This window comes from Homo sapiens, chromosome 8 (genome assembly GCF_000001405.40).
Source record: "Homo sapiens chromosome 8, GRCh38.p14 Primary Assembly".
Classification (NCBI taxonomy): domain Eukaryota; kingdom Metazoa; phylum Chordata; class Mammalia; order Primates; family Hominidae; genus Homo; species Homo sapiens.
In genome coordinates, this window is record NC_000008.11 from 135,962,659 (window position 1) to 136,034,747 (window position 72,089).

At 40.0% G+C, this 72,089-nt stretch overlaps 1 long non-coding RNA gene across 1 annotated transcript; it reads right to left on the reverse strand.

The window, feature by feature from the left end:
- Positions 1–26,968: 26,968 nt before the first annotated feature.
- On the reverse strand, positions 26,969–42,437 carry LOC107986978 (uncharacterized). Its single transcript, XR_001746100.3, has 3 exons — positions 42,130–42,437; positions 28,722–29,019; positions 26,969–27,064 (listed from the first exon to the last, which is right to left on the reverse strand). It is a non-coding gene; the product is annotated as an uncharacterized LOC107986978 (long non-coding RNA).
- Positions 42,438–72,089: the final 29,652 nt, after the last annotated feature.

A 72,089-nucleotide genomic window follows, 5' to 3' on the forward strand; every position in this document is an offset into this window, starting at 1 on the left:
ATGCACTCGTCCATTTATATTCATGTGTTCTACAATATTAGAAAACTTAGGCTTCCCTGTTCACTCCCTTGTCTTTTATGCCTTCAAGTTTTGTATATTCAGTTCTCTGTGCCTGGAATGCCTCTGTCTTCTACTCCTGTCACCTAGACGATGCTATCACCTTATGCTTTAAGATTCAGCTCAAGATCACCTCTTCTGGGAAACTTATTCTTTTTCCACAAGCAACTTTATACTTCTCATCCTTTGTATACCTATGGGTCCATTTATATTCAAATTCTTCTAGATGTAAGCAACAGAAACCCAGTTCAAACTTGCATAGTCCTAAAAGGGGAATGTTGGCTCATATAACTAGGATAAAGAGATGAAGGGGATAATCTGAAGGTTTAAATGTTATAATCTGGGCATTGGTGTACTTTTTCTTTCTACCTTTCAGCTCTGCTTACCCCAACTTTAATTTCAACAGACAATTTGAGTGTGGAGGCAACATGACCCTTGGCAATGCTGTCTTCATTCTCCTTACAAGTCAAAATTCTAAAGTAGACAGACCTTCTCTCTCTCGGTGCATATATGCTAAATATGATGGTGGGGTCTTGCCTGTCTCTGGTAGATTTATATGCCCCAACTTAAATCGTCTGTGTGGTCATGGGAACAGATTTGCTTGGTTGCTCAAACCGTGTAGAATTCTATGGGATTTCCCATAAAAAAGAGAGCCTGTGTTATCAGGAGAAAGGGGAAAAGGTAAAGTAAATAAACAAAAACAAACAGAAAACACCCATATTACCACTCTACTCTTACAGCATTACAACAATGTAATGGTTGACTCACCAGTCTGTCTTTTCTGCTAGACTGTAACCCTTGATAGCTGTGATGGAGACCAACCCATACCTGTAGCAGGGTGCCTGGCTTAGTTAATTACAGTTGGATGAGTTAGTCAATGAATAAAGGGATGAAAGAATAAACATGCCTGTGACAAAGATGGGTCAGGTAATGCCATTTTCATTGTCTACTTTTATCCTATCATCTCTAGCCTGGCCTATCTTAGTAGCCTTTTAATCAACCTCCGTATCACCAGTCTTTGCCTCCTCTGATTCATTCTTTACACAGCAGCCAAATCAATATGTAAAATAATGCAAATATGATCATTTTATTCATCTGCTTAAAGCCCTTTCATTCATTTGGGATATTGAACAAAATGTTTTTTCAGGACTTAAGGTCTGACTTTCATCTGCTTCTTCAGCCCCATCTCTTGTTACTCTCACTACCCCAACACCAATCACCACCCCACCCTACTGCCAGTTGCAAACTCATGTGTACTTTACAATCCAGTCAATTGAAATTACTCTTACTTTCTCAAAGACATATAGTTGTCTCTTGCTTCCAGGTCTCTGTTTCATCCCCGTGGGGTGCTTTTCCTCTCTCTTCCCTCCTCATGTGGATAATTTCTACTTGTACTTCAAAACCCAGCTTATACATCATCTCATAAGTAGCATGCCATGGCCTTCTAACCTGTCTCCAATGTGTTCCCACAGGACACCCCTCTATCCTGTAGAGACATCTATCATGCCTTTCTGTACCTGTTCATCTCCTTGTCTGTATCACTTGTTAGCTAGACTAAGGCTATGAGAACATGAGATGTATCTGTTTTATTCATTATTGTATTCCACCACCTAGATAGGACTTGGCCCTAATGAAAGAATGAATGAGTGTGTGAATGAATGTATTTATTGAGTGCCAGCAGTGTGCTGGCCATTTGGTAAGAACTGAAACTGGAGGGGTGATCATAGCACAGTCCCTGCCCTGAAGGGTTTCCCTGTCTCCATACAGAACAGCTAAGGTTCACAGAGGGTGTAAGTGCCAGAGCCTGGCCTTAAATCCAATCCTGGTTCCAGATGCAGGCTCTTCACTCCACATCAACTGTTCTTGTGTCAACACCCAGTGTGGATCCATTTGGATAGAGTGGTTTGTGGTTGGGCCTGTCTGAGGCTGGGTGTGAAATGGCATTCAGGCCAAGAGCTTTGTTCCAAATAACTGTTTTCCTCTTCATCTGAAGAGAGATCTGTTGATAGTGTTTGGCTTTGGAAAACATGTTGGGACTAACATTACACTCTTATTTGTGCATTAAAACATGGGCATCAAAATATACCTTACTGAATAATGAAAGCAGCCTTCAAAGTTGAATGGTTGATTTGCTGGTCGTTCTTCATGGTCAGGCTTAGATATCAGGAACTAATTCTCCAGTCATTCTTGACAGAAACTTAGGGGACCCAAGTTCTAATCTCAGCCTGACTGGTAGGCATTTGCATGATTGTTTTTATGAAAGAAAGCCCCACCTCATCCCCTAAAAAAATTAACTTTCTTTGACCTAAAGCTGCTATGGAAATCTCATATTCTTTTCTAGTGTTTGGTTTACTACATAACCCAATTCTTCCCAATAAGACACAGGACGAAGACCCACAAGAAGCTTCATTTCTAAATAAAAACACAGAGCCTATTGAGAGAAAGCATTTAGCACAACTTCCCTTCACCCTGAGAGGGACACTATTGAAAGAACATGAATGTGGAGTTGTAGAAGCTCTCCTGTGACCCCAAAGCAATGAAAAAGGATGAAAAAAAAGGGGTCAAGTCCTGAGTGTAGCTGACCAGGAAGATTAGAAAGAGTGCCAGTTAAGCCCCAGAACTAAAGCTGTGGTCTTCTGGTTCCATGAGATAATTTAATGTCTTCCTTATTGCTCAGAGCCACTCTAAGTTGGGTTTTCTATTACTGTCAGACAAAAGCATTCCAAAGAGATACATATGCAGCCAATGAAGTTGCAGCTGTTAGGTTATAACAAAAGCAAAAACAAACAAAACTAATCTGTTGATTGGACCAAATCAACCATCATAGTATACCTTTCTCGATTTACTCATCTGTCGAATGAGGAAAATATAATTGACCTTGAGAAATGCCAATGAGGGAAATATGGTGTTAACTTTTCAGACACTAGCAGTGGTACTTTAAGTCTCTGTATTTAAAGTATGTCTGTCGTATGTATGCACCATTGTTCTGGATATATGTATATATGTACTATTCTGTTTCATGTAGACCCTACTTAAATTCCTATTTTTAGGCAATATGACATAAGAAGAAAAGAGCAAGACCATTGAAGTTATACCTAGGTTTGTATCCCAGATCTTTTGCTTCATAAGTTGTATAGCCTTACCCTTGTCTGAGCTTTAGAAGTCTTTTCATAAAATAAGAATGGTAGTGTCTACATCTAGAGGGTTGTGAGATCAAATTAGCTAACATAAAGGGTACAAAATTCCAGTTAGATAGTAGGAATAAGTTCAAGAGACCTATTGTGCAACATGGTGACTCTAGTAAAAATGTGTTGTATTCTTGAAAATTGCTAAAACAGTAGATATAAGTGTTCTTATCACAAAAAAAGTGTGTGTGGTAATGCATGTTAATTAACTTGCTCTAGCCATGCTGCACTCTGCACTCATTTCAAAATATCATGTAGTGCAACATGATAAATATATACCAAAGAAAATGTGTGAATATGACAGCCGAGAGCCTGGTATGTGGTTGACATGCAATACATTTTAGATACTATTGTTAGTTCAATATGTTCCATGTGAATCAACTACTTAGTTTACGATATATCACATCTTATCTTGTACTTCCAGGGGTGAGGTGTTATTCTCTCCATTTAACTTCCTTGTACATGAGTAGTGCTGCATTAATGGTGATTATATACTTCATTTAGCTTCACCTCTAGGAGTCAGTTCTGAATCTCCCATCCCCTTAACCTCTCATATCCAGTCAATTGCAGAACGAGTCATTCTTTTTGTGTTTGTTTTCAGAAAGGGAGTTTAGCTGAAGCATTAAGTATGCGGAGGCAGTAAAGTGAGGTCAGGGTGATTAAGTTTAGGCCAGAGGACTAGGGGCATTTCATGCAAGTCGAAGAGTTGTGGTTGCATGCTGTGGGTACAGGGGAGTTGTAGAAGCGACGTCCTGAAACAGAAGGAGCTTTGCATCAGAACAGAGGGAACCTGGACAGACAAAAGCAATAGTGAGTTTGCTGCAGGACAGCTCATCCACTTTCTCTTCACTGTATAGACACCACCAATCAGCACATTGAGTAAAGCAGTTGGCGGTTGGGTAATAGACTAAAGAGCTTAAAGCTGTTTGTGTTTATGTAATTGGCCAAAGAGCTTGAAGGAAACCAAAACATGGCACCCCCAAATAATCTTCCTTGGCATATTTCTATATGGATTAAGAGGGGCTGCAGACCCAGAAATAGGTCTGAAAAGCTGTCCTTTGTGGGAGAGATTTATATCTGTGGAGCAAATCTACCTTAGTGAAATAAACAGTGATGTAAACAGCAATGAAAACAGGCTCTCTGTGAAGCTCCCTATCTGTTTTATCCCGATCTAGGAAGAACTTAACTCACAGGAAAAGGTGATAGAAGTATGATGCTTTTAGAGATTTGACAGAGAAACATTTTATCACCAGGTACCATCTATTCTTTCTGAGAGCAGCTACCTGAGAGATTCTTATCTTTCTAATAAGACAGCCTTAGCTCACCATGCTTTCCTCCCCTGAGTCTTTCATAGCCTGTGATGCTACTTCCCCTGAGAAGCCCTGAAGCCCCATTCTTTATGTAATCCCAGGATGGTATAGAAACCTCAGTCCTCTGGCTCTTCCTTGAATCTCATATTTGCAGGACTCCTGTGTCTATGTATACATTAATAAATTTATGTACCTTTTTCCTGTTCATCTGTCTATTGTCAACTTATTTCAACAGATGCAGACTGGAACCTTTGGAGGAGGAGGGAAATTCTTCTTGCCTCTGAAAGCTAAAAGATTAAAGAATATTGCAGTGTTTCATTTAGGTATTTCAAAAACACAAGAGTTCTTTGGGGAGTAAAAATGCCTAGCCAAAGACAAATGGGGATTTCTGGAAAGTTTTCTCTTTTCCAAAACACTTCTTCTCACATTTGGGTATATATTGACAGCTCTGAGTCCATTGTACATGATACAGCATTGGCCCATTGAGTTTGTTACTGGAGAAAACAAACAATGATTGGAAGTCTGGCAAATTGAATCCCATTGATCTATTAAACATTAGAGGTAGGAGAGTATTAAGGATCGTATGGCTCATGCTTCATTCTTATAGATGGGAGAACAGAAGTCTAGAAGGAGAAGTGACTTGCCCACTGTTAAACAGAACCATGTTATGCTTATTAATTTTTTGATTTAAAGTGGTGGGGAAAAAACCTCAAGGCAAACTCTCGGTGAGTATTGGCTTACCTATTATTAAAGTTTACTTTCTCTTGCAAATTTTTTGAGTATCAATTATTTGTGTAGCACCATAATAAATTTTGAAGATACAGAAATCTAGATGATAGGAGCTCTTTAGACACACAATTACATTACTGCTCCTTTATAAATATTGAGTTTGTAGAGTTTCCTTGGAATGAGAGAAAAATATATTCAAGCAATGTCAAACTGCCTTCTCTCCATGCAGCTGCCAATTTATGTAAACTATCATATGGAAAGTAACTGCAGGGGACTTTCTGAAGAAAAGAAAATCACCATTTATGACTATTTCGCTTTGGTGTGTAATCTCTGTAGGGAATCCCAGTGCTGGGAGGCTGGGTTGGATCAGAAGAAATAGCTATAACTCGTGTGACCAAACCCAGCTCCCCAAGGAAAGGGGCTATTTCTTTCTTAGACCACAGAAGACACCAAAGATCATATAAGCCAGCTGAGGGGCTGCCTACTATCCCAGGCTTTTTTTTTCTTGCTCAGCCTTTCAGGGGTGAGTTGGCCTCCTCCTCCTACTGGATCTTCCTGCTGCAGTAGTGCCCAGTGTGGAAGAAGAAAGAAAAATGCATCTCAAAGGAACATAAGGCTTTCTAAGGCAAGAATACACCACACAGAGGCAGGTGCCTTCATCTGACTCTTGCTCCTTACTCCAAAAGCCTTTCTTCCACTCCTATCCCAGAAATCTTGCCAGCCACCCACACTCCACAGCATGGTACCATAGTGGCATCCTTGGCTTTGATTATATCCTAAACTCCTTCTTGGGAAGACATAGGGTTAAGAGTGTTAGAACTTTTCTGGAGACCAATATCACTAATCACATCAAGAAAATCAGCTCTGGCCACAAAGCCACTTGGACAATCCTGAAAAATGATTTTAAACTTGCCTGTGGTTGTAACTTCAAGGGAAGAACCTCATGATAATTTATTTTACTGCATCTGCATTTAGTATTTATTCGCTTGCTTCATTTGTTCAACAGTGATGAACTAAAGTCCTACTGTGTACCAGGCATATCTAGAAAGGGTAGCTTCCTCTGCTTTTATTCATTTTGGAGAACTATGTGCTGTCATGAAGACTAGTTTCTAGGGGTAGAGAAACACAGTAAGTGAGAACATTATCATCTTTCATCAAGTCAAAGATATCAGTGATTGTAAGATGTGCTACAATTTTTTGGGCCACTGAGAAAGAAATTTAATGATAAACAAAGCAAATATGTGCCAGCTAAAGTTGATGCTTGTGGTTTCAGTGCTGCTGTGTCCTACCTCCTGTATACACCATGGTGTCTTTTGATCTGCCTGGCTGCCCACCCCAGAGCAAACACATAACCACAAATCGTAGTGGGTTTAATGACTGGAATATGAGGGTTGGTATTTAGTGCTCCAGACCCAAGCCTGCCCTTAGGGGAACACAAGTCAGGACACATCATCAACTCTAAGATAGATCTTGATTTCAAAAATGTGAGTATATGAAAAAAAAATCTTAGAAATGATGAAATATGGTAAAAATTGTCATTGGCACTAAGGAGAAAAATTAGCTGTGAAATGTAAACAGCATGTCCCAGAGAGAGCCTCACTGGTAGAGGACTTTCTGGAAAAGACTGGAAGGCAGCAAAGCTTAGGCGTGTTTGTGGGTGGAACATTCCTGGGAAGGGGAACAAGCCATGCAAGGGCTCCGAGGGAGGGGTGTGTCTGGTCTATTCATGGGACAAAGAGGAGGCCAGTGTATCTGAAGAAAAGCAACGAAAGGACAGAAAAATAGAAAATAGAAATATGGAGGTTAGATTTTGCACAGAACTTTCGGTCATTTTGAGGACTGATTTTACTCTGGGTGAGACAGGAAGCCATTGGAGGGATCTGTGCAGAATAGTCTGAACTGCCTTAGATTTTCACAGGCTGGATCTGCCTGCTGTGTTGAGAAGAGTTTAAAGAGGAGCAAGAGTGGAAGCAGAGAGACCAATTAGGAGGCTACTGCAGATCTAGAGAGAGAGGATGGTGACTTGGACCAGAGCAATAACAGTGAAAGTAGTGAACAGTGGTCAGAATGTAGAAATACATTGAAGGTAGAGCTGAAAGGATTTTCTCATAAATTGAAAATGGAAAATGAGAGACAGAGGAGTCAAGGATGACTCCAAGATCATTGTTTATATTATATTTATCTGTTCCCATCAAATTAGGTCATATGAGCCTCCTCCTTCCCCACCTTCTTGGTCTTCCAGGACATTCTGTATTTCTCTGCATCACAGATCACAGAGCTATGTGTCAATTTCCTTATCCATAAAACAAAGATGATATTAGTAATGCAGACCTCATGGGGTTTTATAATTACTAAAATGCATGTGAAGTAGGTATTATATGCTAGATACTTTTCAATGCATGCCTCAATGCTGCTTTAGTAAATGTTCACTATTATTTCTATCATTTTGCTTTATTATTGCTAAGTAGACAAATGTTCATATTGGATACCAAGGGTGGGGGAGGTGGGCTGTCAGCCGTCTGCTCCTGCCAGGACTCTACCCACCACTTCTGGGCAAACCACACTCAGCAAGTGAAGAAGAAATATCCGATTAGTTAGAAGCCAAGACAAACATTGGATAATCTTGGATCAGGGGCAGGGATTCTCCATTGTAAGGGCAAGAGCCCATATTTTTCTCTTTTCTTCTCTTCCTCCCTCTTGTACCCAATGGAAAGTAAGTGGACCTAGGCAGAGCTTATTTCCTTGGGCCAGCAAAGGTGCTCTTTTGTTCCTGGTTCCTTGTAAGTGAAAGGGGGAAGGATGCAGGACCCTCTGTAACCCAGTCATCTCTCTTTGGCCACCTGGCTCAGATACCACAATTCTGAGAAGTCCTTTGAAAGATGTGATCCAGGCAAACTCTATCAGGAGGTTGTGTTGGACTCTCCAAACAGGGCCCGTCCTGTATACCAACATGCTCTTGCGATTCCCTCTTCTCGGCCTGCCTTACCTTCCTTCTCCTCTCTAGCGTCTTTCTAATAAACTCTTCTCACTCTTCTGTGTCCATCCAGAATATGTATAAACTGGAGCACTTTCTCCTTGACACACAGAAGGGACAGGCAAGGTCTCTGTTAAGCTTGTTTATTGCTGTGCACCATGGATGTGTTCTTCACATCCTCCCTCACTCTCTGCCTGGATCTTTTGTTTCACTTCTTTAAATGATTGGCTTTTTCATCTTAGAAAAGGCAGACCCAATCTAAGGTCCAGATGAGTTTAGCTATGCTTTGCTTCTTAAAAGGGAAAGCAATGGAATTCAGAGGCTATTGAAAATTTATAGCTGATTGGTGGGTAGAGACAAACAACAAAGAAAGGAGCTCGGAAGTGAAGTGGCTCTTCCTGTTGGAATGGGGCCACAGGGAATTACTCCAGCTCCCTGGTGGCAGGAAGTCTAGTAAGGCACCTGAGTGTTTACTGCTGAAAGATGCTGCTTCAGGTTTGTTGGTCATGCCAAGGAAGCATGGTAAAGGCTGAATGAGTTAGTAAGATGTGTGGGGGCATTTGTTTAAGCATCCACCACAAACAAGGCTCTATATTAAGCCTTACTAAGGGGCTCACTTAGGTGAGTAAGACACAGCTCCTTGCCCTCTCTCCAGAAATAACTTCCCACCTCAGAGGGGAGATAAGGCAAATGTTTGTGCATTTCTCTGACCTTCCTCTTATGGGGTTATGGTTGTTCTAGGTGTGATGCAGTAGAAGCAGTGTCCTGGTAAGGCAAGCTCCAGGACCTGGGTTTGAATTTGATGGGGTGATGCCCACAGGGCTAGAATTGGCCTGGACTGGAGTGAATGCTGGTGATCACACCTCTCTGATGAGGCCAGTCTAGGGCAGACTTGTCAGGGGGCCTCTCTGGCCCACAGAGTTCTCACTCACCCTTGCTTCCCTGTGCTCCCATCCACATCTCTTTCCTTGCTTTTCCCCAGGTTTTATCTTTTACCAAAACATTCCAGCAGCATGGGAACAGCATGAGTCCTGAGGGGTAAAGTGTGGAGACATCTTTGACTGGAAACCCTCTGTGCCTTTCGCCTGCAATGCTCCTTGCTCACAGACCTTTTAGTAACCTTTCAGCTGCCCCAAGTGAGTTTCACTACAGTTCTTTTCCTACTTAAATTGACTAGCTCTATCCACCCAGGATACCCACTTAACTTCTCTGGGCCTTATTTTCTTACACATAAAATAGGGTAGAGGGAAGGCTTGGAATTCATAAGTACTCAGCTCTTTCCCTGCCTTGACATCTTGAGAATTGAAGCCATCTTTTCTATCTTCATGCCTCCAGGCATATGGATGTCCAGACATTTTCTATGTTCTGGTGAAAATGGACTGGACAGAGATGTCATACTCTTCCTTAGAACCCCATTCTAGATTTTCATTTACCTCCCTATTCTGAGAAAACCAAGTAGTTCTACTTCATGTTTAATTAAGATCTCTCTTGTAGGTAATTTTCTTCTGAGTAGATTTCATGAATGTAGAGAACAATAACTAAATGCCTTTTTCATATAGAGCATTTATATGCTCACATATACAAGTTAATTTTCTTTTACAACCCTATATTTAGCCCCATTTGGGCCTCATTTCCATTAATTTGCATGTTGATATTCATATTTATGTAGATATATTCCTGGAATCAATGGAAAAGAATATCCTACACAGAAGGTTGGAAATGATAATTTATTCACAGAGCTTGATCCTAAGATTTAGGAGAAGTTCATTGGGCAGGATTGCCAAATTAAATACCTAACTACTTTTTCTGTACAGCTAAAAGTGGTTATGAGTTATATTTACTCATTTGTCTTACAAAAGGAGAGCAGAGGTAGATGCAGCACATGGGAGATGTCCCCCAGCAAGACAGTCCTGATGAATGAAATAAGGTCTCTAAGAGGTATCAGGCATTTGGGAGAGAATGGACCACTTGGGTGCCTGAAATGTCAATCCCTTTCCATGTGGATGCCACTCCTAAAATGTATTGTCCCTGGCAGACACCACGTGTCCCCTCTAATGTATGGTTCTCCTGTCTAGAACTTAAACAGAAGGAAGCTAGAGATTCTGATGTTAGGATATCCACAGCTTTCACGATACCTGGGAGTTGGGACCCCACTGACTGTATATCACATGCTAAATGATATACTGGTTCTTTATATGCTGTCTTGCTACTTTTGAAAAATTGCCCAATAAAAAAGATATGATTGTTTCCAATTTTTAAATAAAAAAACCTGATGTTCAGAGAGGATAAAAGACTTGGCCAGGCCAAGAAATGGCAGATCCAAGTGTTGAAATCAGGAATGTCTGATCTCAAATTTCATTTTATTTCTGCTTAATCAAGTCTCAGTAATTTGAAATGAAGAATACTTGGATGCCTTCGAGGTGAAACATGTTGAATAATCTCTCTGATTATTCTATTTGGCTAAGCCTCACTCAAGATTAATATTCAAGCAGGTTGTTTTAATTATTTTTCTGCTAGAAAACAAAAATTGAGCTAAATATAGCCTGTTAATGCTTTATTGGGACGTGCAATCCCAGGGCAGCAAGGGAAAGGGAAAGTGAGAACTCCAAAGGAGGGGAAGAAAATACAAGGAGATAGGTTACGGAGCTGGTCAGTTTTACAGGAAGCACAACTGCATGATTGGCACAAGGGACAGCTTCAGACAAGCTAAGTGACAGCACTGAACCTCGGAGCTGTCAGTCCAGGCAAGGAGAAAGGGGTGTTTATTTCTCAGTAACTTCCCATCTTCTGTCTTTTACCGGTCCGCAGGGTGTTAGCTCATCTGTACTTCCAGATGGTATTGCCTAACCTCTCTAAGTAGCTGCTGACAAAGCCAGGCCCATGTCTCATGGTGAGGTCTTTCATCTAAAATCAGAAAAGGCAGGGAGAGTCAAAGCATCTGTGGGTCCAGCTGGGTTGGACCTGGCTGTTGGGGATACAGTGGCAGGAATGTCAAAGGACATGCTAAAGCCCAGTGTTCTGCCTGGGAAGGATGAAACAGCCAGCAGTGTTAGGACATGAATTTATAGGGGCTAGTGTCCTATACCTGGGGTGCAGGTGGGCCTCATAAAATCTGAGGAAGTACATGCAAATCTACTTTCTAGGCCCTCACTATCTTATGCTATGTGCATCTCACTCTGTGATACTAGAACAACATGCATTTATTTCTTTCATTCTTCGAGGTGGTAGCCCTAGCAATCTCCTCAAAATACTTAATTAGGATTAGCAAACCCAGGGACTGTACCTACTCCCCAGGTTTAGGACACTAGCCCCTGTAAGCTCATGTCCTAACAGCTGATCTTGGAGCCATAGTTGATATTCATCATCTCTCTCTTCTATGACCCTTTCAAGATTTTCCTTATCCTTGGACAGCCCCTTGTCTGTTCTGGATTGCTTGCCTAGTGACCCAGATGTTCATCCCAGAGAAGTTTAATCCCCTAATTCCTAGTCTTTGAGCAGGTTATAACTACTTCAATTGATGCTTATAGTAGCCAAGAGTGTCAAAGGACACCCATGGTTCCTATACCCATTTATTCTAATTTATTCTAGTTATTGAGGACATAGCATCATGTAACAGCCATTAAATGGATGCAGAAATAAATATATATATTTTTTCTGTAAAGGGCATGATACTGATACTAGATAGTTTGAGCTTCATGAACCATACCATCTCTGTTGGAGCTACAGAACTCTGCCCATTTAGTGGTAAAGTAGCCATTGATAATATGTAAACAAATGGACATAGCTGTGTTCCAATATACTTTTATTTACAAAAATAGACTTTAGGCCTTACTTGCCATGTAGTTTGTAGTTTGCTGACTCTTGGTTTAGTGAGATGTTCTGAAAGTCAGTGTTTAAACTCACTATTGTTAGGTTGGAAGGTGTCTTAGCGAGCCTTTAAGCTTTAAGCCATGATTCCTCCAGACTGCCTACTTCTGAATAATAAGACACATGGTTAGACCTACAGGTCTCATGGTTCTGAACCCATTGTAAGCTTTTTGATGTGCTGCTGGATTCGGTTTGCCAGTACTTTATTGAGGATTTTCGCATCGATGTTCATCAGGGATATTGGTCTAAAATTTTCTTTTTTTGTTGTGTCTCTGCCAGGTTTTGGTATCAGGACGATGCTGGCCTCATAAAATGAGTAGGGAGGATTCCCTCTTTTGTATTGTTTAGAATAGTTTCAGAAGGAATGGTACCAGCTCCTCTTTGTACCTCTGGTAGAATTCGGCTGTGAACCTGTCTGGTCCTGGGCTTTTTTTGGTTGGTAGGCTATTAATTACTGCCTCAATTTCAAAACTTTTTATTGGTCTCTTCAGGGATCCAACATCTTCCTGGTTTAGGAAGTTACTCCTTTCACATGAGGCAATATTGCGTTGGATAATATGGATCAGGCATTTTATAAGTCCTTAGATGATAGTGCTAGAGGAAGCAATGTAGTCAGGGAAGGACAACTAATGTCCGAAGTGGGTATCGATTACACTGCCTCCTCATGGTGAAGCATGTTTGACATAGTCAATGTCCCATTCAGCAGCTCACTAGTCACCCTGAGGAATGATGCCAAGTAGACACGTTGGTCTCTGCTGAGGATGTTGGACACCCAGTAGTGCCAATGGCTATCATCCCAGATAAAGAAGACCCATGTTGTTAAGTTTGTATAAATTCTATCTGTACCATCATATACAACAAGCTCATGGGTGCAATGAACACACACTGGGGTGGCTGATAGAAAAGGCTGGCCCTCATCCACAGGTTGGGTTATTCTCTTCACTTGACTATTCAGTATCTACTGTGTGGTATAACCTCTGTGGTGAGCATACTTTGAAACATAAAGATCCACATCTTTGTAGTCAGTCCTATTGATCTGCTTCTATACATCTTACTCAGATTTTTCCCCCAAATTGTCTATTCATGTGTCTACCAAACTCTTGACCAACTGATCAAGTGATTCACCACTGCCCAAAAGTCAATGTATATCCGTATCTCAGTTCACCCCTTCCTGCATGTCAAGTGGACAGCCTTCCAATGGTCATATATCTGCCTATCTACCTCTCCTATATAGCTTTTCAGAACCCGAAAGTGTGGCTTAATGAAGCAGCTAAATTATTTCTTATCTGTCAATTGATGATACGAAATATCCCACTTTCTCTTATTAGGCCATGGTGAGATAAAGAAGAGACATCAGTAGCATAAATACTTGGTGTTTTTGTTCATATGCTGTTTCCACTGCCAGAAGCTGATTTTCAAATGGAGAGTATTTCTCTTCTGCAGAGGTGATGGCATTGCTTTAGAATTCTAGGTCTGCACTGTGACTTTCCCAATAGGCTTGTTGAAGACCCCTCACACTATTGTAATCTACTAATATCTCAACACCATGGAATCCACCAGGTCATAAAGCTCATGTCATCAGAGGTTTGCACTGGTTTTTGGACCTCTTATAGAGGCCTTTCTAACTCTGGGCCCCAACAAAAAGTGGAAGCCTTTAAATTAGCCAGTTAACGTTAAGTTCACCCTATGCTCAAGCTATCATTTTTGCTGCAGTTCTATAGCATTTACTCTCTGTCCCATTATGTGTGGTTTTAATAGTGCATTGTTTGATATTGTAATAATCTAATAAACACTTGAATGAATGTATGAGTCTTCAGTTCAATTTTAAAGCACTAGAGAATAGCTAACCACCACTTTTCTCCTAGCTCCCAGCTATTGTCCCCGCTAGCATTCACAGGGCTCAGATGTCATCTCCTCTTCACTTAGCAAGTTGTTACTCATCTTTTAAGGACCAGGTTGAGTTTAGTTTCTCTGAAAATTCTTACCTACTCTAAAGAAGCTGAAACTCTCTTTTACACTCTGGCCCTATTGAATCTCATTCACTTTGTTACATTATATTATACTTATCTACGTTCTGTCTCTTCTAATTTGTTAACTTTTTAGGAGCAGGGATATATCTTAATCATCTTAAAATCCTTAAGGAATAGAGAAGGCTTGAAATGAAGTAGGTGCTTACTAAACGTTTGTCAAATAAAATAAATGAGTGGATTTATGATGCTATGCATGAATTTATGATAATCAAAGTATATTTTTTTCTGTTCAAAAACACAAATAAACAATAACATTATCACACTCAGGTGTATCCTACACTATCTATGTGTAATACTGACTAAATTAAAATGACAAGCCAGGCCATTCAGGTCCAGGGTATAGTTTGACCCTAATCTCAGAAAATAGAAGGGGGGAGGAAGAGGTGCTATTTGTTTCTAAAATAGTGTTAATTAAATATACAAAAATTAACAAATAGTGTTAATTAAAAAGGGAGAAAGTAAAAGAGGAATATAAAATCACTTGTGTGGCATTATTTCTGAGGCCTCTGTTCTGTTCCATTGGTCTATATGTCGGTTTTGGTAACAGTACCATGCTGTTCTGGTTACGATAGCGTTATAGAATAGTTTGAAGTCAGGTAGCATGATGCCTCCAGCTTTGTTGTTTTTGCTTAGGATGGTCTTGGCTATATGGGCTCTTTTTTGGTTCCCTATGGAATTTAAAGTAGTTTTTTCTAATTCCATGAGGAAAGTCAATGGTAGATTGATGGGGATAGCACCGAATCTATAAATTACTTTGGACAGTGTGGCCATTTTTATGATATTGATTCTTCCTACCTATAAGCATGGAATGTTTTTCCATTGGTTTATGTCCTCTCTTATTTCCTTGAGCAGTGGTTTGTAGTTCTCCTTGAAGAGGTCCTTCACATCCCTTGTAAGTTGTATTCCTAGGCATTTTATTCTCTTTGTAGCAATTGTGACTGGGAATTCACTCATGATTTGGCTCTCTGTTTGTCTATTATTGGCATATAGGAATGTTTGTGATTTTTGCACATTGATTTTGTATCCTAAGACTTTGCTGAAGTTGCTTATCAGCTTAAAGATATTATGGGCTGAGACGATGGGGTTTTCTAAATACACGATCATTTCATCTGCAAACAGAAACAATTTGACTTCCTCTTTTCCTATTTGAATACCCTTTATTTCTTTCTCTTGCCTGATTGCCCTGGCCAGAACTTCCAATACTATGCTGAATAGGAGCGATGAGAGAGGGCACAGCCTTGTCTTGTGCCGGTTTTCAAAGGGACTGCTTCCAGCTTTTGCCCATTCCGTGTGATATCGGCTGTGGGTTTGTCATAAATAGCTTTTATTATTTTGAGATACAATCCATCAATACCTAGTTTGTTGAGAGATTTAGCATGAAGAGTTGTTGAATTTTACTTTATCAAGTGCCTTTTCTGAATCTATTGAGATAATCATGTAGTTTTTGTCATTGGTTCTGTTTATGTGATCGATTACGTTTATTGATTTCCATATGTTGAACCAGCCTTGCATCCCAGTGATGAAGCCTACTTGATCACGGTAGATAAGCTTTTTGATGTGCTGCTGAATTCAGATTGCCAGTATTTTATTGAGGATTTTCGCATTTATGTTCATCAGGAATATTGGTCTAAAATTTTCTTTTTTTGTTGTTGTGTCTCTGCCAGGTTTTGGTATCAGGATGATGCTGGCCTCATGAAATAGTTAGAGAGGAGTCCCTCTTTTTCCATTGTCTGGAATAGTTTCAGAAGAAATGGTACCAGCTCCTCTTTGTACCTCTGGTAGAATTCGGCTGTGAACCTGTCTGGTCCTGGGCTTTTTTTGGTTGGTAGGCTATTAATTACTGCCTCAATTTCAAAACTTGTTATTGGTCTCTTCAGGGATTCAACTTCTTCCTGGTTTAGTCTTGGAAGGGTGTATGTGTCCAGGAATTTATCCATTTCTTCTAGATTTTCTAGTTTATTTGCACAGAGGTGTTTGTAGTATTCTCTGATGGTAGTTTGTATTTCTGTGGGATCAGTGGTGATATCCCCTTCATCATTTTTTACTGCGTCTATTTGATTCTTCTCTCCTTTCTTCTTTATTATTAGTCTGGCTAGCAGTCCATATATTTGGTTAATCTGAAATAGAGGCAATAATTAATAGCCTACCAACGAATAGAAAGCTTCTTGTTCTTATGGAAACTGAGCTGTGGGGAAGGGAAGATAGAGGATGGATAGGAAGTAGATAAGAGTTCCTACCTAAGGTGTTTGTATATCCAGGAAGGCTAATAAAAAAGATTGTGACATCACTAGCATAAGAGATGATGAGACCCTCAGTTAGGAAATATCACTGAATAGAGAAGAGGGTATCGAACAAAACACAAGCTGTGTATATTCACAGGAGCATGGTCCTTAGAATCCACTTTCCTGGATTATAACTCCGTCCTTGCCATTTATTCATCATGGCTTTTGGCAGCTCAGACCATTCCTCTTAGCCTCAGTTTCTTCATCTACACAATAAGCAGGTTAGAGCTGATAATATGTAAAGTCTTTTGCCACAGACACTTCAGCTTGTTGACAGTTTTTCCCTGAGCCAAACTTCTCAGATGTTCTTTCGCTAAAAAAAACTGCACAGCATAAAACTTAAATGACCAAGAACCTATTAGAAAATTAGTAGTTGCAACCCCAAGGAAATGAAAAGTTTAACTAGTGTGCAGGCAGAGCTGGTGTTTAAATGGGGGAAAAGCATTCACACAGAACCCTTAATTGGTAACTAGGGCAGCCCGAGTTAGGCAGCTAACAAGCTGAACAATTTTGATGACATAAAATTAACACCAGGACACAGGAAAAGCCTGTTTTATTTGCTATTTTATGTGTTATGTGACAATTTAATTAAACTTTGAAGGAATCCAAGCAGTTAATTCCCCAGAGAAATAAACCAAGAATGACATTTAGGCCTGTCTCCTAAGGAGTTAGGCAAGGGAGTACTTTTTCATTTTATAATGCTATAAACCCAACTTTTACCTTGAAATTAGTAAGTGCGATTAAATAGCCTTAGTTTTGCCTGCATCCCTTCTCCTTTCTCCTCCCAGGATTGACTTAAAGTCACCAGCATATCCAAGTGAGTATGATAAAGGCAATATGAGTTGCACCTCATAATCTGTAGAATGAACTTTCAATATATGCTACATTGCAGGCTCAACCTGGGCATCTCTGCTTTCTTTTTACAAACGCTAGTTGAGATGGCATAATGTAACAACAACAGCCACAACTATCACCACACAATGTTGGTCAAGAGAAGCTAGCTTATGCTGCAATAACAAAGAATTCCAACATCTTAGTGCTCCAAACAGCAATGGTGTATTTCTCACTCATGGTTCTTGTCGACCCAGGGTTTCCTGGGGATTCTGCTCCATCAGGCCACCTCTTAGTACCAAGACAGGTGAAACAGCCATGGTCTAGATTATTGTTGGTCTTCATGGCATAAGAAAAGCAACAAGACTGAAGGAGGTGCCAGCCCTCAAAGCTTCCATCTGAAATTGACATGTTGCAGCTACATCAGGCACTTCTTACGAGAATCTAATGGATATGTGTCAATTTCACTCACATTTTATTCACTGAAGGCTGTCCCATGATCACCTCTAAATGGAAGTGCAGAGAAGTGTAGTTCTTCCATGTGTCTGAAGGGGGGAGAGATGGAAATATCTAGTGAACAGCATTTCCCATGTGCCAAAGTTTGTCCTAAACAACATATGTATATATGTGCATGTGTACATATACGCTCATATGTATATACACATAGATACATAGATTCATTTATATATATAAAATAGATATGCACATATGTAATCTGAATAATACAAAAATATTTGTGTAGTAGTTTCAGAGATCTTGGTGTCTGTCATCTTAGTAGGTGCCAGCATTATCCTTTCTTAGCTGTGTGTCCTGGGCATGTAAATGAGCTCTTTGTTTCTCCATTTTTCATTTGTGAAATTTCCTACCTCATGGGTCCAGGATAAATGTATAACACATATGACATTATTTCATAAACGATCAATAAGTGCTAGTTAGAATTATCGGCAAGAAGGCTTAAACACCTTCTCTTAATAAAAACAAATAAATGGAAACAGATCAAAATGAAACTTTCTACTCTGGTCAGAAAAGGTAACACAGTTTTCTTTCATATAAATAACGTCAAATTGATTTGCTTCAGGCTTTGTGTATATTTTACTTCTACTCTAAGTCTGCTTGACTGTCATATCAACTTTAAGTTCACTCTATGCTCAAGCTATCATTTTTACTGCAGTTCTACAGCATTTGCTCTCTGTCCCATTCTGTGTGGTTTTAACAGTGCATTGTTTGATATTGTAATAACTTAATAAACACTTGAATGAATGTATGAGTCTCCAGTTCAGTTTTAAAGCATTAGAAAATAGCTAACCAGGCCCAGGGTCATGGGAGAGGAAAGGGGACTATCAACGGAGTGCCTACCATATGCTGAGTAAATATTGTGCGAAGCGTTATCAATATATGATTTAGTTTGATCCTCACAATACTTCACTGAATTATACATGATTGCCCCTTGCTATATAAAGAAACAGGAAATTGATACTCAAGGATCTCAATGTAATAATGAAAACAGCTACTATTTTTTGAGAACCTACAATGGGATGAGCACTTACTATTCATCAGACAATGTAATCATCACACACAGGTGCACACACACATACACACACAGAAGCATATATCAGTCAGCACAGTGCCTATGTATTAGCCACTTAACACATGGGGACAGCTGGGTTGGGAAGGAGTATGAAGATATTTGAACAAGAGGATAAAGAGCTGATACTTATTCAGTAGCATTTTCGGGAGCTGAGTGATGTTTGAGCCTCAGCAATACAAATTGGCAACTATGTGGGATGAAGGTTGGGGAGGGTAAGAGACTAAAGATAGGGAGATCATTTAAGACAGCAGTTTCCAAACTCCTGGGCCATGGACTCGAACCCCATAGTGTTCATATAGCCTTCTGTTGAAAATATAGCCTACAGATATTCTGACCATTACTGAGATTTGCTGGAAGTAAGTGAAATTCAGCTAGATCAGAGCAGTTCAGCAACTTAGAAATCGTCACAATCAACCTCTCCATTTGACAGATGACAAAGCTGAGTTTCATAGAGGTGATGTGACTTGCCCAAAGCCATACTGATCAGGTTCCTACTGGTCTGTGGCCCATTAGGAACTAGGCTGCACAACAGGAGGTAAGCCATGGGCCAGCAAGTAAAGTTTCATCTGTATTTACAGTAGCTCCCCATTTCAGTCTTACATTACCGCCTGAGCTCTGCCTCCTGTCAGTTCTGCCTCCATTAGAATCTCATACCAGCAGGAACCCTATTGTGAACTGCATATGTGAGAGATCTAGGTTGTGCCCTCCTTATGAGAATTTAAAGCCTGATGATCTGTTACTCTGTCCTATCACCCCCAGATGGGACTATCTAGTTGCGAGAAAACAAGTTTAGGGTTTCCACCGATTCCACATTATAGTGAGTTGTATAATTATTTCATTATAAATTGAAATGCAATAATAGAAATAAAGTGCACAATAAATGTAATGCCTTTCAATCATCCTGAGCCCCACTCCTCACCCAGGTCCATGAATAAATCGTCTTCCACAAAAGTGGTCCCTGGTGCCAAAAAGGTTGTGGACCACTGATTCTTAAATCACACTATTGAGACAATTCAAGCAAGCGGCAAGAAGCACCGAACTGGGGAAGGGGCAGTGGAAACCCAGGCAGGTGGGGGTGAGGCTTCCTAAGAAGTGCTGTAAAGGCAGTGTTGAAAAAACTAAGCACAGAAATAAGCGTGAGGACCAAGGAGGAGAGAGGCCTCCACAGTCCATCAGCTGGAGAATCTAGGTGCCTACCAGGACAATGGTGCCATTTCTGGCAATTGTAAGGCCCAGAGAAAGAGCTATTTTTGGAAGAGACATGAAGAACTGATTTCTAGGTGTATTGAAATTACAACAGATAATTGAATAGAGCTCCACAGCAGATAGTGGGCACTGCAGAATCTGAAACTCAGGAGAGGGAATTGGCTAGACCTGGACATTTGTGGATAAACAGCAGAGGGTGGGAGGCTGAAGCATAAGGAATGAGGGGTGGCTCTCAAGGTGGAATGCATAGATACAGAAGATGAGAGATGGGAATGCAGCCTTTGGAGGAGCAGAGAGGTTGAAGGAGTGGGACCTGGAAATGGCAGAAAAGATGTGAGGAGAAGCATTCTGAAAGTTAGGAAGAATACAGGAGGCAGACTATGTAATTTAGACTCAATTCATCAGGCTCTGATGAGGACTGAAGGTCTTTTGACTAAGAGATTGTCATGGAAGTCAGAGGAAAATCAATGACTAAAAATGAGAGTGTGACCTACTTGTGGCACAGGTGTGTGACACCAAGGAGGTTTCCATCAGGAAAGGCGTGGCTAGTGAGAAGTTCTCTTTTTAGATGTTTTGATGGGAGGAGAAAGAGAGTGAGAAGTGTCATTCAATACATAGGAATGGGGGGCCCAAGTGGATATGTTTGTTTCAAAACAAGAAAAACCTGAATATTTCCTAAAACTGATGAGAAAATTTCTAACAAGGGAGAAAGTCCAGGCACAGATGAGAGAGAGATAGATTGGTTTTAAGTGCCACATGAAGCTTAAAGACTTGCATTAAGGTTACAGGTAGAGGTAACTTTTGTTACCAAAGTTAGCTTTGGTAACTAAAAGGGCCAGGAGTGAGGGAAGCTGATGAACAGAAACATTTTTGGAGGAGGCAATAAAAGTTTAACTTTCTCATCTCAGAGCCTTCATCTACTAACAGAAGGAAAGATCAAGCATTTCTGCCAGTAGTGCTTTTTGAGTAAGAGATTGTCATGGAAGTCAAAGGAAAATCAATGACTAGGAATGAGAGTGTTATCTATGTATGACACAGGTGCGTGACACCAAGGAGGCTCCCATCAGGAAAGGCAGTGGCTAGTGAGGAGTGCTGTTTCTAGATGTTTGGATGGGGTTAAGTTAACTTGATAATGCCAAAGGATAACTTCATCTACTTTTTAGTTTTAGTGGAGTTATAAGCACATGACAGTGACAAGTCCATAGAACCTGAATTGAATTCTGGATCTCACATGTGGTCAACACCCAGAAACACTCAAAAAAATGTGCAGTTAATAAATATTGAATTTTTACATTATTTAAATTTGACCTATCTTGTCTCTAATCTTACTGTCTTTACTAACTACCAACTAGATGCTAAAGTCTGAAAAACCTACTCTGTGCTATGATCTTTTATCTACATTATCCTACACTCTGTAGCTGAACTGAGAGGTTTCCTGTGTTCTCCTGTCATAGGTTAGTAAGTGTCATATCCAGAATTCAAACCATTTTCATGTCTCCAAAAAGCATATATGTTCTCTCTAGCATGAGGATACTATAGTGTTAATTTTTATGATTAGTGCACTATCTTATATTGTTAGTACTTAATGACTTCTCTTCAATGGACTTGAAGCTCTTTTTCAGGTTTGTTTTCACTCTTTCCCTACCCTCACCCCAACTTTAATTTCCTGCATATCCGGGAAGAACTGACCATGAATTTATTACTGGTATTAAGAATCATACTGTGTCAGCATGGGGAACTCTCTCTCAGCTTATCAAAAGAAAACAGCCTTTATTTTTAATGCTGAGGAAAGATTGGGATGGTAAAAAGAGAAGTATGGAAAAGTGTGGAGGGAGGAAAGAGGTAAGAATAATAGATGTGAGGAAGGTTGAGAAAGGAGGGAAAATTAAGGAGTTGGGAAAAGGCCAAGTGCATGGATGGGGAAGAGGAAGATGTGGAAGGGGAGAGAGGAGTGGAGGAGAGGTGAGAAAAGGAGTGGACCAGGGTCAAGGACAAGTGGGAAGGGGAGTGAAGGATTTTCAACTGGGTACAGCAACTTCGTTCCCATCACTGTATATTTTGCTGCTTAGGAACCCAACCCGACCAGGCCTGTGAAGATAGGAGACAGTCTGTTGGATGCTTAATGATTTATAACAAGTACACAAGAATGCCATTAAAAACTAATTCATCACCGGCAGGCTAAATGATTTGCAAACATCTGCTCTGCAATGGGACCCTCTTGGGAAGAGAGTTTCCAAGGGTTGAAAAGTTCTTCTAATGTAGCTATTGCATATGGGAGTTAAGACATAGACACCCACATTTGGGTCACCAGCTTTCCATCCAAAGTGATTAATTACAGTGATGCTTAAATGTCTCCTTCTGACCTGCCTCATTTGTGTGCTGGAACTCCCTCTAAAAGCTGATTACCCTCCACAGTGATATGCAGATTAAGACATGGCAGTCCTCTACCCCGGAGGTTCATTGTCTGAGATGACTAAGTTTCTTAGAAATGGTAGGTCTCCACCTTTAAATCTGCTGACTTGACCTTCTATCAGACAGCAAATCCCAATACAAGTGAGTTCTCAGGCTAAATATGTTCACTTTTTCTTGCCTTGAACTTGACAGTGGCTCACATTCTTCTAGAACTGGCTGTGGGTCCCTTCCCCATCCTTCATGCAATTTCAAGCAATCCTTAAATTTATCATTCTAGGTAAAAAATCTATAGCAAAGGAGACATATATATAAAATCTCCTATATATATATTTGTGTATATATATATATAAAATCTCCTATATATATTTGTGTATATATATATATAAAATCTCCTATATATATATAATCTCCCATATATATATAAAATCTCCTATATATATATATAAAATCTCATATATATATATATATATATATATATATATATATATATATATATATTGCCCTATATACCATGTGGTTACCTCTGAGTTAAGCTTTGGCCATGTTAGATAGTTTTCAACATGCTTATGGCTTCCCATCTGTTATGGGTTGAATTGTGTTCTCCAAGAAGATGTACTGAACTTCTAACCTCCAGTACCTCAGAAGGTGACTTTATTTGGAAATAGGGTTATTGCAGATGTAATTAGTTAAGATGAGGTAATATTGGAGCAGGGTGGGTCTCTAATTTAATACGACTGATACCCTTATAGAAAGAGGAGAGATACACAAAGGAAGAGATGGATAGGCAGTGATGAAGGCAGACCTTGGAGTGATGATGCATGTACAAGCCAAGGAACACCAGGGATTACCAGTAGATGTCAGAAGCTGGAAGAGGCAAGGGAGGATTATTCCGCATGGGATTTAGAAGGGGCATTCATCTGTGAAGACCTTGATTTTGGAATTCTAGCCCCCAGAGCTGTCATGTAATATATTTCTGTTGTTTTAAGCCCCCAAGTTTTCGGTGCTTTGATAGGACAGCCCTGGGAAACTGGATCTCTCTCGTTCTTGGCTTTAAGGCACTTTTGACCTCATGGGAGCCTGCTCAACCAAGTACAAGCATACCATGAAAATGTCAGGGAGTGTGAGGGGAACTCCTCAGTCATTGAGTGATGAGAGCCAACAGATAGATTTCTCAACCAACCCATCATTTGGTGGGACAATTCTGAAGTGGACTCCACAGTTCTCAGAGGGTTCCCAGAGGAATTGAGCTCCAAGAAGAAGGTGATGGTGGCATAAACCAAGGTGGTAGCAGTTGAGGTAGGGGGAGTTACTATCAACTGAGATGATTGGAGGGGAGTAGTTTTGCCTGTTAGTCTTTGTTGAGCACTGTCAGATTGGGTAATTTTGTCTGTTTCAATATTGTGGTAGGTTAAAGATTTTTACGAGTTCTTTGCCACTCCTTCCTTCCATCAAGAGCAGTGTAAGCCTCCTCCTGCATGAGCTTTGCACTTGGCCTTTGACTTCTTCTGGCCAACGGGACATCAGCAAATTTGACACAAGCAGAGGCTTTATAAATGTGTCTGCATTGGGGCTTTCTCTGAGATTGCCATGTAAGAAAACTGGATCACCTACTGGCAGATGAGAAGCCCAGGAAGGAGAACCAAGATGTCCCAGCTGACAGCCAGCACCAAATGTCAGACATGTGAGTGAAGCCAATTTGAATATTCCAGCTTCTGCTAAACTCCACTGACTGTAGCCACTTGAGTAAGCCCAACCACTTGGTAAACAAAATCAGCAGAAGAACTTCTAAGTCAACCCACAGAATTGCTATATACATATTGAGTTGTTTTAAGTCACTATGTTTTGGGGTGATCTGTTATGCAGAAATGCATAACTACACAAATACCCAGCAATCTTGTGGGAGGCTGTCACTAGAAATCTCCCCAAGCTTCACACTTTGCAACCTCTGCCACAGGTAGCTATGGTCTTGCAATTAGCTTATACTTCTGGAATGAAAATCTGTTTTCCTCTTATTTTGGATGGTCTCTGTGTCCCCTTCAAGGGTGACCTTTTACCTCATAGTGTTCCTGAAGCCTTCTATTGAAAATACAACCTATAGATATTCTGACGATTACTGAGATTTGCTGGAAGTAAATGAAATTCAGCTAGGTCAGAGCAGCTCAGCAGGTTAGAAATAGTCACAATCAACCTCTCCATTTTAAAGATGACAACACTGAGTCTCATAGAGGTGATGTGACTTGCCCAGAGCCATATTGATCAGTCCATGGCAGTAGAGTTAAAAGTTTGGGATTGAATCCTGTCCTTACTCATTTTTGAGCTGTGTGTCCTTGAGCTGGTTTCTTAAATTCCCTGTGCTTTAGTATCTTAATTTTTAAAATGATATAAGAACAAGTAACTTTGTTACAGGTTTTTATACTTCATGAGACACTTACAATGCTTAGCACAGTGCCTGGCAGATGGTGAATTCTCAAAAAATAGTTATTGATAATTTGTTGAGTGCCAGATGCTAGTCTATGTGCTGATGGCAGAAAAAAAGAATAAAACAGACAAAGTCTTTACCTCCATGTAGCTTATATTCTAGTAGAAGACAGACTATCCATTAAAAAAGCAAATGCATGTATAATATGATGTCAGGTACTCTGATAAAAGATAAAGAAATTGGAAAAAGAAGAGTTGGAATAATAGGTATGTTATCTGGATATGTTGGTTCCAGAAAGTCTCTTTGAGGAGACAACACAGACAGGAATGGTAGGCATTGTCATCATCATCATTGTCATCATTATGATCACCATCCTTCTCCTCCTCCTCATCACAGCTGGTATTAACACAGGCTTTTGAAGCCCAAGATGACATTCTTTTAGCAACATCATGCTGCCTCCCAGTGACTGAGTCGAGAGGGAGAATTTACGAGCAAACAAACAAACAAATGAAACAAGCTAAACTATACAGCTACACTCTCCTCTCTCACACTGAATTCAGGAAAAAAACTGCAAAAGTAGGTCAGTAAATACAAATCCTCTTTACAGATTATATAAAATATTAATGTTTGGAAAAGTGACCGTTTTGATTCCTCCAGCCATCCAGCATGACGGTAACTTGCAAATGCTGCTCTGGATGTTTGTCCTTCCTGGCCGAATATATGTGTGGTCTCTAAGGGCAGAAGTCACTGAAGAACAATCAACCAGAGCAGCACAGGGGTTATGCATGCAGGATTTGAAACCAGGGATAATGAAATTTAATCTCAGTTCTACCACTTTCTAGGTGTATGGCTTTGGGCAAGGAAATAAATTGCTGAAATGTGAGCTCCATGAAGGCAGATCCTGCTCACCGGAACGGCACGGTTCTCAAACCAGTGCATCAGTGCTTGAGTGACTGAATAGATTTACCTCATGCCTCCAAAGTTCAATTCACACCTTTAAAAAATGGGAATAATAATAGGCACATCAGGCTTTTGTGAATTAAATGTGACAATCATCATAGAACATTTCGCAGTGCCTGGCACATAGAGAGCAATAAATAAATGGTAGCTTTATTATTCAATGTTTGTAGAATGAATGCAATTTTGAGTGAATGAAGACTGTGCTTGTGGAACAGCATGAACAGGAGGGCTAAGGCTAAGAAGATCTTTGTAAATAAGTATAAAATAAAATGTAGGCCATGGTCAAGGTGCCTCAGTCTAAGGTTTTTGAGAAATACTTCTAGAATATTTAGGTGAAAATAGAAGTTCAGACTCAGATGGTATTTAGGGAGCATCACTTGAGTTCCCTTGAGCATGGCAGGAACTGTGCTACCTGTGTCCACATCTACAATTTCATTAAAAAGATCATAGTAACCCAGTTGGATGGGGATCACTATAGTCCAATTTATAAATCTGATAGAGGACGGAGTTAGGGATTGAACCGGGTCTTTAACTTGGAAGATGTGAAGGTGGTATTTGTTTCTCCAGTAGACCAGTTTCACACCAATCTTTCAGGATGAATGTCATATCATGGATTTAGCCAGGACCTGTGGTGTCTTCACTCAGTTCTGAGTTCTTCTATTAACAACTTACCCCTTAGGTTTTCTCACTCATCAAGTAGAAAAAAAAAAGTGTGATGTTGTCTGCCTACTGCCCAGAACTCTTCAGAGAACTGTACAAAAATAATAAAGCATTTATAAAGGTAAAGACAAAACTTAATTTTTTTTTAAAAAACAGAGGTAATGATGCATGTTCCTTATGATTTTTAAAGAAGTATTGCAAGGCAATGTTTGTAATCACTTTATTCCACCCCAAAGCATATTGTGCATACAAATTTAAGACTTCCTAGCACCTGCCATTCATTTTCAAAAAGTTAAATACTCATGAACAATCAATGAATTTTTATATAGGCTTTGCAATTGCTACAGAGCATTAGTATCCATTTTCTATTTGTAATTCAGAAAAACTTGTGAAATCATTATAATTATTTCTATGAGCAGGTGAGGAAATCAAGATGGAGAGAGGTAAAATGACTTTACCAAGGTCCCAGGTTAAGCGACTTTCAGGGTTCAGTTACAGCTTTTCCATCTCTTGACTTGACAGGTGCCATCTTCACTGTGCTGCCCCATCAGCCTCTGTTAGGTTCAAGAGTCTTAATTAGGACAATTATTGGTAATGTCTTTTTACATGATTTCATTTGCTATATTGTCCCCAAGCATAGATTCTGAATTCAGATATGAGGACCAATGGCTTCTTTTTATTTGTTGAAAAAATATTCAAAGAAAATAAGGCTATAAATTTCTTAAGGGCATATTGATCTGCATAATGAAATTATAGGGCTTTGCAAAGATATGATTATGGCAAGTGGATTACGAAAGATTTGGAAGACTTAATCAATGGTGATAGTAACTTAGTTGCTAGGATAATTCTTTGCTTATTGGAAATTAGGAGAAGTTATTTTGAACACAAAGGAAGAAGTGGGCACTGGATGATCTTTAGCTTCCCTCACTTTCTTACCCTGCTGTGTGCTCTGGGAAGCTGACCCCAAAGGATGGCTTCAACCTCACTCCCTTACCCTCCTGCTGAGGTCGGATTTAGCCAATGGGAGTACCAGCAGGAGATGGTAAGGGTGAGGGGATAGAATCTGAGGTCTTTATTCCCCTGGGCTGTAGTTGGTAGTGGGGTGTTCTTGCTTAAGGCTACCACTCCTATGGGTCCTTCCCTAGAGCTATAGGTCAGCTATAGCTCTCTTTCTAAGTCCAATAACTATTTTTTCACTGCTTCCCTTTTAGGCCTAATGAGATACCACTCCTGTACCTGTTGTCACTAGTCCAGAATGTTTCATCATTCTTTGCTGGCTTTCCTTAACCCTGACTATACCTTTTTAGTAGTTGTGGCATTAAGCATTTCTCCATCCCCTCTGTTGAGCACAGCAACTGCTTCCTGCTAAGAATAAGTAGTGGTGATTTACAGGAGATGTAAGACTGCCTTGCTTCAATTATATATGCTTTGACCTCAAAAATCACACCCCCTACCCCACCCAATTAAGGTGAATGGACAATGTGAATTAGAAGCACATGACAAATGGTAGAGCTTGATCCATTCATTTGAATGCATCCGTGATGGACTGAGGTGTCTACATGAGGCAAAGCTTTCATCAACCAGGCTCAGTTAAAACAACAGCAGGAAGAATGTCCACAAGGACTTTAGCTCCCAAGCTGCTCATATCTGTCAGCGACTATCAACTGTCTTGGGACCCAGGGCTCTTCAATCTAAAAGCACAGGAAGTTAGAGGAAGTTATAAATAATCCTTGAAAGTAGAAAAGCAGCCAAGGATTGGGTTACATAGCAATGGAAAACAGAGTAAGGGATAAAATTCATGGCTACTCCTATTTTACAAATCTTTATTTTTCATGTATATTCTCAGCTATATATTATTTTGTATGTAAAAAAATACTTTTTGTTGTGATTTCAATAAATATTAGAGAGATAAAAAAATCCATCCATTAGTTAGCTTCTATAGTCCTTTAGTAATGTGTCAACTGGGCCAGGAGGAACTGCATGGTCCAGAATCCTCTTTGCTGTATGTTTCAGGTAAGAGCCACAAGAGAGATTCTTGTGTGAGATTTGGAGGTAAGGTGATCATTCATCTCAGTTTTCCTGGACAAAAGGATTTCCCTGGACATGTGACTATCAGTGCTAAAACCAGGTCAGTCTCAGGCAAACAGGAACTGTTGGTAAACCTGTTGGAGGGTGGAAATGAAGCAGCAGCTCACACAGGTAGTCACTTACCTGCTGGCTCACCTTCATGGCATGGGGCAGCGGTGTGGGACTGTGACTACTCCACCTCCTCCTGCTGCTCCACCTCCTTCTGCTGCTCCATCTCCTCCTGCTGGCTCCTTCAGCTTCTCCAACCCCTGGGCCAGGTGTGCCTTTAGCTCCCCGAGGGAGGGTGTCCACCTCTCTTCCAGATACTCACAACATCAAGATCTGTCAGTTCACTCTGCGGGGGTCCCGCATGTCCTTGCTCTGGCCCAGTTTACAAACACCTTCTCTTCCTGAAGGGACTGCCTACTCTGTGCAACTCAGCCTTCAAAATTAGATGCCAAAACAACAGCATTACCAGAACATAATGTCAAATTTTTACAGTAAATCCATCTGTCTATCTATCTATTATCTATCTATCTATTATCTATCTATCTATCTATCTATCTATCTATCTATCTATCATCTATCTATCTATCTATCTGTCTAATCATCATACACATATCTTTGGGTTCTGCTTCTCTGACTGAACCCTGATTCCAGTTTCATTTCCTAAGTTTTAGGAATTCATAGGTTCACTTAGGAAAAAGCCTTACAGTTGGGCCTTCATAACCATAGAACAAGAACCATTTCTCACCTTTTGGCCACTGCTAGAGTCACATTCTTTGGCCTGAAAAGCAGTTGTCTACTAGACATTTACATCATAGCAGGTGATTCTAGGAGGGCAAAGAGGTCCAGAATCCAGAATAAGTGACTCTACTGCTGAAAATGTAGTGTTTCCAAAATATCTACAGACCTAAATCTTTACTGTGAACAGCAAGATCCCCTAAGAGCTTGCCTGTCACTGTGTGTGCACTTTATCCCTCACCACTTTTGTTCTCACTTTGTGTTCCAGTAACACAGAAGGAATTGCTAGTCTTTCTAAGTCTCAGACTAACTCTCTGGGCGATCTTAGACAACAAATAAACACCAAACAAAAACCCCTCTAGCCTTTAGTTGCAGTATCTGTTATAACATAAATTATTCAAGTCACGTATAACTTGTGCCTTCTGTCTTCTTGTGTTATTTTCTTCTGCCCTGACTACCTGCAAAACCCCTTAATGCCTGTGAATTCATCTCCTCTGTTAAGTCCCTTTGATGTTTTCAGGCATATTCAGGGGCTGATTTTTCTAAGCTACCTCAGAGGAATTCCTATTTTTTCTTCTATCATTACTACTAGTTAATAAGAAGAATAAGAATAGTATTAACAAAATTATACTACAGAGCTATAATAACTAAAACAGCATAGGACTGGGATAAAAACAGACACAGAGACCAATGGAACCAAATAGAGAACCTAGAAACAACTCCATACATCTAAGTAAACTCATTTCCAGCAAAGGTGTGAAGAACATACATTAGAGAAAGGGCAGTCTCTTCAATAAATGGTAATGGGAAAACTGGATATCTTTATGCTGAAGAGTGAAACTAAATTCTTATCTCACACCATATAAAAAATAAAATCAAAATGGGTTAAATACTTAAATCTAATACCTCAAACTATAAAACCACTAAGAGAAAACATTGGAAAAACTCTCCAGGACATTGGACTTGGCGAAGATTTCTTGAATAATGCCCCACAAATACAAGCAGCCAAAGTAAAAATGGACAAATGGGATTACAAATTGAAAAGCTTCTGCAAAGCAAAGGAAACAATCAACAAAGTGAAGAGACAACTGGCAGAATGGGAAAACATATTTGCAAACTACCCATCTGACAAAAGATAAATAACCAGAATATATAAGGAGCTCAAACAACTCTATAGGAAAAAATGTAATCCAATTAAAAATGGGCATAATACCTGAAGATACATTTCTCAAAAGAAGCTATAAAATGGCAAACAGGTATATGAAAAGGTGCTCAACATCACTGATCATCATAGAAATGCAAAATCAAACATACGATGTGACATTGTCTCACTCCAGTTAAAAGAGCTTTTATCCAAAAGACAGGCAATAAATAAATGCTGATGAGGATGTGGAGAAAAGGGAACTCTCTTACACTGTTATTGAGAATGTAATTAGTACAACACTATGGAGAACAGTTTGTAGGTTCCTCAACTGAAAATAGAGCTACCATATGATCTAACAGTTCCACTGCTGGGTATCTACCCAAAAGAAAGGAAATCAGCATATCAAAGAGATGTCTGCATTCTCAGATCTCTGCAGCACTAGTCACAATAGCCAAGATTTGGAAGCAAACTAAGTGTCCATCAACATACGAATGGATAAAGAAAACGTGGTGCATATATACAATGGAGCACTATGCAGCCATTAAAAATAATGAGATTCTGTCCTTTGCAATAACATGGATGGAACTGGAAGTCACTATGTTAAGTAAAATTGTCTTATTTTCTGTCCTGGCTTGGACAGAAAGAACAGCTTCACATGCTCTCCCTTATTTGTGGAAGTTAAAAATGAAAACAATTGAACTCATGGAAAAATAGAGTAGAATGATGATTACCTGAGGCTGGGAAGGGTAGTGGGAGGGAAGTAGGGGTGTTTACTGGTTACAAAAAAAACAGAATGTATAATATCTAGTATCTAGTATTTGATTGTACCACAGGGCAATCATATTCAATAATAATTTAATTGTACACCTAAAAATAACTAAAAGAGTATAACTGGATTGTTTGTAATGCAAAGGATAAATGCTTGATGTGATGGATACCTCATTTACCCTGATGTGATTATTACGTATAACATATATTCCTGTATCAAAATATCTCATGTACCCCATATATATATATATATATATGTATGTGTGTATATATGTGTGTGTGTGTGTGTGTGTGTGTGCATATATATATACATATATATATATATATATATATATATATATATATATATATATATATATATATATATATATGTATGTATGTATGTACTGGGTACCTACAAAAATAATACAAAATTAAAGAATAAACAAAAAGCCCCAAAATATCTTATGTTTTTCACAGACATATATACCTACTCTGTACCCACAAAAATTAAGAACATACAATTTTTTAAAAAGAATAGTAACAATAATAAAATAGGACAAGTAATAACTATTTATTTTTAGGAGCTGGGATAAACTCTTTACCTGTATTATCTCATCCAAATCCCCACAAGTCCTAAGGCATGTAGGGTGGTCACCAACATTTTACAGATAAGGAATATTGAGGCTCAGAGAAGTTAACTAACTTGTCTAAGGTCTCAGAGGCTAGTAAGTGCATGCCCGGGATTTGATATATTCTGACTTCAGAGCTCCAGGTGACACCTCAGCAATCGATTGTGGGTTTATGCTGGTCACACTATATTGTAGTTGTCTGTTTACATATCTGTGCCTCATCTAGTTGGTAAGTTTCTAGAAGGTGAAGCAGGAACATGAATATTTAGTTTTGTTTCTCCAGCCTTTAATATTGTGCTTGGCATGGGTAAGTGCTGAATAAAACTTTGCAGAGAAATACATGGATACAAAGATGGGTGGATGGATGACTGGAAGTGGCTTGAGAGATCATCTTGTCCCTCTTGATGTGCCCAAGGTAATCCAGCTTGGCAGGGCCGGCCTGAGAAGCCACATTTCTGGCTTCCATTTCTGGGTCTTTGACATCAGAGTACAGCCTGGCATTCTTCAGCAAAGCAGGAAACACATGAAGTCTGTAAACAACACAACATCTGAACACTGAAAATTAAAAAAAAAAAAAAGAAAGAAAAAAAAACAAGGAGGGGGTGGGGGTGGGTATTCTGGTACTTTTCCATTTCCATTTAATATTTTAAGGTGCAAACAATTTTCTATTCTTACACCTAATGCAAAAATATATGCTGACTTTGATAAGGTACTGCTTTTAGCTGTATGCTGTATAAAAATACAAGAAGAAAACACATGCTGGGATTTTCCATTTTTCCTTCGTTGTTGTGTCTTACTGAAACTTGGAAATCAAATTATCTGCCTTTTCTATCAAACAGCAAAACATTTGTCCAATTAATCTCTGCCCTAGATTTTGTTTTTCTTAGTCTGAATCCATGTCATTATGCATCATTCAAATCCTGAAAATGCAATAAAAATGGAGACTAAAGTGTATTTCAACCCCCGATCAACATAATGATTCTAAATGTATTGAATATAAAATAAATGTACTAATTTTGCTTACTTTTCATTTTTTACTTACAAATAGAGAAAAACCACGGTGCCTCAAGGGAACTGAAACTTCGCAGTTTTCTGCACTTGAAACATATAATGAGTTTCAGCCAACGATTCCACACTGCCTGGCTAGGAAAACCACTTAGTCCCTGTCCTCTGTGTCTGGATTTGCAAGTGACCATGTCGGTACCGGGGACCCAGGCCCAGCCAATTAAGTGCTAGTGATAGAGAGCCTGTGTCTCTTGGTTTGCTCCCCAAACATATTATTTTTACCATTTTCTTTAATGTTACAGAAAACACCTCATTAAGCAACTGTTGGATGAATAGCTGGGCATGCAATTTGTTAGAAAAGAACACTGTACTTGGAGTTACAACACCTGTGTTCTAGAATTTGCTCTGCTACTAAATAACTGTGTGACATTGAAAAAGTTATTTATTTTTACAGTAACCTCATGTTTGCTGTCACAATAAAAGTGCATAAATAGAGATATTGAAACTTTAGAAAAATAGGGTCTGTTTCTTTTTAAGTCAAGGGAACTAGGCTACCCAAGTGTTTCTCACACACTCGGGGTCCACAGATCTACTGGGATTGGGAGACATATTCTTGGGGTCATTGAATATTTTGTGAGAAATTTTAAATTTTTTGTTTTTATTTAGAAGCATATGGAAAGTTAAAAGTGATAGCTCAGTTATCTCCATGACTAATGACCAACTTCTTCCTATAATTCCGTCCCAGCATTTGCATTTGTATTAACTACCTCAAGTGCAAACCTTAACTGTGAAAGTTTAAATTTTATTGTTATATTTCTCTTAGGGATCCACAAGAGATCTTAAATTTGAGAATCAATGAATTAGTAAGCATGTCTTACTCTAAGGTTTGGTGATTTTCTAAAATAATTGAGAATGGCTGATTTCATTCATTTATGTTTATCCCATGTTTCATTGCATACCCACAGCAAGCCAGAGACTATTCTAGCCACCAAGGTAACCACAATGAAGGAGGGTCTCCCTAAGTTTCTGGAATCCCACAACTTGCTTGGGGAGATACACCTATCCATAGAGAGTTATTGGACATGTGATTTTAAATTTAAAACACCCTTAAACTACAATATGATAAATCAATCTCTATACCTAGCATCACTTAGACTGTAATTAACCTTTGGCCCATTCGTTCTAAATTCACAGTGATCTATTCAGGGTCTGAGTGACTTGAGCAATTTCCTTACCCACATTCAAAGATTGTCATGAGAATAAAATTAGATATTCTGAGTACAGTGGTCTTGAAAACAACACGTTTTATATTTCCTTGAAGGCAGGAACAACTTGCAGCAACTATATTTATTTATTAGGTTATCTTTTTATGAAAGGACTTAAGGTAGTTTATAACCAAAGCCATGTACTAATATAGAATTTTAAAAAAGTGAAAGGAAAAAAAGAAGGAGGAGCATTTGTCCAGTTGGCTAGTAAATTAGGATATGATGTATTGTAAAGTGCCTTAATCTTGGAGACCTACAACCTGGGTTTCATCCCAGCTTCAGTACCTCCACCTTGATGACTTAAAGCTTCCTCACCTCTCTAAGCCTCAGTTTTTTTTTTTTTTTTTACCTGAAAATTAATCTAAATATTTCTACTTGGGAGCCTATGAGGATTAAATGATATATAGATATAAAACCTCAAAGGGAGACTTCTGTTTTCTGGTTTCATATGTAAAGAGTTTGGAAATGGCCAATCCATTTTAACAATGAGTAAAAAGTTTAACAGACTGAAAATTCAACAACTCTTCTCAGATCTGTAAGAGAGGTGAGGATACAGGGAAAACCACTGCCCCCAAGATTGGAGGAACAGACTGGTGGATACAGGGAGTCACCACTTACTGGAGCAGAGACTCGTGAGCAGAAACCTCTGCAGGAATCAGTGCTGGGGTAGGAAGACCTGGACTATAATTGATGAATTGCCAGACGCTCAGTGTGGACAAGTCTAAGTGTTAAAATCTCCAGGAGGGCTCAGTCACAGAGGGATTCCACACCTTTGTGAGTTTTACATCCAGGAACTTTCTTAGGTTCTCACAGTAAACATCAGAGAAAAATTTGTTTGTGCTTCCAGCAGGGGGAGAGGAAAAGGAACCATTTGGAAACATGCCAGTGCACTCTGTTTTTAACAAAGCCTGCCCTTAGGAGAAACTAACTAGAGACTACCCTGACCTGGGAGAAGAGAAATACCCAACTCTAACCCACTGTAGCCATCTTATCCCTCCTGCGGAGGAGAACATAAGTGAATAGTATTGTGAAGCTCACAGTCTAGAGGTATAAGCTCACTAATAGTCTGAGACCTTATCATAGGGATTATACACTTCCCTTTCCCCCATACTTTACCACTACTTTACTAAAGACCTACTTACAGCAATTCCTTCTACCCAGTACAACATTTCCAGGTATAAGGAACGAATTACAAGGCATACTAAAAGGTAAAAGCACAATTTGAAGAGAGATAGTAAGCTTAAAACAGTGATGCATAATATGCAGAGGGCTCTGATTGATAAAGCAGACAGCATGCAAGAACAAGTGAACAATGTTAACAGAGAGATGAAACTCCTAAGACAGAAGCAAAAGAAATGCTAAGGATCAAAAATACTCCTGCAAAAATGAAAGATGTCTTTGATTGGTTAATTAATCAACTGGACATAGCCGAGGAAAGAATCTCTGAGCTTGAAAATGCCTCAATAGAAACCTCCAAAATGAAGAAGCAGAGAACAAAGACTGAAATAACAAAAGCAAAAGAAGAAAATATCTAAGGAATGCGAGACAATTACAAAAAAGTAGCATATGAGTAATAGACATGCCAGAAGGAAAAGAAAGACAAGAAGAAACAAAAATTATTTGAAAAGTTGATGATTCAGAATTATCCTCAAATAGGTGTCAGACACCAAACCACAGATTCTGGAAGCTCAGACAGCACCAAGCAGGATAAATGTCAAAAAAACAAAACAAAACCCCTACATATTATTTATAGACATATTTTGAAAACACAGAAAAATCAAAGATAAAGTCCAGAAAGGAGCCAGAGAAAAAACACTGTACTTAGAGAGGAACAAGGATAAGAATTACATGTGGCTTCTCAGAAACTATGCAAGCAAGAAGAGGATGGAGTGGAATATTGGAAGTGTTAAGAGACAAAAGCCACCAACCACGAATTATGTACCCTGTGAATTGATGCTTCAAAAGTGAAAGAGAAATAGAGTTTCTAAGATGAAAATTGAAGACATTTCTTTCCAGTGGAACTGCTTTTCAAGAAAAAAATTTATTTAGAGAAAAGGAAAATAATATAGATTACAAACTTGGATCTAGATAAAGAAAGAAAAGCATCAAAAAAAGCATAAGTGAAGGTAAAATAAAAACTGTAATTGTTTTTATTCTTAATTGGTCTAACAGAAAATAATTTGTTCAAAATAGTAAGTGTAATAATTTATTCAAATATGTACATATATACAAACATATATAGACATGTATATATGCTTAGATATAAGTTAAATGAATGACAGCAATGGTCCATGGACGGGAGGAAATAATTAGGATTACTTTGTTATTATAAGGTACTCACACTTTCCATAAAGAGGTATAGGGCTATTAGAAAGTGAACTTGGATTAGTCATAAATGTATATCACAGACTCTAAGGCAACCACTAAAACAAGTGAAGAAAAGTATAACTGATATGCTAAGAAATGAGAGAAAATTGGAATCATATAAAATGCTCAACTGAAACCACAAAAGGCAGGAAACTGCAATGAATAACTTTCACAAATAATGTTTGTCTTTTTCTTGTTCACGGCCTTAGAGATTGTACTTTTCTGGGTTGACCCTTTGTACCCTGTCTTACGCTTCACTTGGATCCATAGACCACTGCTAGTCCAGAGCCTTTCATGGGCTTGCTCCAGTCCCTGCTAGATAAGATGAAACACTTAGAATTATGATAGGGTAGGAATGAATCAGTGAGTGAAGGAATAAATGAATACACAAATGAATGTCTTTATTTTACACATGGGAAAATGATGCATCCTCGGTTTTTATGTCAGACAGTGGTCAGATAAGGATTCCATCCAGATACTCCAGTACCCTTTCCCCTGGTCCTAGCCTCCTTTCCTTCCCCCAGCCTCTGATGGTCTCATAGAACTTCTCTGACCTAGAGACTATGCCTGCTCTACTCTCTTGACTGCTGGAACCCTCTCTACGCATGGAGTGTATCTCCTGCTCACATTGGCTTTGGAATGTGACATTTCCCCAAGTTTCCTACTTCCTTCTCTATCTGCTGCTATTTTCAAAACCAAGGGAAGAGGTTACTTTTGATGAAAGGCTCTCTGTAATAATCCATATGTGTAAAAATACAAGATCAACAGGAAGAAACCACAGGCATGCTTCCTATCCCTTTAGGAGTGGGAGTAAAAGTTCTTGAATCTGACAGAGCTCTCATCATTGTTGTCCCTGGATGATATTCCTGGCTTGCCTTTTTATATTTTCTAGAGTTTCCATTGGAATTTTCTTCTCATATTCTAGAATAAATGTATTCATAGCCTTCTCTCTTCTCTAGGTCATGGTGAACATTTCTGCCATGACATTTGCTTAGAAGGTAAAATGCTAGCTAAATAGCTGGGCATTTTCTATGTGCCTATTTTAGAAATAATTCCATATATTCTTTAAAAACTATTATAAGCCTAGTAGAGTAAGACTTGATTTAATGCCAATCAATTTTAGCTGATACATTTCTTTTAACTAATATTTTTGTTTCTTTCTCATAAGCCAGCATGGAGGAGTAAAAAATGTTTGCATAATTATGTGGCAAATCAAGGCTGAGCCCAAAGGAGATATTTAAACATCCTGTTTAGCCCACTCAGTCTCTGCCTGTTTGGTTAAGCTAATTCTTAGGCTTATAGACTCCATCCAGGCTTTGCTTGCAGCTTAGAGGAAATTTGGTTGTATGAAGTGTGTGGTCATATGACCTTGTGGTTGTTTAGGAAAGGAGTCATACAACATCCTCTAGGCTTTGCTACCTGTGGTAGACAGAATGCCTCCCTGAATATGTCCATGCCCTAATCCCTGAATCCTGTGAATATGTCACAATACATGACAAAGGGACTTTGCAGTTGTAATCAAGGTTATGCACCACACAGCATAAAATTATTCTGGATTATTTTGGGAAACTCAATCTAATCACATGAGTACCTAAATGCAGAGAATTTTTTCCAGCTGTAATAAAAGAGATACATAAGAAATCAGAGAAATTCAAAGCCTGAGAAGGACTCAACCCCCATTGCTGGAGGGGGGCATGTGGAAGGTATGAGAAGGGATGCAGGCAACTTCTAGGAGCAAAGACTGGCCTTGGCTGGCAGCCAGCAAGGAAATAGGACCTCAGTCCTGAAACCACAAGGAACTGAATTGGGCCAATAACCTGAATAAGATTGGAAGTAGATTGATCATCAGAGCCTCCAGGAAGGGAAACAGCCCTGGTGACATGTTGATTTTCACCTTTTGAGACCCTAAGCAGAAGTCTTAGCTGGGCCATGCTGTATCCAGACCTCTAAAGAACTGTGAAATCATCAGTGGATGTTGTTTTAGACACTGCATTTATGATAATTTGTTATGGCAGTAATAGAAAACTAGCAAGCTGCCTTGCAATAGGACAATTTGCTCCAACATCTGCAGGCTACTGTACCAGTTTCCATGTCTGACCCCACCCCGCCATAGCCGCTGCCCACATAGGAGCCCATGATCATGGCTATTTTCTCTTGGCCATGCAAACAATCCTAACCTTCCTTGAAGATATTGAAGGCTCTGCATCAATAGGTAGGAAGTCAGTTCAAGAAAGTACCAAAGATTAAAAAAACTTTATGTTTCAGAAAATACTACTCCACAACCCAGATAATTGCCATATGTATATGAGGTGCCATGAAAAAGTAGTAGCAGAAACATTTAAGAAGAAAACGTGTGTGTTGTGTGTGTGTGTGTGTGTGTGTGTGTGTGCATTTCCATGCATGTGTACTTGTGCTGGGACCACAGAAGGCATGCTGAGATGTTAGGGAAAGCTCTCTAATGGAATTGACTTCTAAGATGAGACCTAAATCTTGAGACCTAAAAACAGAGAGCTGGGGAAGAGAATTCCCAGCAGAAAGAAAGGCATGGCAAAGCCTGCAGGGGAGAGTGAGACGTGGCTGAGGACTGGAGCAAGGTGGAAGTGACTGGGCGCTGAGGGCCGCCAGAGCCTTCAGACTTTATCAGAAGAAGAATATGACACCGGCCAAGCATTTTGTGACTGGAGTGAAGTGATCAGGCGTGTGTTTTAGAACGATTACTCTGATGACAAAGACAGGCTAAAGGAGAGAGTGAGTGAAATGAGGAAGGATCATCATCTTTAGAGGATGTTTAAGGAAGGAGGGTTTGTCTCCAAAAGGTGTTATTACAACTGGGAAAGTTCCATTACTGTCATCATTATGGGGCACTCAGGCCCCATCTTCCTACAGGAGAGGTGGTGTGGGATCAATTGCTTTGGCTAAAGCGCATGTCAACACTTGAGTAGCAGAAGGTGTTCATTTTGTTTTCGTTTCTCCAAGGTAAAGAGAAGGAAAAGCAGAAGAGAAAAACAAGAAAACAGATCTTGAATCACCCTCCATCTCCTCACCCCAAAGGGATGCTTTTCATTCTTGTAGATTCATTTATTGGCTTATCCAACTGCCTAAATTAATTGTATGCTCTTACAGTCATACTGTACGCAATTTTCCATCTCACTTTGGGAACACAACATGCTAACTTTTTCATGTTGCTGTAGCACCACTGAAAGATCGTTTCTAATGCCTACCTAATATTCCCCTGCATAGATGCTCAATTGTTTTAATAAATTGTTCTCTTTCTGTTGGACATTATGTTCCTCCCAGAGTTTTTGCTCTTGTTTATAAGTAACACCTTCAGGACATAGCATGTACTATTTTGGGGGCTATTTCTTTAGACTAGATTTCTTCCAGTGTTATTCCTGGGTTGCAAACTAGAAATGCTTTTAGCTCCAGATGCCTATTGCTAAATTGCCTAGAAGAGGCTTATTGCAAAAGTCACTCTCGTGGTTCATCACTGGGGATCACAGGGCAATCAGGAAAATGAATTAACTGTTACTGAGCACTCACCATCTACCAGGCTTTGTGGTCCTTAGTTCAATGCATGTTTACAAAAACACCCTGAGTTGTTTTATTTATTGAGGTTTTACTTCATGCAGGAAGCTTTAAGTGTTTTAAGTTCTTTAGCTCATGTAATCATCAATGGAGCTCAATGAAGAAGACGCTCAGTTTTTCCTACAGATTAGGAAAACTGAGACCAAGAAGTTAAATAACTTCTCAAATCAAGTACTTAAAAAATAGCAGGCCTTACATTTGAACCCGGATCTAGCTGACTTCATAGTCCTTAATCTTCACCACTACACTGCTAAGCAATATACCCTCCCTTCTTGTTTATCACGAGGCTCATATGTGCAGAAGAGTCAAGAGATGAGCAGCAAAAATATCCTAAAAATCAAAGAGTGGAGGATGTGGTAAATAAGAGCCCTGAGCACCAGTTACCACTCTTTTTGAAAAGTCATAATTCCTATCTGTTGCCCTGCCTGGATTAACAGATGTCAGGGTCACTGTCTGTTGTTGATAAAATCTATCCAAAAAGTAAATTTCCTGGGAGGTCCATACATCTGGACTGGGAACAATTTCAACAGCATCTGTGTGAAAGAGGCCTCCCTGTAAACCCTGGCAGACTGGGTTCTGTGGATTAGCGCAGATGACTGGGTACAAGGACATCTATTAGCACTGGGAATCTTAGCCTGAGAGGCTGGTGGAGAGTCATGGTGAGTCCGTGGAGGAAAAGGAACATGAACATTTTTAGCTTGGGGTGGGAATGGTGTGAAAATGGCAAGTGCACATAATTACATTGTGACTGGAATTTGCACTGAATTCAGGCTTTGGAGGATGCAAAGGGTGCTATGTAATCCATCTGCTGCTGTTTAGCTTGCCAGAAAAAAAGTATGCACAGAAGGCGAGAGAAGGGAAAACCACAGGGACTTGAGATAAATAACCTCCTGTTGCTGTTTTGCCTGATGTCATGACACTCTGGAAAAGACTAAGCTCTTGTCTTAGGAAAATATAATAAGTTTGTAATGATGCAAGCTTATTTACTTATATATCTGTCTAATTGCTTTGCACGTGTTAAAGGTTTGTCTCTCCAATGTATTGGAGAGACAAAATCTTCTTTCCTGCTTGAATCCAGTGCACTTCAACAAAGAGATTGAGCATTCATTCAGTCACTTTTGCTATGTGCTGGGGACCTGGGGATAAACACAACTGAGTGATAGGTGCAGTAATTTGAGTATGACCAGGGATCAGAGGGGCAATTAACCCTTTCTAGGCAGGAAAGGAAGAAAGAGATTAAGTAAACTCTCAGCAAGTTTACAGAAATAGGCTTTGAAGGCTTCATAGAGACTTTCCAGGGAAGCAAGGAGACCACAACATTTCAGGCAGAAGAAATAGCCTACAGGAAGGCATGACTTGCTTGAAAAATTACAAGCCCTTTGGGGTGTTAAGGTCTAAAATGTGCAGCAGTGACAGTGGGAGTCTGGAAAAGACAAGAATGGGAAATGGGAGAGAAGATGGGCTGAGAAGAGGAATGGGACATGAGGTGTTTTTGCAGGCAGGAGCCATGGTATGATTCTTTAAGAAGCTATTTGACCACATAGCACCAACCACCCAGTACTAATGGTGCCATGACCTAGAAGAAGCATGCATTAATCCATCAGGTTAAAGCCCAGAGGGGGCAAGTTCTAGACACTCTGCCAATGCTAGGCAAATTATTTCACCTCTTCGAGCCTCATTTTTTTTTCATCTTTTAGCTAACATCATTAGTATATATCTTACAGGGCTGTTTGGGAAGGCTAAAAAAAAAAATCCAGTGGCATGAAAGAACCCAGTAACATTCCTGGCACGTAAATATTAATATCTTCCCTGGCATTCAGTGGATGCTCAGTAAATTTGGACTGAAAACAATTTCATTAGACAAATAGAAACAAATTCAAGGTTATCATGATTATTCATAAATAATGAAAAATATCACTGAAGAAGAATGTGTGCTATGGAAAGGAAGGGAATGGGTGGCAGAGGAAGACAAAGCAGAAGAGTGGCGGGAAGGAGAGAGAAAGAAATGGAAGACAGATTTTTCATGGCAAGTAATGTTGATTCAAAACAAAACAGAGCTTTACCTGGACTCTATGCAGAGAAACCTGGTTAATAGAGACCCAGTCAAGCAGGTGTCCTTTGTGAAGCGACCCTCCTGGATGCCAGAGAACCTCTCAGAGCCTCTGTTACAGGTTCCTGTGTTCATTCCTTTTCTCTGGCCCACTGAGTCAGGGAGCAATAATTCTTTCTAAGCTGGCTCCTGAACGTTCAGTTAATTTAGATCTATTGAGTTTACAGGGATTACCTTGCTTCCTTTGTAGTAAATAAAGCCATAAGCAGCTGATGAAATTGATAAATGGCTCCCGGCGAGCTGCGGCATTTAATCAATGACAAAAGCTGTGCATTGGGTACAGTGTAGAAGAGAGAAGCCCAGGGCCAGGACCAGAGCCATGGGGCAGCAGAGACAGCAGACTGAAAAGCAGCAGGAGCTTCAGCCAGTACCAAGTTCTACTTACTCAATATGGATCATGGTCTCACGCATTCATTTTTCATTTGGCTTGGGATAATTGTTTGAATTCCTGTTTGGAAAACAGATTACATAGAAGGCATGAAGGGAAATGCAAATAGATCAAATAAAAAAGCCATATTCAACCCCAAAGAAATCACAGTAGTTTAATTTTTTCGTGTTTGTATCTTGTCACTATTTGCATATATGTGTAATATGTATCATGTTTGCCTTTTTTTTTTTTTTTTTTTTTGAGATGGAGTCTCGCTGTATCACCAGGCTGGAGTGCAGTGGCATGATCTCGGTTCACTGCAACCTCCAACTCTCAGGTTCAATCGATTCTCCTGCCTCAGCCTCCCTAGTAACTGGGACTACAGGCAAGTGCCACCACACCCAGATAATTTTTTTGTATTTTTAGTAGAGATGGGGTTTCACCATGTTGGCCAGCCTGGTCTCGAACTCCTGACCTCAAACGATCCGCCTGTCCTGGCCTCCCAAAGTGCTATGATTACAAGTGTGAGCCACCGTGCCCAGACTATGTTTGCATTTTAATTTTGCTTGCTAACAACCCATTCTCCTCAAGTCATCAGAAAGATTGCCTTAACATGTAAATGCGGTCACACTATGCACTGCTTGTATCCTGCAGGAGCTTATTCGGGATCTTCAAGATAAAGTCTCAAATGCTCACCAGGCCCCTGCCTTGCACGTTCGGGACATCCTCATCTCTCTGACTTTCTCTTCTTGTAACCTCCAACTTATTAGATTCCTTCCACTTCCAGTTCTCAAACACACCCTATGTTTTCTCTTCATGCTCGACCTTAATCTGGCTTTATCCTTTGTCTCAAACATCCTTCGCCTATTTATTGCTTGAAGAACACATTCTACATGTGTCAAACGTGCTCTTCCTTGCTCCATATAAACTAGATTCTTCTAATCAGGTTATATCTGAATACTTTATACTTTTCTACTTCTGCTTCATTGCAATGATTACAGTTTGGGGATTTTTGTTTCATTACCTTCTTGCCCATAGACTGTAACTTGCTCATAGATTGTAAGTTTCTTGAAAGTGGAGAACATCTATATATTCACCACTGTATATGCAGTTTCTAGCTGAGTGCTTACACCTTTCTTGAATCTTTGCTGATGACTGAATTTAACTACAAAGGTACCATTTTATGATCTGCCGTTTTCAGTTAACATTACATTATAAACAATGATGTTTTTGATTAGATGCTCACTATTCCATCAAATAGACATCTTATTTCAGTCTATCATCCCCTTCTAGTTGGGTAATTGAGTACCGTCCAGTGTTTTTTTGTGTGTGTGCTTATAAATAATGCTTACCTTTCCATGGCTGATACATTTAAAAATTATTTCCAGGAAAATGAGTTAAGTTCAATGAAGTATTTTTTTCTCAAACAGAAACATAGTTATTAAAGTACTTGTCATAGAGCATACTGAGAATTCCTACTTGGAGGACACACAAGTGAGATCTGAGTGGGGATGGTAAATTTGGGAAAATGGCAGGAGGGACACCAGGTAGAATAATTCTCTCAACTCAGTTTCCTAAATCCAATGAGTTGGGACAAAACTCAAACTCTGAATGAATGGTGAAAGCTGCTATAGATATTATATAAATAAAAGGCTTTGGCTGTGTTCCAATAAAAGTTTGTTTACCAAAACAGAGGCAGGCTGGATGTAGCCCTAGGGCCATAGTTTACCAACCCCTTGTCAAGAGAATGAAATTAGATGCTATTTGTAAAATTCAATGCCTAGTACATAGAAAGCAACTAATAAAATAATAGCTGTCATTGAGATTATGATGATGATCATTATGGCTGGCATCTGTCAGTCTATTGAACTTGGCCACTTGCCATTATCCTGAAGAGTTTTGGATGCTGACTTCTGTGATAAACTCTGGTGGTTCTTCCAACCAGCAGTTTTGCAGAGATTAATATATCTCTCAGTGAAACTTAGTAACTTCCCTCTCTTTTGGTATATTCCATTATTATGTAAGAATTCCTAGAATCTTTTGCAATTTTCAACCCTTTCAATTGGACACAGTAGTTTAATGCGTATAATTACTTCTCATTGGACTCACAATTGATGTGCCACAGTGCTATTAGAGGCATAATCAATAATCACTCTAGTTCAATACCATCTCCTGCTTAAGCCTTCTGATCATTTGAGGTTTGCCCACATATTAGATAACACCCAACAAATGAAGTCTGTGGCTTAGCACTCAGCCTGTGCTGACTGCTATATTTTCCATATGCTGCAGTGGAAAACTGTTGGCCACATACACCAGGCGTTGCAACTCTCAGCACCATGTAGAAGCAGGTGGGTTGTTGCCCACCTTCTGTATCCTTATGGTTCTGGAAGCAGAGAATAACTTGGGCTAATGGGAGAGGAAAAGACCATAGTTAAACTTAGCTGTGTATCTAACTCAGCACACCCAGATAAGGCATATTAAGGGTCATCTGGGGGTAACTTTAAATCCCTCTCTGAAGCACCAGGATATTCTGGCTCAGAAAATTTGTTGACAAAGAAAAGGAGCCCTGGCTCCATCAGCTTCATCTCATGCTCCAGCAACTTCATTGCAAAGGGGCTAAGAAGGTGGCTCCTTAGCGTTTTCCTTTATTCCAGCTCTGTCATCCTCTTACCTTTCTTTTTTCCAACAATTATTTTTTAAACATTACCCACAGAAAACTGGTGCAAGAGAGAGGAAAGAGGTGGAGGCCCTGATTCTAACATTAACCAGTCCTGTGGCCTGGTTAACCAGCTATAGGCCTTTATTTTAAAAAAAATATTTTGTATTACATGTGTTTAATGTCTACTACATAATGTTTTGATATATATCTACACAGTGAAACAATTAAACATATTCCTCGTCTTCCATTGCTACCTTTTTAACTTTTGTGCTAAGAGAACTTAAAAACTGCTCTCTTAGCAAATTTTCAGTATACAATATTGTTAATTATAGTTCTCTGGCTGTACATTGGCTCTCTAAGGCTATTCATCCAACCGAATTGCACATGTGTACACTTTGGCCAACTTTTCCCCATTCCGCCTTCTCCCTGTGAATGGTGACCACTGTTCTACTCTCTGTTCCTATTTATTTGACTTTTTTTTTTCGATTTGGTGTATAAGTGAGATCTTATAGTGCTTTTCTTTCTGTGTCTGGCTTATTCCACTGAGCTTAATGTCTTCTCAGTTCATCCATGTTGTCAAAAATGGCAGTATCTCCTCTTTTTTAAGGCTGAATAATATTCCAGAGTGTGTGTGTGTGTGTGTGTGTGTGTGTGTGTGTGTATCTCACAATTCTTTTTTACCTTCATCTGTTGATGGACACATAAGTTGTTTCCATATTTAGGTTATTGTGAGTCGTGCTGCAAGGAGTTTGGGAGTGCAGATATCTCTGTGCAGATGTAGCTCATTTCAATACTTTTGGACCCAGAAGTGAAATTTTCCGGATCATATGGTAGTTCTATTTTTAATGTTTTGAGATACCTCTATACTCTTTTCCATAGCCACATTTTCTTTTTTTGTTCTTGTTGACACTGGGTTTCACTCTGTCATCTAGGCTGGAGTGCATTGGCATTATCACAGCTCACTGCAGCCTGTAGCTCCTGGGCTCAAGTGATCCTTCTGCTTCAGTCTTCTAAGTAGCTGGGACTGTGGGTGCACATCACTATGCCTGGCTAACTTTTTAATTATTTCTAAAGACAGAGTCTCCCTATGTTACCCAGGCTGGTCTTAAATTCCTGGGCTCAAGCGGTCCTCCTGCTTCAGCCTCCCAAAGTGCTGAGATTACAGGCATGAGCCACCATGCCTGGCTGAGAAAGTTTACTATATAAATAATTTTAATAAGTTGAATTATTCCAGAAAAGTAAATTGATTAATGCATTGAGTAACATGTTATTTCCTAAGTTCCTGGTATGATCGATCATCTTTGAGTTCTTAAGGCAGCAGTAAGGGGGAGGAAGACAGAAATTGATAGATGGCACCAAGCCCCAGCCTTAACTTAGTGTCTGGCATTTAATTATTGGTTAAATGAGTAAGTAAATGGGACCCTACCAAGTACAAGTTCAAATCCATCTGGTCTTAAAGTAAATTCTGATTAAAACAGGAAAGACCTTCACATTGCCTGTGAGACACTGATCATATGGTAGGTACCGTTCCGAACAAATTAACTTACTTTGCCATAGCTCATTTCCTATCGCAAGTTTGTTTCTATCATTCTAATTTTACAAATAAGAAAACCACGACTGAGGCATGTTAAATAACTTCTCAAGGATGCGCTACAGGAAATTAGCAGCAGAGTTAAGATTAGACGCAGAACTGTCTGACCCCGGGGCTGTGGTCTTAGCCACTGTCTGGCAGTGCCGTCCTACTGGCTGGGGGCATGGAGAGTTTACCACACATCCTTCTGTGGGCCTGGTGGCCAACTTGCCCTGAGGGCATCTGAATACCTTTCCTAAGCCCGGCCATGTGGCCTGGCTCCTGACTTGGTTGCTTGAGTTTCTCTGGTCCTCTACTGCATTTGAAATTTTCACTGTGAATTCAGTTAGTTGTCTGAAGTCTTGAAAAATCTGCGTTTTGCCTGCTGGTCTTGTCTTTCTGGTCCCAGCTTTTGATCCCTGCACCACCTACCCCTGCAGGTCAGCTACCGAGACATTGGTCAGCCAGAATTCATGGGCTCGGGAAGGAGCCCAGCCTTTCCATCTGTTTCTCTCTTCTGCCCACTTAATCTGATTCCCCTTTCTCATTCTCAGGGCCATTGTTAAGCCTGAGCCCCATACACTTTGGTGCTCACTGTATCCTGGACTACTGTCCATCCAACTTAGAGAACATCTCTATAGGAAAGTCGGTCTCCTTGATTGGTAATCTCCAGTTGCATCCTTCTCCTTCTCTCTCCCAGTTCCTACAAACTTCACAGCTTCAATTGTCAGAATCATGAGAAAGGTTTTTGTTATTTGTTAAAATCACACATCCTTGTTGTTTTGTAGCAGACCACCTACCCTCTCTGAGCCTAATTGTCTCATCTCCAAAATAAGGACGGTACCAACACCTTTCTCCTTGGGGAGTGGTGAGGATAAGAGGTAAAGGGTAGGAAAGTCCTGAAACCTGATGTTTGCTTAGTCAACGGTGCTTTCTTTGCTGTGGTGAGTGTTGTAAATTGCACTTTCGTAGGGCTTATGCAGTTGTGTGTGGTGGGGCGCTGACCTCTTTTACCCCTTCACTGTAAAGTCAGCCTGGCTCTGCTCACCCACACTTCCAAACTTCCCAAATTTGCAAAGACACAAAGAAACAGGTCTGGCATGCACATAAGTTAATTAAGAAAATGAGCGAGATCAAAGGAGGCAGAGGTAGTTAGGAAAGAAAAAAGAAAGAGAATTGGGTTCAAAGTGTGGTTGTTAATTACATGCTCTGGATTTATAATGCCAAGAGGGCACATCAACCAGAATACAGAATGAAGGAATAAAATAAATTAACAGAGAAACTCCGCCTTGTGTTGATTCTCTGTAATAGGCCAGAGTCTTTGTGAGTAATGAATGGCAAGTTAAGAAGCCAATTTACTCAGCAATTTAAAGAGTTCTTTCAGAAAGCTTTTTAAGAAAAAAAGCAGAGATCTTGGAGGAAACTGGGAACTATGTCACAAGAAAGAATCACTGTTACTCATTCCCGGGGGAATGCTTAGAGTGGGGATTCACTGACAAGCAGGGTTGTTATGGACTGGAGGATGGCACAGAACCGAGGAAATGAGATAAATGGAGATCTTAAGACCAGCGATGGAATCTGAGTTCTTCCCTCATTTGCTCTGTGACTTTGATAAGTCCACTAAGCTCTCTGAGCTTCATATTTTTATTCTGTAGGTGAAAGAGAATGCATGCCCCATCAGACCCTGAGGGATATTGTGAGGATCAAATGGGACAATAATTTTGCAGTGGGTTAAAATCCTTTAGATCTGGGCAGTGATGATATAGGAGATGATGTTCATCATGATGGTGGTGATGTTGAAAAGGATTCAGGATCAGGCTAATGTGAAGTTCAAGTTGACTCCTAGATGTTATAACCTTAAGGACAATACCAGAGCCTATTTATCTACCTCAAATACTGTCCTAATGGCTATCTTAATTGGGTGCTTGGTTATAGCACATATATAATCCCTGATGGGCAGCATGCTATTTTCCTTTTCATTGAATTGCCATTGTGTTCAATACCCATCAACCAATCTCTCAATCTATCATTTAATATAATCCACCTCTATTTCTTTTGGGTAAGTGTCAGGGAACAAGGGGAATAGATCTAACACGTGTTGAGCTGTATGCAATGTCAGGAGCTGTACGTTCTTCATGCCACCACATCCTTTCAGCAAAACCATGAGATATCTTTTATTAATTCAATTTTGTAGTTGAGAATACTGGGGCATGTCCAGTGTGATATAATATCAAATAACAGAGTCCCCAGAGTAAAGACCACATCTGTTTAATTCTGTTTGATAAATAAACTATTTCTCTTAGTGTGTTTAACCTTGGCCTCTTCAGATGAGCTACATCTGAAGCTTTTCATAGACAAATAATCCTGGCTTTTGAAAGATTACATTTGAAAGCCCAAAGCTACAGCTTGAGTCTTCAGAAAAAATAAACAGTTTTAGCCTATGCTAAAGGTGTATTTATTACAGTGTACCATTAGCGTCACCCTCCTCCCCCTGCCCCAAACTAACAACCAGTGCTAGTGGGAAGTTCCCAGGTTAACTAAATAAAATGTCACTTTGATTGACAGATGCTGGTGCTGTGTTCGTAGGTTTGCTTTGTCTCCAGCACCCCACTGGTCAATAGGAACAAGGGAGCAATTTTCAGAGTTATTAGCTGTGTTTGAGCTGTGCTGTCTGCCAAAAGAAGAAGTGGCTTTTGGACGCAGATTTTACCTCGGATGTAATGTGGAGAGACACGTTGACACCTCCCTCTGATAAAGGTGGGTACCAGAGGGCTTCCAATCCCAACAGTACAAGCCTCTTTGAAAAGTCATGACTTAAATGTGATTTTCAATTTCTGAAAACACTGATGAGGTAAAACAAAGCTTTCCAGAGAGAAGAAAGAAGATTTAAAAAGGCAATGACTGATAAGCAAGGCTGAATGCAATGCTTCTCCAAACATGCAGACATTTTGTGGGGGAAACCAATAGGTTTCATATGCAATGGTGTCTCTACATACTCATAAGTGTGATTAAATTCTTATTTCAATAACGTTAAACACTTACGATATTGCAGGACTTCTCAGAGTCTTCCTAAATTGACGAGACCATTCCTCATTTACCATCCCCATCCCCGGCACCTCTTTCCAGAATGTCCCTGCTCTGGTGTTCAGTGAGACATAATTGAGAAGTGCTGGGATTGTATCAGCAGGTGAGCTCAGCAGGTGCTACAGATGTGTTCTTGGGGTTCAGGCACTTCTCAGAGGAGGTAGTTAGCTGTACCATTTGTTATTTTAAATAAAAATCTGTTTTGAAAAGAAAATGCCTTATTTATGTGCCTAGATTATGTGCTTTTTTTTTTTTTTTTTTTTTACCTTTTACTTAGTCATTCCTATAGTCAGCCTTAGATACTTTACCCCATAACCCTGGAGAGTGCACACACACAGTCACACACACACATGCACAGATCGTATCCCCTGGACATGTTCTTTAATTTTCTTTCTGAGAACATTTAGTAATCAACTGTGTGACAGATCTCTGATAAGGACTTTAAATATGAAAAAAAAAAACAAAACAAATAATTACTAACTTCAAGGAGCTCAGGATTTGGTGTGTGTGTAGTGTGGCAAAATAGAAATGAGCAAAGTAAACCCAGTTAGTTACAAAATACTATGATTAAATGTCATGAGCGGAATAAGGGTAAAGACTTAGAAATGTTGTACAACCTATTCTAGATGAGGGCATTCTGGAGATGAGAAACTGACCTCACTTTGTAAATTGAAAAAAAAAATAGAAACTATAAAATAGTTCCATTCAAATAAATTTCTAGATCAAAGTAATGATCACATTTCTGACAGATTATGCAGTTATAAACAATGAGATTTTCCCAACAGAGTCCTGAAGATTTTGTGCTTCCCTTCACACCTTATTGGCTTCCTTCTCTGATTTAGGTTTTGCATCTTAGGCCTTGTAATTAAATGACTTGTATGCATGCTTAACTGAATCTGTTGGAATAAACCAAAATGCAGGCAATCATTGATTTCTTTATAAAACATAAGTGTTTTAATTGCCGTGTAAGTTGTTAATAAACTGTAACTATTAGTGTGTTAAAGAATGAATCAGTGAAGAGTAAGATTTAGACAGTCATCATATCTAAGTAGAAATACATGTTTTCCTTCCCTAAATATCACCATTATCAATCAGAGTTTGAGGTTGTTATTGCTAAGGTTTTAGCTAATTCCAGCCTGTCTCATTTTTCTAGTGATACACTTCTGAATTGTGCCTGCGCTAAGAATTTCTAGGGCTGACTTTTTCTGTAAAAACTAAATGAATGCAGAGACATTTGAATTGGAGATAATGTTGTGGTGTTTACACGGAAATGTGAATGAATCCCACTTAGACGAACTTGAAAAGAAGAGTTCTTACCATATTTTGTTTCCCAATCTGGAAGTGATTCTCAGAGGAGAGAAGGGAATTTATCATTAATATTGGGAAAGAATGATGAGTTATGTTAAAATAAGAGTGTTATAAAAATAAAGTTCTACAGGATAGTAGATGGAGGCCGTTCACAGTGCTTAGTAGGGGCCCAGTAATCCATTCTCAACGACTGAGGATAGGTTGAATTCGTAGTTCTTTGATGATTACAATGGACGGTATGCCTTCTCTGTCATTTTGTAGAGACTTTCCCAGAGATCAGATCACTTGCTTCCCTGGTGTTTTGCAGTTTGGGGAAGTGTCAGTGGAGAGCTGGGTGCATCATTGGCCTCCCTGGCATCACCTAGCCGTCTCCAGGCATTTCAAGACATTGGGGATCATTTAAATAGTTCCTCTAAACATGCTCAGAACTATGTCATAGCTATATTCAGACACTTTCTCTTTCCAGACCAGCTTTAATTACCTAACTGGTGCTATGAGGAAACCCAGTCTCTTGTTTATCCTCTCATTGTTGCACCTCTTGATTCTCTTGCTTGGATCCCCTCAGTGTCTTCATCCATACCGGGAGATTGCTATGCCAATGACCCCTGACTTGTTCACACCTCTTTGGGTCCATGCCCTTGGATAGTTTCTACCACACTACCACTGAGCTTGGCCACACAACTTTTTGGGCAATGGGATGACAGAAAAAATGAATGACAGCTCCTAATTTAGCCTCTGCCTCTGGACTCACATTCTTATGTATGCATCTGGAGTCACCCACATCGGACAGCTCCTTTTGCTCCAGTCCTCATTTGTCCCCAGCCTTGGGTAACTGCTAGGACTTTTGTCTCCCAGCTTCATCCAGTCTGGTCCATCCAGCTGCTGTACTAGCCCTGGCTCTGACCCCAAAGAACTGTGGTTGCCTTTGCCAGATGCTGTTGACGATATCTAATAGCAAAGCTCCCACAACGTGCTGCAGGATACCACTGGGAAACGGCTCCTGGACTGGTTGGAGACAGAGCTTGAGGCACAGAGAGACCTCCACAGATGCTAAGTCCGTTGTGTGTCGGGTGATGAGCAGTGTAAGGAATTGAGAGAAGGAACAGGAGGGGGATAAAACAAAAATAAAAGAAACCTCCTGTCTCTGCTTGATCAGAGACCCATGAACTAAGAACCACAGGTTCTAGAATGAAGGAGAAAGGCCAGCACACTGCCCAGTCAGGCCTGGCCACCGATGGGCTCACAGACGCAAAAAGAAACAGGCTTAGGTGAGCCACAGCCAGTGCTGGAGACCCTGCAGTATCTAGACCCACTGCACTTGAAGGCATCCTCCATATTCAGGAGCCATAAACTGGGTCAAACCCTCACAAGTGCTGAAATTTTGTGGCCCAGGGAGGGTGCAGTTTCCCAGTGTCAAACATCAACTAATGAGTTGGTGCTGCTTCATGTTAATTAAACATATTACTATTGTTCAACTGTACGAGAATCTGCGTGGCTTTTTGGACATTTCTCAGAAGGGCTGAGAGAGGGAAAGACTCCAGTTATAAATATTTCCATGAAGGTAATTACTGGTAGAAATTCAGGCAAGATGTACAGATGCAAGTGTTTTACAAGCAACTTCATTTTTTGATCTGCGCTCATTGTGTGTTATTTTGTTTCATGTCACTCCACATTCTGGGCTACTCAGAGAGAAATACCCATCAGGTTTATGGGGTAAGCTGATTTTGATTTGAGTATCCACTGTGCCATTTTATAGTATGTGTCACTGAAGAGGCTGCTGCAGCATTTGAGCCTCAGTTTTCTCAGAAAATGAGGAGCAAAATTACCTCATAAGGGACTTGAGTATTGAAGTAGACTCTAAAATAAAAGGAATGACACAGTGCCTGGTACAGTAGGAGGTACCAACAAAAATCTCCCTGTAACTAGTGTCACCACTCTGGAAATTTTAAAGCAGCTTGTCATTTACTCATAATTTTCAGAAGACAATAATAAGGAAACCAGAATTCTGACCTACCCGCCAGCCACAAAGCACTCCTCACCCTGGATGTCTAGTTGTACTCCTGCCATATGGTTTAATTCTTTCTCCTTTCTCTTGAGTACAAGAGCTGAGATGATCAATCACATTCACCCATGACAGAGCTGAGTGGAAGCAGCTTGGAGATGAATGGCTGAAGAACATAAAGAATAATGACATTAACATATACATATATGAGGAACACTTTAAAATTGCTTTCAGCAGAAAGGAGAGAGACAGAAAAAAAATCAAATCCTCCTGTTGAAAATTGTAAAACATGCTGACTCTTTAGCAGCAGAAGAATCATACCCCAGGCCGATGCTATTCATAATGAATTATATGGTGGTGATTTATTCATACCAAAGTTTTAAGAAACTTGCCAGATTGATGAAAAATGCATAGGTATGCACTTTAGTCTGACACCAGACAGAAGATGGGGAAGAAAGAGCCAAATTGGAAAGGGAGGGAGATGGAAGCACCGACAGGAAGCCTATGGGGTAGTAGCATAAGAAAGGACAAATGTTTTATAACAAGAGCTACGTTCACAAATAACACAAGCTACATGTTCATTTGAATTTCCCTAATCGTCCATTCCTGAGATCATAGTGGGCTATACGTTTCAAGATAGAGCTAAGATACAGTGAGGGCAGACACAATGATGAGCTGCAAAGGGCACAGTCTTTGGATTCAAGCTGACCTGATTCAAACTCCAGTTCCATTAGTTCCCAGAGATGTGTCTTTAGGAAGCTACCTACTCTCTCACACCCCAGTTCCCCCGTCTCTACAATATTGAGCCTAGTAATATTCATGAAACTGAATGAAAATTGAATCAGAGGCCGGGGGCAGTGGCTCACGCCTGTAATCCCAGCACTTTGGGAGGCCGAGGCGGGTAGATCATGAGGTCAAGAGATCGAGACCATCCTGGCTAACACAGTGAAACCCTGTCTCTACTAAAAACACATAAAATTAGCCAGGCGTGGTCGTGGGCACCTGCAGTCTCAGCTACTCGGGAGGCTGAGGCAGGAGAATGGTGTGAACCTGGGAGGCAGAGCTTGCAATGAGCCAAGATTATGCCACTGCATTCCAGCCCGGGCGACAGAGCAAAACTCAGTCTCAAAAAAAAAAAAAAAGAAAAGAAAAAAGAAAAGAAAATTGAATCAGAACAGTTAAAACAAGCTTGAACTAGAAACTTAAACACCAGAAGTAAAATCCAAACAGGGGCCTTTAAGAACCCAAGCAGCCATAAAGAAATCTGAGGTCAAAGTCAACCAAGAGTTGATCCGGAAGGCAGACACAGAAACCACAAAAGCTGTAGGAGAGGACTTGTGGTTAAACAGAACTCACATTTTATGGTATAGCTATCTCCTGCTCTCTGTCTTCTAGAGAAGGATTTACGTATATATACATGTATGTATTTACATAGTGAAAAATTAAGACATGTAATTAGCCAATGCTTTAAACAGTACAAAACAGTGAATCGAATATTCCTTTCCACCCTCTCTTACCTCAGACCCTTGTTTCTCACCCAAGTCAAACACTGTTGGCAGTTTCTGACGTATTTTTAAACCCAGGTATGAGACTATAGAGATGTAGATGAGCTGTAGATATATTATAGATGGATGTGGAGATATAGGTGTAGGTGCAAAGGTATATGTAGATTTACGTGAGATACAGATCAGATGTAGACACATGTAAAGATAAGGATTCAGATGTAGAGGTAGATGATAGATGTCTGTGTGTACACAGATTCAGGTGTGGAAGTAGGTGAGATATGGACGCATGTGTAGATAAAGATTCAGGTGGCTGGGCACGGTGGCTCATGCCTGTAATCCCAACACTTTGGGAGGCTGAGGCACGAGACCAGTCTGACGAACATAGTGAAACCCCATCTCTACTAAAAATACAAAAATTAGCCGGACATGGTGGCGAGTGCCTGTAATCCCAGCTACTCAGGAGGCTGAGGCAGGAGAATCTCTTGAACCCGGCAGGCGGAGATTGCAGTGAGCGGAGATCACGCCACTGCACTCCAGCCTGGGCAACAGAGCGAGACTCTGTCTCAAAAAAAAAAAAAAGATTTAGGTGCAGATGTAGGTGAGATATGAATGCATGCGTAGGTATAGTTGCAAATGTAAGTGTACAAGTAGATATAGGTGTAGATGTAGTTGAAGAGGTGAAACATGAATGTATCTGTAGATACAGGTATAGCTGTATGTGTGAGAGATAGATGTAGGTGTTGCTGTAGACATAATTACACATGTAGATGTGAATGCATATGTGGGTGAGATGTAGCTAAAGGCATGGTTGTAGGACTAGATACAGCTTTAAGTCTAGATACAGATGTACCTGTGGGTTGAAATGTAGCTATAGATTTAGCTGTGGGTTTAAGTGGAGAAATAGGCATAGATACAAATGCAACTGTAGGTTTAGGTGCAGATATAGGTGTAAGTGTAGCTATTTCATCACTACCATCCCTTTTTATGTACAGTTTGTAGTATACTGTACTCACTTTTCTATAGCTTGACCTCTCTCCTTTTATCTTTGGTATTGTTCCACAGCAGCCCATAGAGATGAACTTTATACTTTCTAAGCACTCACAGTTCTTCAAGTATAAAAGAAACATCATGAGTTTTCCTCATCCCCTATTGAAAGACATTTCAGTTATGTCTAATTGTTGCTTTCACAAACAAAGACACAGTGATTTCTTTGAGTGTGTGTGTGTGTGTGTGTGTGTGTGTGCGTGCTTGCATTTTTGGAGTATGTGACCATCAAGAAATTTGATGAAGTGGAATTGTTGGGTCAAATGGTGCAAGCATTAGCACTTTTACAGATATTGCCAAAATGTAGGGCTCCAAATCCCAGATGAATGGTTTAATTAGCTTGAAAGGCACAGTACTCCAACCCTAGTACCTGACAATAGTCATTGCAAATAAGCCTAGATTACCCTTTATTTTTGCAAATATCAAGCTTCATTTGTCTATTTCTACAACAAGTAAATGCTTGATCACCTGAGAGCCATCTGACTACAATCATCATTGAGCTATACATTATTTATTGCATTTTAGAGGGAAAGAAACTAGTCTATTATTTTTAGTCCTTTAATATGTTAGCTTTGTCTATATCACATTCTAGAGATTTATAATTCAAAAATAATGCTAGCTTAATCTCAGATGCAATGCTTTTATGAAAAATGCAGATATTAAATAATCGAAATGATAATTACATTTGGCAAGCATTGACAGAAATAACCACCTAGGTAAATAGACATTTTTCACTAATTCTTAAAATGTGTCAATGATACTTGGATTGAATGCTTGTTTTATACAAAATAAAATGCTCCTTTCTAAATATATTTTTGGACTCAAATTCCTTTCACTGTTAGGATATAGCTTGTAGCTTTTTAGGTCAAATTAAATATAAAATTAAGTAACGGAAAGTTCTTTAGGAAATGATTTAGCCCATTTCCTATGACCAAAGAAAGCTAGGACATCAGGGAGGCTACATGGCTCTTTGAACTCATGTTGTGTAACCTCAAGTTACCTTGGTTGAATGCCAACTTACATTGTAAGAAGTTTTGTATGTGTTTTTAAATTTATACCTCACTTTGAGATGTTGTTTTTCACATTTTAAGGGGCCTGGAAAGATTAAACATCCACATCCACAAGACAGTGATTCTCAAAGTGTGCTCTTATGAGTGGCCTCAGCAGCACCACATTGGGACTTGTTAGAAATGCACATGTCCAGTCCCTGCCCCAGGCATAAGGAATCAGAAATTCTGGGGCAGAGCCCTGCAATCCACGGCTTGAGCAGTCCTCCAGGTGATCCTCCTCACACTGAATCTGGACAGCCACTTCTCTAAAGCTCCCACAGAAAGATTTGGGCAAATGTTGGTCTCTTGCTTCCAACCCAGCGCTTCTTAAACAAAGCCCTTGGAGACTCAGAGTTATCTGGGTTGGGAATTTCAGCTTAGCAAGTAGTTTCTGTCTTTCCTTCTTTCACTTCTTGCAATGGCACTGTTCCTTGTCTGGGCGACCATCCTGATATTTTCTGTTTTCCATTTTCCAAATATGAGAAGATGAAACAGAAGAAAAAATAGCTACAGAAGTATGTCTATATTTTTGTGTTTATATAGTGGGTATATTTTTATCCAATTCGAAGTATCTAAATTTTTACTCAATTACTTAAAAAAAACAACCAAGAAGTATTTTATACCCTACACTCTTTTTAACAGAAAGTTTAGAGTTAGTTAAAAGTTAAAAATGACTCTGTAGCAACAGCTGCAACTTTCTGGCTATATTTACAAATTGCCTTTGACAAAAATGTTCCCAGACACTGTTTGTTAATGTTCTAAAACGTAAGTTTATATAAGGTATTTGGACATAGATTAGAGCAGGTTTATCCACAAAAGCAAATGACACAAAAACAAATGACATTGGGAAATGTATTCAACTCACTTTGACATTCTAGGCATAAGAGGAATGTAAAATGGAGAGGACTTCTGCTGTAGACAGGAGTTCCTCTTACACTTCCCACCATATGCTTTTGGAGATGAGAAAAAAGTGAACAGAACCATGCAGAGATGTCCATGCCCATCCTTTGCATATGTTACTCAATGACTTCCTTCAGTGGATAAAATGCAAGTTCTTGGTGTGACATAGGAAGCTTCCCATGGAGGCAGGAACTCCCTTCCTGCCTTGCCAGTAGAAAAGACTCCCTCTCCCCTGTAAGCCTGAGATCAATAATCTGACTGCTTTCTCCTATTCCCAAATAATCAGGGCTAGGCACATCTAATCACCTCATCAGCAGTCTAGCATGGCACTGCAATACAAACTGAAACTGTCCTCCTACCTACTACTTTCTTACTTAATATGAATATTTTGGGCAAAGAGGCATGTCTGAATCATCATTGAATCCTCAGACCTTCCTGAAGACATGCCGCATGGCAACACGCCCAGAATTTGTTTGTTGACTGTAGAAGGAGATTCTTGAGTATGGAATGTGGGGAATATAGTCAGTAGTTGTACTGAATAATTGATTACTATTCTCAAGATGATCTCTTTAACTGTTTTGTTCCTGAGGGCCTATAGCACATCATCAATAGAATGGGAAGTGATGCCAAAAGTTATTCAATCAAAATATTTATTATTTTCTATTTTTTCCCATTAACTGATCCAATCCATTTGGAAGCTCTTTACAGAGAAAAATTAGAAAACACAATTCCTATTAGTGTATTATCTCAGTTTGTTCAGTTAGGTACTTGGTTGAGGCTTTTCCTGGTGGAAAGCGAAACTCTAAGAGGGACACTGGCAGCGAAGAACTGCTTTTGAGATGGCTCAGGACACAATTCATGAAAAAGACTTGGAATAAGATGGGAACAGGGAATATTTAATTTTCATTCAATTCAAATAAGTTAGCAAAGATGTATAGAGTTTTAAAAGTTTAACACAAAGATTATAAGCACATACACAGGTTGATAAAGTTGATAAGCACACACACACACACACAGACATACATTCTACACAAATATGAACCATCACACCTAACTGGATAAACCAACAATGCAGAGTGCACATGGTTTTTGCATAAATTACATGACAAATAAACCACCGATATATACTGCCCACCACAGACATGTCCCACATGACTCATTATCCAGAGCACACCTCCCCATCACACACAGAATTGGTCTCCATTCACGTTGCGCACCCAAAATTACAAGTGTGCTTTACATACCCATATCACACACAGCATATCTACTTGTCCATACACAGAACTTTCCCACATGACTCACATCATGTATGCACAGGTATTGCTCATATGTAACAATATATAAACATTTACACACCACAGACAGATGAGCCCTCAAAGTTTTGTCATAACCACATATCTCAGACATATTCGTATTCCACCCCCACCCAAACATTCCATTTACTGTAAAGTTAGTCCCCTGTCCTTCACATGCTATATAGACAGATATGATATGTGTCTAATCCCATTTCTCAGTCATAACACACACCCACATTTATACTCATAAACACACATACACATGTTCACCTGTAATCATGCTACTGGCAGGTTAATCACATGTAAAACACCCCTTTGATAACAGGCAAGGCTGATGGGCATTTGAAAAAGATGGTTTTGAACAGCCATGTGCTTGGCACCAGCCAGTTGTATGAGATATCCATGTATGTCTGGCTGAAGCTTCTTTCCTGCAGGTGGCTCTCTGCTGATAGAAGTTCATAAGAACATAGAGAGAACACATTGCAATAGTTATCTTTGTTGCTATCATGACCATCACTCCCCTTCATTGTGCATTATAATTCACTGAACATGTCAAAGGAATTATGCAAATTTTTTTTTTTTTTTTTTTTTTTTTTTTTTTTTTTTTTTTTTTTTTTTGAGACGGAGTCTCGCTCTGTGGCCCAGGCGGGAGTGCAGTGGCGCAATCTCGGCTCACTGCAAGCTCCGCCTCCCGGGTTCACGCCATTCTCCTGCTATGCTAATTTTTATAACATGTATTCAGGGTGGGGACATTGAAGGTCTGAGAGGTATTATAAAACTTTTGTAGCGTGACACAGTCGGGATGGGTCAGAGCTGGGGCAAAGATGACAATCTGTTCTCTAGTCCCAGTAGACCAGTGATTCTCAACGCGGAAAGGCTGTGATTTCCTGCTCAGAAGACATTTGGCAATGTCTGAAGACAAGTTTTGTTGGTTGTCACAACTTGTGACAGGGTAATTGCTACTGGTATTTAGTGGGTAGAGGCCACAGATACTTTTATACATCCTACAACACACAGAACAGCTCTCACAACAACAACAAAAATAATCTGGTCCAAAATGTCAATAGTGCTGAGATGGAGGAGCCCTGAGCTTGACCCCTGGGGCTTCATGACAGTGGCATGAGGAGCTGGGGTCTTCCTGGACTGGCATGGGCATGCTGTCAGGGGAAGACAGGGAATGGGGTGGTTTGCTCTTCTCTCTTCTCAGTGGGCCATCTGGGCACACACCCTGGCTGAATTTAAAAGGCAGCAATAAGGTAGAGGCATAAATGGCTTCTCCCTGTTGACATTATTTCCACACATGCCATCCAGAAGCCATCCGTCTAAGAAATGGGAATTTTATTAAAACAGAAGGACGGAAAACCTTGAACATGAGCTCTTGCTGAGCTGATGAATGACTACTCTTGTTCTTAACATTACACATTTTTCCTTCATTAGAAATTAAAAAGAAACCAGAAAGAGAAAATATCAATTCTTGTCGCGTGATAAAAATCATCTGGACAGGCCTTCATGGTGCTGAAATACGTCTCAGGGTCTCCTATTAAATCAATTAGCAAGCAGGAGGGAAGACAGAGGCCTGCAAAGTTCCTGACAGCCTTTCTTAACAAAGAGCCTGTCATTCTTGAGTCTGAATCCTCCTCCTTGTCTTCATTTTTTGGGCACAGAAACTGTTGGGAGTTTGGAGAAATGAATCTTTTTATAGGAGAGAAAAAAAAAAAAGAAGCCAGCTGTCATTTGGTTCATTAGAAAGTCTCTGTGAATGGTGATTTGTTCTTAGACCAAGATTTAAACCCGTATCTCTTCTATGGTCTGCCATGAAGATGGTGGGATTCCTCATCAGAAGATTATTTGTGCGTTTCTTTCCTGGCAATGAATAATTTGTGTCAAACCATCTACCTTCTTTATTCTGGGCCTCTTAATGTTTAGGATCCTCAACAAGTATGGTTTACAAACATGCCTTAACATCCACATAACAGTGTAGTGTTTGCAAAGACCATTCAGGTTGATTCTCACAGTAATAAGATGGGTGACTAGATAATATTATCCCTATTTTATAAATGACGAAATGAACTAAGGATGTGACTTGACCTTAGCCACTCAAAGTGGCAGTAGAGGGATTAAAATGCAGGTATGTAAGGAGTTTGAGAAGAGTGCAACTAATTTACATTCGCAGGTTCTCAGTGTTACTTGCATACTAAAAATAGTGAGAAACTTTAACAAATGCTGATGCCTTGGTACCCAGAGATTGTGACAAAACCCAAGAGGTTACAACCTGAGTATCAGAGTTTTGATCCTAACGTTCAATCAGGTTTGGGAATCACTACACCAGATATTTACTACATTGCAGCTTGGGTAAACGGGCCATGGACTTCTAGGAATTATTGCAGTGGAACGATCAAGACTTAAGTCCCAAAGCATCTGACATCAAAGCTCATATTCTTTCCAATTGGCTCAGGAATAATCTCTAGCGCCTGTCAGGCACCCTTTTATGGCCAACATCCCTTTTGATTCTCAGGAGCACTGTGCAAGGTGAGCAGGGCAAGATCATTGTTATTGTTATGTTACAGTTAAGAAAGTCTCAGTGTTTTTACTTTTCAGAAAGAGGTACTGGATTTAAATCCTATTCTTTTCATTCTTTGCCCCTGAACTTCAAACACCATGCTGTTAATTAGACAATGCTCTGAGGCCTGACCATGAGCATAATAAAACCACAGTCTGATCTTCGTGGCTTTGGGAAGAGGTGGGAGGATAGGCATCTGTTTTCTTTGTTCTCTGGGAGCACGTGGCTGGTGGTAATCAGATGAGGTAGACTGGGTATAATTAGAGTCCAGTATCCCTACTCTTTTCTCTGGCCACTGTTCTATTCTAAGGTGACCCAACAATGATATCGATTGAATTTGAGAAGGAAGGAGCTGAGGGTGCAAGTCTGTGGTCAACCAAAGTGATTAGCTTCTAAAGGGAATACGATCTGTAAGAAAGAAAAGCAGAAAAGCTGCTTATGCAATTTACAATAAGAATGTAATTGAGACAGGGAGAAAGTGAGTGATCAAACTACCTTCAAGGTCAGAACTTGTTGACTTTCTAGATCTATAGGGAGGCCACATGGGCTGGAAATCAGATCATGGTGAAATAATTCAGTGCTGAGGACTAACAGGTTTTACTAAATGGTTGTCCTTTTGCTTCTCGACTTTCTTTCTTAGATACTGTGTGTGTCTTCATCTGAGGTTGTCTAGAGCCTAGGGAATCGGGCATAAAATCTATTGGATATATCTGAATCCTCCCCCAAAGTAAACATTGGACATATTTGTAGCAGTCCAGGATCTTTAGAAAACTCTAAGTGATAATAAGTTACAAAACGTAAGTCTGAACTCACTTTCCCAGCCTTCCTTGAAACTAGGATCTGGAAGACACATGAGCTTGGCTCTGCCAATCAGATGCACTCAACTGCCAACTTGGGGCAGGCACCACCCAGAATTCATGTTGCCATGAGGGTAGTGGCTGAGGGGACCCAGATTTCAGAAACAACATTTGTGATGTTTCTGGGGGTCCCAAGTCAGTAGCACAAACCAAAAGACTGTTTCTCAAGAGAGGAAGCCATGGAGCATTCACTAGAGCTGCCCTTTAGTTGTTTTAACACTGGACAGTATTGTTAACCACTCAATGTGACTTGCTGATTCTCAGATACCAGGAGCTCTTTATATTTTTTGCTAAACTAGTATTATTATTATTATTTTCTGCTTATCTTAGCAACAGTGGTTTCTGTTGATTGCCATTAAAGAACCCTGAGTGACAGAGAAACTGGTACCAGAAGTGGTTCTGGCATCAGAGCCTCAAAGCAATGGCAGTGTGAAACTGGTTGTCTTGACTAGTTGAGCTTAAAGATAATGAGGATGTAGCCAATGTGAGGAGGGGACTTTGGAAATTCATGGCATATAGCTGCAAACTTACCAATCAAATAATTGCCTAGGGCTACCAGGAATGTGAGAAAGACTGAAACCAGGGCTCAGGGAAACAAGAAACCCAGGAAAAATAAACAGCATGAGGACTGAAAAGGGCAGGCTGGCCCCTTCCAACTGTCCTGAAACACTTAAAGAAAAAGATTGACAATTTCAGATGTCAATTCTTTTCTTAAGTCAAAGTCAGAGGACCAGGGACTTTCTATGACTATAATGAAATGATCTTTTCACTCTCACAGTTGTAGTATTAAGGTGACAAAAATCAAAATTATAGCTTAATCTTGAATGACAATGTTGGTAGAATTCCACAACTTGCCTGGTTGTGAATGTGCAGGTTAAGATATTGATTAGGAAAGAGTGGCACATTCTCTCCAGATTCACACCACGCACACCTCCAGGACAGGGTTAGGGCTGGTGAGGCCAGCTAGGCACCTAGGGTATAAAATTTAAGGAGGCACTCATTCTAAGGGTTTTCTAAGCACTTGCTTCTGTCACCCTAGTCCTGTCTCTCCTACTGAACTAGACAGGCTCCATAAGGGAGAATTTTAATCAGTGAGGTACCTGGAAGGCCGAAGTCCACTCCACTGCCCTTGACAGGAGATAATGAGTCCTTTGCCTCTTCTTTTGTTTTTGCATCCTCAGAACCTTCAGTTTTTGACAATTCCAGGGGCTCAGTCCATGCTTCTGAATTAAATTGCAGGACAGCCTGACCACACAGGCTGTGAATTTTCTTTAAAAAAAAAATGAAAATAAACTATTTTTTATTCTTGGATTGACACACATTTAACAGTATCAATCAAATACATTGTAGGGTGATTTTTACTTTTTAAAGAATTAAGCAGAGATCCTGGGTTACTGAAGTAAAGCCATGCACCATTGTCATAGCAGACAGACCCTGTCATAGCAGACAGGGCTAGAGCAGTTGTGAAACATCTGTCTTCAGATCTTCAGTCAAAAACAATGTTCATCAGTAAGGCCATTTGGGAAAGACTGTTTGAAGGGTCAGGAGCTGTATTGCTGTAGCTGCATTGCTATTTAATAAAAGCAAAGACAGCAGAAAGTAGCTTTTAGATGAAGTAATAATGAAAAATAAAAGCACACGTTTGGCTGGATGGGAGGCTCAGCAATGCAGCCTGTGTCACTTTCATTGACACAGAATTAAGCCATTTCTACCCACTGAGTTGGAAATAATAAGAATTATTTTTTCTCAACAAAGTCTCTTATTATGTTGTATTTGGTTTATGATCCTTCAGTGGTTCCTAAATGCTATATAACTAAGTTAAAGGAGCTTCGTGGTCTCAAAAGGACGACTACTTTCTCGTTCCAACTTCAGCATCTCTGCTCACTGCAAGCTCCGCCTCCTGGGTTCACGCCATTCTCCTGCCTCAGCCTCCCCAGTAGCTGGGACTACAGGCACCCGCCACCATGCCCAGCTAATTTTTTTGTATTTTTTTTTAGTAGAAACGGGGTTTCACTGTGTTAGCCAGGATGGTTGCAATCTCCTGACCTCGTGATCCACCCTCCTCGGCCTCCCAAAGTGCTGGGATTACAGGCGCCAGCCACCGCTCCAGGACAACAATCCTAACTTTTATATGGGTCAGTGGTGAATAGTATTTAGATATTCATAACAATGCGAAAGTTGAATATTGATTGAACCACTGTATCTGTTCAGCATATATGCTTTTCTAGTGGGGTGGGGAATGGGTAGGGTACAAATTTGTGGTTGGGTTGGAAAGGAAAGAGAGCGAAATAGTGAAATTTAAATAGTTGTTCCCTAAAGCTGAGAAACCAAAACATTGCAATACAAGTGTATAATTTAGAAATATGGAAGTAATGCCAAAATAAGCAGCAAAAAGAGATGAAAGTGATAGTTGCAGAGAAGGGGAGAAGTGGGGTGCTTTGAGTACTCCATATTTTTAAATAATTTTCTGAGATATAAGGGTGGAGGCAGGGAGAGCAATCAGAAAGCATTTACAGTGTTTCAGGAGAGAGATCATGAAAACCCAAAGAAGAACAGAGGGCTTAGTGATGGAGGGGAAGTGGTTGACCGGAGGACCGTCTGGATGGGACACTCTGATTGCTTGTCAGTGACTGAGGACAAGAGGAAACAAGAATCATCCCTGTGTGTCAAACAAGGGAGAACAAATGCTGCTACCAGCAGAGATGGAGATCTGGACAGATTAAAGGAAACAGTGAGGGAATGATGAATGGAATTTTGGGCTGGTGTGTTACTTCTGGGAAAAAGGGTTGACTTCCAGTGCAAGACACAGTAGCACTCTCTTTATCCTGCAACATTGATCAGGAAAGACAGAGGTGGCTTGGACAACACCTCTCTGAGATCCTGGATGAAGAGAACATGGAGCATAAAAGCCTGAGTTGAGTATGTTGTGAGTGAGATTTCAGTTGTGTCACATCACAGGGATTGTGCAGCTGTTATCTCAGTCTAATTGCTACATGAGGAGGATGAAATAGAGGTACTTCTCTCCAGACTTCTGAGATCATTGGTTCTATGACCTAGTCCAAGTGTTTTAACTTCTCTGTGACTCAATTGTTTTACTTGGAAAATGAATGCACTGCTTAATTGTATTTCTTTGTTTTGAAGTTAGTTACTGCATGTGAAGCATTTAGAACAGTGCCTGGAGCATTATCATTGTTATTATTATTGACATTATGCTATTTGAACAAATATAAGTCCATGTTACAGTGGAGTAGAGTGGAAACCATGATGTGTGGAGTGGAAGCAGCTGAACTTTCAGGCAGGTGAATCAGTCTCTAGCTCAACTCCATCACTGGCTTTTGGGGGAATGTTATGCTGGGCTAGGAAAGAAACTTAACCTCTCCCTCCACCTGAAAGTGAAGGGATTCAACCAACCCCTTTCGCAAGGTCATGACTGAATGCTGCTCTCTGGCCATCATGGGATCATATGAGAGGAACAAAGTGAGAGGTACAGCTGGAGAGTACATTACCATGTATATTAGTCTGTTCTCATACTGCCATAAATAAATACCTGAGACTGGGTAATTTAAAAAGAAAAGATGTTTACTTGTTTCATGGTTCTGCAGGCTGTACAGTAACCATGATGTTGGCATCTGCTTGACTTCTGGGGAGGCCTCAGGAAACTGACAATCATGACAGAAAGTGAAGGGGGAACAGATGTCTTATGTGGAGGGAACAGGAGGAACAAGAGGGAGCAACAGGGGAGGTGCCACACATTTTTAAACGACCAGATCTCACTTACCATCATGAGAACCACACCAAGGGGATAGTGCTAAACCATTCATGAGAAATCTGCCTCCATGATCCAATTACTTCCCACCAGGTTCCACCTTCAACATTGGAGATTACCATTCCACATGAGATTTGGGCCAGAGACACAGATTGAAACCTTATCATGTCTTCATTCTAGGCTGGGGTGGCGGGTGGGAAGATAGACCTTGCTTGGAGATGGAGTGTGGTGTAGGTGTCCCACCAGTGTTTGGGGACAAGAGACTAAAGGCTCTGTGTTCATGCTACAAGGTCACTTGTTTTGCCAGGCTGTGAGCAGCTTGGGTACTGAGCACCCTCTCTCCCAGCTCTTTTCCATGACACACAAAGGCCAGAGCATAAAAAGGGGGCAAAATGAAATAGGAATTTGTAACTTCTTAAGACTTGAATATCAGTGTTCCATTTTTTTCTTTTATTAAAAAAGGCACTGAGGATAATAATGTTTTACATCGGATGCTCCTTATGTGATCTGGGGGCCTGTCCAAGCCATAATGAACAGTTGTGAGCAACAAAGCATGCAATTATGGTTCTTGCCCTGTCAGATACATTTAAGCAGGGATTTATGGCTGTCAACCTGGCTCGGAAGTCCGCTTCTCTTCATCTTCCATCCACCAGAAAAGGTGCCATAAGCAATTCTTAGTCACTCCTCCTCCTGCCAGCCTTTGTGTTGGAGCATCATTCATTCTTCATTTATACCTGGCACCTGTCCTGAAAGGATTTAAGTTTGCCGGCCACAACAAAAACTACAATCCTAAAAATAGCACTCTAAAGAGCTCCCACACCATTCAAACTCAATAGCACTGCCTATTGAACACTTCCTTTGTGCTAGGCTATATGCTCAGTGCATTAGATACATCATCCAATTTATTTCTCAGGACATCCATGAAACAAAGATATCACCAAACTCATTTTGTGTGTAAAGAAACTGAGGATCAAAGAGACATGTTAACTGACTCAAGTTTGCATAGTTCAGGTTTGACCTTGACTCTATTCTTTCAACCTCTCCTCTGTTTACATTGGATCATGTCCTGTGGATATGTGCTGGACTTTGAGCAAGTTAATGAGCCTATGTTTCAGTTTCTTTGTCTTTCAGTAGCCACTTCAAAGTGTATTGTGAGGATTAAATAAGTTTTAATAAAATATAAGATAGTCAACACATATAAATACTCAATAAATATTAGCCAGTATTTCTGTTCTTCCTCCCCTTACCCCTCTGTTTCTTCCTTTCTTTCATCATTATATATATTGAGTTCTTGATTCACACCAGACCCTGGTATACATGAGACAGATTCCCCCTTCTACAAAGGCACCATTTTTTTCAGCTTTTGCCCTAGGACAGAGAAGCACTTGTTTTTCAGAGATTTGAGCAATTCAGCTTCTACTTCTGTTGAGAAAAATAAAGAAGAATTGACTGTACTAAACTCAGCATACAGAACTAGATTTTAAAAATAGTAATAGAATATCATGACATTTGTCTAATCATCCCCAATATAAAACACACTGCAAAATCAGATGATCTCCTGTCTGTATTTCCTGTAAAAAAATCTGTTGCATACCTTGGATAATTTTAGAAACAGAATTAGCTTTCAATTTGTTGGCACATTACTGAGGAGAAAAAAGTAAAGAAAAATGAGACATTCAAATTAAATTAGCCCCCATATTGATATTCAACCTCACTGTCGAGCACATAGTGTCCGTACACCCACAGATCCAAGAGTTAATCAAATTCCCAATAATAAAACATGTTTCTTCAGGTTGAACTGATTATTCATTAGAAAATAAAAGTGGGTGGCAGAACCACCCAGAATCCTAAATACACTTATGCAAATAGACATATACCAGCTGCCACACTTCACTGGCTTTAGGGAATACTCTCTATTGGGGAGCCTGTTCTCTCCAAATTGGAGGCCCTAGTTATGAAGTTATGAAGTTATGAAGTTATGGCTTCTCCCCTGCCCTCAAGGCCTACACAGTGTGGTCCAGAGAAACATGGAAAATTCTGTCACCGAGTGAACATGCTGCAATGAAAGCGTATGCCAGCCGGAATACGAGGTCAAGAGAATAAAGACATGTGCATGCTCCAGGCACGCAGGAGTCTTCTTAGTGAAGGGGATGATGCTGGAAGGAGGAAAAGAAGAGACCAGTTCGGGCAAGGAGGAGTCTTAGCTCAGCCTGCTTTCCTAAGAGCGAAGAAAAAAACTCAAAGGGTTTCTACTTGGTATGACAAATCTCCTGGGCTGCCCCCACCCTTACCTCCAATAGCAGGGAAAGAGACATTTTATTCTTTCCATTGCTTGGGGGACTTTGAATAACAAAATAATTTTGTATCTCAAAAACTTCTACTTGCCTTTCTGTGGTATGATTTTCTTTGGGACTTACCCTTTGGTTCAACAGCATTGCTGTCTCCTTACACGTCAGCTTCCAGAGTGGGGCCATCCTTGACTTGGATATTTATATATCAAGTTGTCTCCCCGCTAAACTCACTTCTCAGTATTCCTGGATCAAGTGGCTGATCTCTTCCTCCCTGGGGAATTGTGCTCATAAAAAATTGCTGAGCTTTCAAGTTTTAAGCTCAACTGATGTCACGGGATTTACCACCACCCATCTGAATACCTTATTTTCTCTCCCCAAAAAGTATCACCTCCTGAACTTCTAGGTCATCTAGACTCCAACCATGTTTATTCAAGTCAAGACTTACTGCTTTCTGAGCTGATTTATGCATGGTCTTGTCTTTGATGGACCTCTTTCCTGTGTGCTCCAGTCCTGCTGTCATATCCTTCTCTGTTGCAAATTAGGTTACCAGTGCATCTAGGAAACACTACATCACACCTTCTACTGAGTTTTTAGACAGCAATGAGGTTTGGCGTTAGTCTGTTTTCATGTCCCTCTCTGAGTCCCCGATTCTTGACCTTCTAAGGTCAAATCCACTGCTACACTTGGATGTATGAGATAATCACTTACGAGCAAAATGATTGGCTGCATGTAAGGACTAATCACATAAAAATACTTTAGTAACACTACTAACTTTCATCTAAAGATTGCCCTTGAAGTCCAATAATTCATCCTCTAGTTTGTGTCTCAACTAACCAATCTATTTAGATTAAAATCCTCCTCTACTTAGAGCCTCACCCCAACCCCACCTGATCAAATTTAGACATTCTCAGCTTGGTCTCTGGGAGCAAGACTGTAGTCAATGTGTCGTATTCACAGACCATCCACTGCCTATTAACACATTTATTTTTATAACTAAGAAATTTGTTCCACTGCAATACACGGTTACAATGATGCCAAACTCTGAGCTTCATCATCTCCTTTTTATTTACAATTTTAACTGTATCTGTGTACAAAAATTCAAGTTTAAAAACCACATGTCTGAGTTTCTTGGGGCTGATTACGTTTTGAAATTGTTATTTTTTTAATGTTGAAGTTAAAGAATGAATATAACATATATTGCATTTACTCCCAGGGATCTGGGCTAGCAAGCACAGCAATATTGTTGACACGAACTTATGAATATTTGCAACAAGCAGAATAAGTAAAATTTATAAGAAGCCACTTGCCAGGCTACATTAGATATTGCCTCTAAATGGGAAGAGACCAACTTAAATTGTCCCATTAGCTAGTTTCACCAAAAGCTTTTAAATTTCAAAACTGTGGCTAAGGGAATTTGGACTGTATTAGTATCATTGTTACTGCTGGAACCATCAGTATTTTGTTGAGCTCTTTCTGTGAACGTGGACCAATCCATGGACCCCTCATGAAGTGGTAGTGTTGCCATCATGCTGATGAGAGTATTGAAGTTCAAAGAATGACGACGATTTCCTCACACACAAATTAACAGGCAGAGCCAAGTGTTGACCTCTGGCCTCCTTGATTCCAAAGCCACTACTCTGTGTACTTTAAAACTGCATAATTTACACTTCTGGGAATCTTAATTTTGGGTGGTTCTCACTTTCAGAAGGTCTTTTGCCCCAAGCTACAGCTATTTCCTTAAGGTAGGGGGGTCATAGTTTTCTCTTCTGACAAAGCAATGGAGGTAAAAGTCTTTTCTAAAAGCTCATTACAGAACAACGTGTACAAATAAATCAAGTTTGCGACTCAAGATCTGAGTACCAAAACTTCATTTAATTGATTCCTTATCTGTCTCAAACTATAAAATTTGCCAGAATATTATTATGTCCTTAGATTTTCTGTCCAGACTGCTGTTTTGTTCATTCATTTATTTAGCACTTATTTATTGAGTACCTAATATATGCCAGAAACTGTGTGAGGCCCTGAGCAGTGGACAACACAGACAAAATTCCTGCTTTCATGAAATTTATAGTCTAATGTGGGGAGAGGAGCAATAATTAAAATAGGTATGCGTGTGTGTATAATTCAGTGTTGAAAGGTTATGAAAAAGTTAAAGCAGGGAGGGGCATAGAGATGCTGAGGGGGTTGCAATTTTAAATAACTTATTCTTGGGAAGCCTCACTAAGAAGGAAACATTTGAAACAGCAAGAACCAAGACACCAAAGGAGAAGTGTGCATGCAGCCTGAGAAATAGTAAGGAGGCCAGCAGGGCTGAACAGAGTGAGAGGGAAAGTAACATGGGGACAGAGAGCTGAGGAAGAACCCAGGCAGAGGTTGTCCTCTATTCTGAATGAAATAGGGGCCATTGCAAGGTTTTGAGTAGAAGGGTATCTGCAGAGACTAGAGGTGAGTGAGGGCAGAATCAGGAGGGCAGTGGAGCGAACCTGTCCTGGAACCACCTGCTTGACTCTTTTCACCCTGCAGGCAGGTCATCGAGGGAGGTGGCCTCAAGTCTGGATCTAGAGTGAACTTTTGTGATGAGTAAGTCAAAGCGATAGATGGGAGTTAAGACTTAGATCACAGGAAAATCATTCATCATAGGAAAATTGCTCAAAGACCCCATGTCCTAAGCACTTGTCCACAAATAGGACTCACCATGAATACCCAAGCCAGTGTTCAGAATCAGGTTTCAGTGAGATGAGAAGCAATCAGGAGCTGGAAGGCAAAACAGATCATGGGGGAAACAGCAGTGGTTATTTGCTGCATGCCTTCTGTGCCAGCTGATGCGAAGGATATTGTTGCTCTAGGATGTCTAAAAGGACCTAAGAAAAGGGAGACCCCTCCTTTCTTCTTTTTTTTTATTACACTTTAAGTTTTAGGGTACATGTGCACAACGTGCAAGTTAGTTACATATGTATACATGTGCCATGTCGGTGTGCAAGACTAAACTAGGAAGAAGTTGAATCTCTGAATAGACCAATAACAGGCTCTGAAATTGAGGCAATAATTAATAGCTTACCAACCAAAAAAAGTCCAGGACCAGATGGATTCACAGCCGAATTCTACCAGAGATACAAGGAGGAGCTGGTACCATTCCTTCTGAAACTATTCCAATCAGTAGAAAAAGAGGGAATCCTCCCTAACTCATTTTATGAGGCCAGCATCATCCTGATACCAAAGCCTGGCAGAGACACAACAAAAAAAAGAGAATTTTAGACCAATATCCTTGATGAACATCGATGCAAAAAATCCTCAATAAAATACTGGCAAACCGAATCCAGCAGCACATCAAAAAGCTTATCCACCACGATGAAGTGGGCTTCATCCCTGGGATGCAAGGCTGGTTCAACATACGCAAATCAATAAACATAATCCAGCATATAAACAGAACCAACGACAAAAACCATATGATTATCTCAATAGATGCAGAAAAGGCCTTTGACAAAATTCAACAACTCTTCATGCTAAAAACTCTAAATAAATTAGATATTAATGGGATGTATCTCAAAATAATAAGAGCTATCTATGACAAACCCACAGCCAATATCATACTGAATGGGCAAAAACTGGAAGCATTCCCTTTGAAAACTGGCACGAGACAGGGATGCCCTCTTTCA